The 72,089-nt window shown below is 43.7% G+C and overlaps 1 protein-coding gene across 2 annotated transcripts; it reads right to left on the bottom strand.

Annotated features, from left to right (window-relative positions):
• Positions 1 to 36,617: 36,617 nt before the first annotated feature.
• TBC1D21 (TBC1 domain family member 21) lies at positions 36,618 to 60,026 on the bottom strand. Of its 2 annotated transcripts, XM_036737108.1 has the most exons (12): positions 59,966 to 60,026; positions 59,771 to 59,859; positions 56,722 to 56,829; positions 56,371 to 56,474; positions 53,861 to 53,955; positions 52,512 to 52,622; positions 52,150 to 52,250; positions 42,813 to 42,909; positions 42,241 to 42,341; positions 39,929 to 40,045; positions 37,913 to 37,996; positions 36,629 to 36,760 (listed from the first exon to the last, which is right to left on the bottom strand). In XM_036737108.1, the coding sequence occupies exons 2-12, from the start codon at positions 59,828 to 59,830 to the stop codon at positions 36,728 to 36,730; spliced, it is 1,011 nt and encodes a 336-aa protein (XP_036593003.1). In that variant the 5' UTR covers positions 59,831 to 59,859; positions 59,966 to 60,026; the 3' UTR covers positions 36,629 to 36,727. The 2 variants fall into 2 exon arrangements, with proteins under 2 accessions (XP_036593004.1, XP_036593003.1); XM_036737109.1 differs by having other exon boundaries at positions 36,618 to 36,760; positions 59,771 to 60,022.
• Positions 60,027 to 72,089: the final 12,063 nt, after the last annotated feature.

The following is a 72,089-nucleotide window of genomic DNA, read 5'->3' as shown; positions in this document are numbered from 1 at the left end:
TGAACCCTTTATACCCTCTCAGACTCGTCTTCTGCAGTTAATCCTTCAATCATAACACTCTCAGTCTGCCATTTTGAAAGTGAAACCTGCTACAGTGGGAAAAGTGGGCACAAGCAAACACTGCTAATCAGCAGCTAGGGCTCTCGTGCCAAGATCTGGCACCCCTCAAGCCTCCAAATCGGCCTTATTTCAGTGAATGGGGTGAAGTCTCTCTTTTCACCATCATCCATCATGTTTCAGTCATGTTTGGAGTACTGTGTTCAGTTCCAATTACTGCATTTTGGGAACATCATAGACAAGTTCAAGCACATTCTGAAGAGGGTGATTAGAGGACTGGAGAATGGGCCCTAGGAGATGTGTGGATAGGTTAAATAAGTTGTTTTTCAATTTATTGCTTGCTAGAGCCTAGAGATATGACATCAGAATGGTACACTGTGGTCCATGAGGGTCACAAAGAGTTGGACGTGACTGAACAACAACAACAAAGATCCTGGAGGAGACTTAGAAAGGACATGATTATTTTCTTCAAGTATTTGATGTGGAAAAGGGAAGAGTCATATTTGGCTCAGCTCCAGAGGGCAGAATTAGCAAGAATAGATAGAAATCCCAGCCTGTAAGTCAGTCAACAAACATTTCACAAGCTCTTACCAAGTACTAGGCACTGTGCTAAGAGCCAAGGTTACAAGAAGGGCAAAAACATGGTCCTTGCCCTCAATAATCTTACATGCTACTGGGAAAGACAACATTTAAAAATTAGGTACATACAAAATATTTGTAGATCTGAGAGGGGAAGGTACTAAGTGCAGGTGAGGGGGCCAGGAGAAGCCTCCAGTGAAAGGTGGGGACTGAGCTAAGTCTTGGAAGGTGCTAGGAAAACCAAGAATTAGAGGTGAGAGTGAAAGCATTCCAGGAATGGGGGAGAGTCAATGAAAAGCCATGGAGTTGGGAAATGGAGAGTCACATTCAAAGGATTGCAAATAGGCTAGTTTTGCTGGATGGTAGAGTGTATGGAGGGAATTAAGGCATAAGAAAACTGGAAAGGTAGAAATGGATCAGGTTATCAAGACTTTTAAATGCCAAATAGAGGAAATTATACTTGATCCTGGAGACAATAATGAATTACTGGAGTTCATTGAGCAGAGGTGGAGGAGCGTGAAATGTAGGCCTGGTATAAAGAATAACTTCCTAATAATTACATCTACCCAGGATGCAGCAACTCACATTCACTTCAAATGAAGGCTGGGTGGTCACTGGTTGAGAATATTATGAAAGGGATTCCTAATCAGATATGGGCTGGACTAGATGGCGTTTGGGGTCCCTTCCAATTCTGAGATTATCTAATTCTGAAAATCCCTGACATTGGAAGATACAGTCTTTGGAAGCAAGTGACCTTTTGGTAGAAAAGGCCATGAGTTTGAGCTAGCTGACTTTTCCCAGAAATCACTGACCTTATAAAAGTTTGATAATTTCTTCAGTCAAGTATCCATCCTGATTAGAAAGAGGGGGATATATGCAATGGCCCCCAAGTACCACAGCATGGCGGAAACAGCCCTGGATTTGGAATCAGATGGCCCAGATTGTCTACTTCTTACGCATGTGACTTTTGGCATCTATGGGAAAAGCTCTCTGAGCTGCTGTTTCCACATCTGGAAAATGAGGGATTTGTACCAGATGACTGCTAACATCCCATTCTATGATTCGTTGGAACCAAACTCAGCTGAGACCTCAGATAAGATCAGAACCCTTCCACCTCTCATTTGAACAACCCCCAGACTCTGTGTCAGTTCCCAGCTTCCTCCCTGTCTCCAGGTATTAAGGACACTCAGGTTGCCCTGGCCCTTTCTCTCCAGGATGAAAGAATCTGATGCACTCATTTACCCTGGGAGGGGAGGAGGGCAGGATTTGTGCTGGTGGGGAGGCATGGCTCAAGTGGAAGCAAGGAAGCCCTAATGGGGAGGATTCTCAACACTCTGTGGCAGGTCTTTGGGGATCAGGGTCTGGGAGCTTTTCTGGAGTCAGGAGATGCAGGCTGTGTATGAGGTTGCCATGATTAAACAATCACAAACAGTCATCTCTACTACCGCAGAAGAGCAATAGACTACTCTACTTGAGGAGGCTTCTCCCTCCACTTCTGTAAAATGAGCTAGACAACCTTCACTATTGGAATGACCTCTATGAGTAAAGGAACGAGGAAGTGGGGAAGGGTCTGGAGAGTTTCAATCCACCCTGCCCAGCTGAGGAAGGAGCCAGACAGAGGATTGTTTTCCCTGGCTCTTGCAGACACAATTGAGCCCCAGCTGCCTTTAGCATTCATTGACGACTTACTATGTTTGTGCTGATCTCATTTGCTCCTTACAACAATTCTGGGAGGTAGGTACTATTGTTAACCCCATTTTACAGCTGAAGAAACTGAGGCAGACAAAAGTTAAGTGACTTCCCCAAGGTCACACAGCTAGTGAGTGACTCAGGCTAGATTTGAATTCAGGTCTTCCTGACTCCAGGCCCAGTGCTCTATCCACTGGGCCACCTAACTACATAACCTTCTCTTACTCTTTAAGTCAATATTTTTATTTCTCCTTCCTTGAAAGCTGAAAAATGTCTGGTCCCTTTGCTTGGGAGTTGAATCCTTGCTCCAAAGTCAACTTGTTAAGCCTCAGAGTAAGAGGATGACTCACAAGCGCAGATGATTCCATGTAGCTGGGCAGCTGATGCTAGACAGAGAGCAGGGCCCTGGGGGAGAGGCTCGGGCCCTGGGGGTGAGGCTCAGGACAAGTGAGCTTTGGAGAGGGAGGCTGTGGAAGTGGTTAACGAGCAGCGAAAGGCCTGGAGTCCAGCCCACAGCCCAGGGCAAGGTCAGCCCAGTGGGACTCTCACTGGGTGAGTCTTGGGAAGCCTAAATGAGTCCTCTAGTGAGGCGTGGTAGAAAGACGCCCTTTTGTAATGAGGCAGCTAGTGGCATGGTGAATAAAGGGCTGGGCCTGAATTCAAATCCAGCCTCAGATGCTTATTAGCTGTGTGATGCCGGTCCAGTCTTAACTATTTTCAGCCTCAGTTTCCTAATCTGTAAAATTGGAATGATAACAGCACCTGCCTAACAGAGCTGTTGCAAGAATCAAATAAAATGTGTAATTTTGTTGTCATTCAGTTATGTTGACTCTTTCTGACCCCATTTGGGGTTTTCTCGGTAGAGACACTGGAGTGTTTTTCCATTTCCTTCTCCAACTCATTTTACAGATGAGGAAACTGAGGCAGAGTTACATGACTTGTCCAGGGTCACACAGCTAGTGAGTGTCTGAGGCCAGCTTTGAACTCAGGAAGATAAGTCTTCCTGACCCCAGGCTCAGTGCTCTATCCACCGCACCACCTAACTGCCCTTTGTGTGATTCAGGAATGGAGTTTAGGATCAATAGACACATCTATTTTCATCTTGCAACTCATCCATTTTAGAGTTATGAAGCCCTGGGTTTCAGTCTTCTGGGCCCTGCCACATATTAATTATGTGACAGTGGACAAGTCCCTTGCCTTTTCTAGGCCACAGTTTCTTCACCTGAAAAATGAGCAGGTTAACCAGCTTTGAGTGTGATGAGGTGGGACCGGAAGCTCAAACTCTTCTCCAAGGTAACCCTGACCCCACGTTTACAAATCTCCATCTCTGTCTCCACACCTGAATTGATTTCAGATCAGTCCCCTGGGAGTATAAAAGCTGGGAATCAGTGTCCCTCTCGTCCAATGTCCTGCTTGGAACCAGAGAGAAGAGGATCTCTGGTAAGAGATCCCCCCCATGCCTGCCACCCTGTTTTTGGAAAGCCAGGTTTAGACAAGGCTGAAGGCTGTAGAGAAAAATCCACAGTCTCCCGAACAGCCTGGGGCTTGGAATGAGTGATTCCTGAGAGCCAATGACATTGTGTCCAGAATGAAAAAGGGACTCATAGCCCCCCTTGGACTTGTCAGACGACATTTGGAGTGTGTGTGTTCTGCTCTTGGCAGCCCATTTGGAGACACGCTGATGAGCCAGATTGTGCCAGCAGATGACCAGGATGGAAAGGATCTCAAAGCCATGGAATCAAAGGATTGGTTGGAGGAAATGGAGATATTTGACAAGGCAAGAGGTGGGGGAAGAAGAGTGTGACAATAACTCTCTGTCTCCCAGTATTTGAAGAGCTGTCAGAAGAAAGCTTTATTTTGCTTGGCCCCAGAGGGTAGAACTTAGAACAATAGACAAAGTTACAGAGAGGAGAATGGAAAATGTCTTAATAATCAGAACTGTCAAAAAGGAGGAATGGGAAGCCTTGGAAAGGAGTGAGTACTTCATCACTAGATGTCTTCAATTTGGTGGGTGGGTGATCAATGTCAACTATGTCCTATTTGGATATAGGTTGGACAATGGACAACAGCAGAAAAATGGGAGGGAAGCTATTGTGTAGTGACTAGAACACAAGATTCGGGGCCACATAGCCTGGGTTCGAATCGTTTCTCTGATACTTAGTACCCATATTACTTTCTGGGTTCCAGTTTTATTTTTGTTTCTTTCATGTGTATAGTGGAGGGTGGGGATGAGGGAGTAAATGATTTCCAAGGTCCCTTCCAGCTCTCAGATTCAGCCCAGGCCAGGGTGGGACGTTCAGGCGCTAGGAAGGAAGATTAACATGACCCCAAAAGAAAGAACTCGTCTAGAGAAAAAGAGGTACGGTCTAAATTGGGATTTGAGCAGGTGAACAGAATGGAGTTCTGGACTGAGCCAGAGTACACAGGTAATAATAAAGTGAGATGAAGGGGGTCATAGCCGTAGTCCAGAGTTAGAGGGAGGTCGATCTAAAATTCATTCAGTTTCTCCCCAAACCCACCCCGCTTTCAAACTCTTCTACTTCTGTCTTTATTGTTCAATCGTGTGTGACTCTTTGTGACCCCATTTGGGGTTTTCTTGCCAGAGATACTGGAGTGGGTTGCCATTTCCTTTTCTAGCTTATTTTACAGATGAAGAAACTCAGGCAAACAGGGTTAAGTGACTTGCCCAGGGTCACACAGCTAGTAAGTGTGTGAGGCTAGATTTAAACTTAGGTCCTCCTGACTCCACACCTGGTGCCCTATCTACCACGTCTCTTCACTGTCTATAGAAATGACTTAGTGCATATTTTATACTTATCTCTCTGTGGATATGTCATTGCCCCCAAGCAGAATGGAAGCACCCTGAAGGTAAGGACTGACTTGTTTTTTACCTTGTACTTCAGGTGCCTAGGATGGCAGCTCGTACATAATAGGTCCTTATAAAATGCTTGTAGAAAAGTTGAAATGAAACACAGAGATTCCAAAACACTCCATAATGACAACTGTGCATAGAAGGCTGTCAGGGAGATGTCCATTTGTCCCAAGCAGGATCTGTACCAGAGGTAGCATTTCTGTATGGCAGTAGACTCCTGGACATGCCTTCTCATCATTCAGCTGTATTGGCTTCCCTATGGACCTGGGCAGCACTGATGACTCAGTCAGTCAATAAACATTTATTAAGTGCCCACTTTGTCACAGGCACCGTGCTAAAGGCTAGACCCCTCTGATTGCCTGATGAGTCCAGACTGGAAGTGGCTGCCTATGCAGAGTGTAGCACCCAACCTCCTGCCAAACCCAAGGGACCATCCTACTCATTTCTCCCCATCTGTCTCTAGGGTCCTGGGCAACCACGCCCTTTTGTCTCCCAGCTTAGTGCTCCTTCCACCCCCCACCCCCACCCCCAGGAGACTGAGCTGTGACTGATCAGAGCTAGAGGGACAGGAGACAGGGAAGATTTTGCCTTTAAGAATCTAATTGCCCAGAACTAATAACTCCAAGAAGTGCCGGAGTCTAGCAGGTAGGGGAGGGAGGGCTCCATGCTTGGGTAGGTTTTCGGAAGCCTGGCTTTCTTGTTTCTTAGACTTCTATCTACTGAGTTGGTGTAGGGGAAGAAAGCCTCGCTCACATCCCTAGCTCCTCTCACAATGGCTTGAATAATAACAGACATTTACATAAATAGAGCTTTCAGGTTTGCAAAATGTCTTATCTACATTATCTCATTGGGGCTTCATAACAAGCCTGGGAGCTATAGCTAACATTTATATAGCACTTTACATTGTTATGTCACCTTATTCTCTCAACAACCCAGTGAAGAAGGTGCTACTACTGTCTCCATTTTACAGATGAGGAAACAGAGGCTGTTAAAAAAAAGGTTAAGTAACTTACCCAAGGTCATACAGCTAGTATGTGTCTGAGGGAGGATTTGAATTCAGTTTCTCATGATTCCAGGTATACCTCCGGTGCCATTGGCCGCCATTGACCGCCATTGCCACCTCTCTGAGAAGTAGATAGTCTTAGTATCCTCATTTGACACACGATAAAACTGAGGCACAGACATGAAGTACCTTGTCCATGTCAAGAAGTTAGGAAATGTCAGTGGCAGGATTTGAATCCAGGTCCTCCTGACTCCAAGTCCATCAGTCTATCCACTACCCCATGGAGTTGCTCTCCTTCCTTTCTATCCTATAAGACAGAACCAACATCTCTTCTCCCTCTCCCTAGCTTTCCCTCCCACTTCCACTTTGCCCTCCAGACGAGGACATGCCCTCTGGGAATAACCTGGTCGACTCCATCTCAGGCTTCAGAACTTCAGGGGAGGGGCATGGGCTCTTATGGGTGCACTCCTGTGCCCAGTAGCCGGATGCTGTTGCTCAGAGCCAATCCCCACAGCAGGCATCTTTGTGGGACTGCTGCTCCTGCTGACTAGAAGTAATTTGGTTATCTCATGTGCTGGCTTTGCTCCCAGCAGCTGCATCCAGGCAGGTTACCCGAGATGTTCCTCCATTTGTTATACTGTAATCAGTCCCTGAGTCCAACCCAGCCACTGGCAGCTTAGGGATCCAGCTTCCCTGGGCTACAACCAAGACTCAGGAGATTCCATATATTTGCCCTTTCCCTAGGGACTTGAATGGGCAGCTTGGGGGCAGAATGGATTAAGTCAGGAAGCTGGGCTCAAAGTCAGGAGAACTTTGTGTGACCCTGAGCAAGTCACTTAATCCTATTTGCCTCAGTTTCCTCATCTGTAAAATGATCTGGAGAAGGAAATGGCAAACCACTCCAGTATCTTTGCCACGAAAACCCCAAATGGGGCCATGAAGAGTCAGACATGACTGGAATGACTGAACGACAATAAGCTCTGGGTGAGTGTCTGATTTTCAGGTGAGAGAGGCCTCAACAAGGAGGAGGGAGTATAGGATTTAGAGCTGAAAGAGACTTTAGAAGTCATCTAGTTTAATCCCTTTTATTTTACAGATGAGGAAACTGAGGCCCAAAGGGGTATAGGGACTTGACATCCCATCTCCACTGTGTGCCTGGACTGCACTCACTCCTCCCCTCTGCCTCTTAGAATGCTTAGCTTCCTTCAAAGCTCAAATCAAACTCTGCCTCCTATACATGGGCCTTTCCTGACTCCTCCTAGCTACTAGTGCCTTCCCACCCCTAATTGCCTTGTATTTATTTGATATTTATTCAGTAAATAAATCTGTCTTCTGACGTATTCAAGACAGCATGCTTGAAGGCGGCAATTGATATCAACCTTTCTGGGTAGTCAGGTCTCTAGGTGGACACTTGAGCTAAGAGAAATGTGTCTTCTTAAGGCATCTTTGGATACATGTTACAGGGTAAAACATGGTGACTTAGGTTGGAATGAATTTGATGAAGGTATTTGTGAGACTACCAGAGGTTCCCAAACTTATATGGTCTATTGCCCCCTTTTAAAAAATTACTCAAAATCCCCTGGGGTTAGGTTAAGTCAACCACAACTTTTATTCAATGCCCCCCCACCAATTGCACCCAAGGCTTGTCCTAGCTTGGGTTGTCCCAGTGCCCCCCAAGGGGTGGTATCACCCACTTTGGGAGCCTAGGCTAAACCATCCATCTATTTGTAACTTCTTCCTCTCTGGTGCTATTCTCTTGGGGCCTCAGTTCTTAACCCTTTCTGAACCAAGCACAGATTTCTGCTCCCAAGATACCGGTGGTCACTCAAAACCTTACTTGGTCTCTTTCCCTGTGCCCTGAGAGACCAGGGAAGCAGACTATACATAGTTGTCCATATGATGTCCCCCTATTAGAATGTAAGCTTCTTCAGGGCAGGGCCTTTCTTGATTTCTTCTGCAATTAGCCCAGGACCTGGTGCCTAGTAAGTACTTAATAAATGCTTGTGAACTGACTGGCCCCAGATTCTGTCCTAGACCCTCGGAGCTTCCATAGGACCCAATGGACTTCAGATCCTTTCTCTGGGAAGACTGAAGAGGTAGCCTTGGCTTCTCCTTCCAGGTCAGACTCACACAAATTGATCCTTAGAAAAGGGCCAGGGCATTTTTTTCAAGAAATGATTTTCTCATCAATCAACCAACCAATTAATCAAGAAGCACTGTGCTCAACACATAAGAGGAGTGAAACAATGTCTACCCTCAGAGAGCTTTTATTCTATCCAGGGACACACATGCATATATAGGCATAATAAAAACAAATCCAGAATAAATAAAAGGAAGCTAGATGCAAGGTAATTGGCCAAGGGTGTGTGTGTGTGTGTGTGTGTGTGTGTGTGATACCAGTTGAGGGAATCAGAAAAGCCTTCATCTAGAAGGTGCTACTTGGAACATGTCTTGAAGGATGATTCTACGAGGAGGAGGTAAGGAGGGTGTTCATTCCAGTTATGGGGAACAGCCAACACAAATCACAGTATAATCACAATCTGTAATCATTGCTCCATGGTAGTAGAGGGGATGGTACACTATATTTTCCCCTTACCACATATAGACAGATTGAGGACCAACTCAATTTCATTGAGTAGGAATGTGATGCTAAGCAGGCTGGAAGCAGGACCAAACACGACCCTAATGACAAGGGATAAGGCTGACTGTGATAAATTTCCCCAGTCCCACCATGTCTAGACTGGAAATTCTGATCCTTGTCCCAGCCACTCCCCACTCCTCAATTAAAGTAACTATTCCATGTAATGCAAAATGAATCATCCTACTTATTTGTGCCTCCATTCATCATGTGTTGTCCAATTGTCTGCATATTCATTATGTGCCCAGCTATATCAGTGTCATCTCATGCTGTGAGCTCTCAGCAGGCACGGACCAAGTCTGGGTTATTCTTTATAGAACATAGCCCACAGCCAAGCACTGAGTGAAGGCTTTTTATTGATAATAGTGATGTCAGTGTCAGCGGTGACCATGATGACCATGATGATAATGGCAGTGATGAAAGCTAATGCTATCTTGGGCTGCATTAAGAGGCTCTAGCTCCCACACAAAAAGGACCTGTTGATCTTTCTGTACTCTGCCCTTGTCAGACCACATCTGGGGTATGGTCTTCAGTCCTGGGTGACCTAGTTTAAGAAGGACACTGATGAACCAGAGAGCATTCATAGGAAGGAAGCCAGGATGATGATGGCCCCAGATTCCATGCCTTATGAGGATCAGTTGAAAGAACTAGGGTTGTTTAGTCTGAAGAAGAGAAGATTCAGGGAAGATGTGGTACCTGTCTCCAAATACCTGGAGGGCTGTCCGTGGAAGAGAGATCAGTCTTCTTCTCCCTGGACCTAGGAGGTCCAAATCAGGAGCAACAGTTGAAAAAATGGAGAGACAACTTTAGGCTTGATTGTAGGAAAACTTCCCTAACAAGCAGAGCTGTCTCAAGATGGGATGGGCTACTTGGGGGGCTACTTCCCCCATTGTGAGGTCTTCAGACAGAGGCTGGATGGCCAGCTGCCAAGTATGGCATAGTTGGAATTCCTCTCACACACAGGTCAGTCTAGATGGCTACTGAGGTCCCTTCTGACTCTCAGATTTCATGATATTTTGGACAATGATATAGCAATGCAGCTCCTACATTCTATGGGTCAGTTCTTACTTCCTGCCTATAGTCTGTAACATGCCCTGGGAGCTCCACCTCAGCCCTCCAGAACTGGCATTTCTCTGGCTTATGGAACACCTCATGTTGGTACGAATCAGGTGGGCATAGTGGATGGAATCTTGGGAATAAATTAATCAATTAACCTGCATTTATTAAGCACCTACCATGTGCCAAGCACTGAGCTTGGTGCTGGGAGTTAAAGACAAAAATGAAACATTTCTTGCCCTCAAGATGCTTATACCCTACTGGAGGAAACAACATGTATAAACATAAATGGATACCAAATTATCCAAAATGAATACAGGGTAGTTTGGGAGGCCCTGGCAGCTCTTATGTAGACAGTGGTGCATGAGCTTTTCTTTGAATGAATGAGTGAAGCATTTATTAAATGTTTGCTATGTACAAAGTGCTAAGTACTGGGGACAAATGTAGAAATAGGAGATAGTCCCTGCTGTCAAGGAGCTCACACTGTCATGGAGGAGACAACACACAGGGAACGCTGCAGCTGCAAGTCAGATGGAGAGGTCCTGTGATCATTTGGGTGCAGAAGCAAAGCAGATGGTGATGCCTTTTCTCTAGTGTCATTTCCACTGACCTAATCAGATCAGCTTCTGATGTGGAGCCATTTGTTGGCATCAGAGATTTTGGTAGCAAGAATTTTCTTTTCTGGGCCTTCAGCCACTGCTTGTTTCCCAGGACAATGGCAGAGGGCACCAGGCTAGAAGCATGGCTATTCCCAAAGCTCTTGGTTCAGGGTCCCAGGCTGTCCCCATCAGGATCTGAAGGAAGATGGCTGTCAAGGAAGTGATGGTGGTTTGACTTGGCTGGCACATGTTGCCTTCTGTCTCTCCCACAAGAGTGCCTTGCTGCTTCATCTAGGCTGGTTTGCCTCTCTTGTGGGTACCAGTTGGTTAGCATTTGGTGGGGATGGTTGACCTTTGCTCCCCAAGAGTTGCATCCCAGATAATGGACATGGAGGAGGACTGGGCTGGAAGTAGAAATGGTGGTGGTGGTGAGACTCCCAGGGCTTCTATGTCTATCTCAAGGTAGTAGTTGGTCAACAATTGTAGCTGATGTGGATGAGGAAGGTAAGACAGGGATAGGAACAGGATTAAGGAGGCTCTGGATACAAAGAGGTAGATGTAAGAAGGGATTACATTCGAGGCATGAGGAATGGCCTGGGAGAAAGCTCAGAAAAGGGAGATGAAACCGCGTGTGTGAGTGTCCTTTGACTGGTGTCCAATGGAGATGCAATCAAAGTAAACCATGACTATCTATGGTCCAGCAGTGTCAGAGACCCATAATTTCTGACTGCCAAAGCCTTATGACCCTTAACCATAGACTTCAGAGTATGGGGTGAGTGTACTCTTCCCCCAGAGCTTGTCTCGTCTGAGATCTATACACCTCTGTGCCCTTAACATAGGCATGACCAAGAGAATGGGGAAGGGCTCAATAAGTACTGTCAAGGATTTAGCTTTCTTTGACCTTGAGGCACAGTTATCCTTACCCAAGTCCTTAGGTATTCTCTCTCCCCAAGACTTTGGGGTGCTCTCAGGACTGCCTGATCTACACAACCAGAAAACTTAAACACAGATACATAGGGAAATCCCCTTGGGAGCTTTAGATACCTTCCTGTGTCAACCCCCAAGCAGCAGTACTACGAAGAGGTTTTGTCCAACTCTCTCTCTCTCTCTCTCTCTCTCTCTCTCTCTCTCTCTCTCTCTCAGCCAATTTCTGGTAGACTCAATGTGGTGAGTTGGCTCAGAGGTTCTGACTCTGCTTTTACCCGGTCTTTGCACGCTGTCTCAGAGGGGGAAACAGATTGCTTCAGTCTTCAAAACTATTGACAGAAGCTGCTGCTTGCTGATCTCACAGCTCACTGGACCTGGCTTGCAAATGTGATTGTAGGATCTCCCCTTTAAAGCATCCCTATTTTGGAAAGACATTGGTAGGAGTGACCCTGATTCTTTGCATTGTCCTGCTGTGGAAGCGACAGAGGGCAGGAGATGCTTTCCACATTGGGTTACCAGTGCTCAGCGACATTCTCCTGGACCAGGAGACAGAAAATCCATAGAAGTGAAGGTCTTACTGTTCTCAAGACTTCCCTGTGTTGCATTCTGAATTTGCTCTCTGCAGCTCTCCTCTTTTTTCAGATGTCTGGGTTGTGTTAAAGGCCACTCCCTTCACCTTCTGAGTATCATTGGGAGGGATGGATCAAAAGGATTCTGCATAGCCCACTTCTCATTCTGTGATTTATCCATGTGCCATATCATTCATCCCTCTTGGTGGTACTCAGGAGGGGCAGAAAGGGCAGCCTCTTGGTCTCAGTTTCTTGTAGTGACTGTCTCATAGGATTATTGTAAGGATGAATGAGCTATAGCAAGCTTTCTTATATGTTTTCAACCAAGAAGCTAGAGACCTCCAAGACTGGTGCACTGAATCTGAATCTTTAGCCTGAGTGAGAATATTATTGGCCTGTACTATTGGGCCAAGTGACCAGAGCCTCCACCCTGATGGGGGGCCATGGAAGGATGGGCCCCTGAGCACTGAGTTCTCTGTTTGACCTCTATTGGCCTAGTCTCTTTGCTCTTGCCTTCCAAAGACAACCCTTCTGTTATCCCAATGGCCCTCCAGCTACAAGGGCCCAGGATTTTGTGTTTTTAGTCTTTTTACATCTACAAGTTCTTTCCCTCTTTTAGATGATGATCAGCTAAATGAGTATGTCCATCAGAAGCTCCACATTGGCTGCTCATTACATCAAGACTAGAAGACTTGGATCCAAATCTCACCTCCAATATGTATGAGCTGTGTGACTTTGGGAAAGTCACTTAACTTCCATGGATCTCAGTTTTCTCATATGAAGGGACTATACTAGATGGCCTTGGAGTCACTTCCCACTTTGTTCTATTGTCCTATGATATTTGATTTCAAATGGATAGGAGGAAAAAGTAAGGCAAGAATAGGAGTGATGGACTGAGAAAAAAGACAGAGTTCAAAGGAACAGAGGTCAAGAAGCCTAAGGTCAAGTTTAAGGGAGTAAAATAGTAGGAAACACAGAAGATTAAGGTCAGAGAGGGAAATTTCAGAGTTCAAGATCTGGGAAATAGAAACATTTTGAGTAATAAAGAGGTCTAAGGCATCAGACTGAAGAAGGAAACTGGATGAAGTAGAAAGAATGCTAGATTTGGAGTCAAAGGACTGGTATTTAAATCTCATAGGCTGTGTGACCTTGGGCAAGTCTTTAGCTTCACTAGGACTTAGTTTATTCATCTATACACTAAGAAGGCTGGATTAGATGGCCTTTGGAATCCTTTCCAGTTCTCACTCTATGATCCCAGGATCCTAGGATTCTCATCGGTGGGTGAAGCAGTGTAAAGACAGAAGTCATGAGAAGTCTTCTGTCACGGAGTCAGCAAGGAGTTGGGAGAATCATCCACTTGAATACTGATATTGCTGAGGATGATGGTAGGTGATGGGATGGAGATAAGTCCTCCAATCCGTGGGTGAAGACATTGAGGGATAGCAAAAGCCTAATTTTCTGGATTCTCTTCTAAGTCACTCTCCTTTCATCCTTTCGGGTATGTGAGTAGGAACTTGTCACATCATAGTGTAATAGAATCTAAGAGCTTGTAGAGACCTCTGAGGACAGCTGGACCTGACGGGGCACCTAGGTGGCACAGTGGATAGCGTGCCAGGCCTAGAATTCAAACCTGGCCTTGGACACTTACTATTTGTGTGACCCTGGCCAAGTAACTTAACCCTGTGTGCCTCAGTTTCCTCATCTGCAAAATGAGCTGGAGAAGGAAATAGCAAATCATTCCAGTATCCATGACCCCAAATAGGGTCATGAAGAGTCAGATGTGATTGATAATGACTGAACAACAACAACAAGTACCTGAGAATCGCTAACAAATAGGAGAGAGAGTGCAAAAGTATCACAGAATCACCACATTCTGAGAGTTGGAAGGGCCCCCCTGGCCATCCAGTTCAACTCTTTCTAGTCCATGCCCACTACAGTAGACTTAACAAAGAATCACTCTGCACTGCTGGAAGTCACTAAGGCTTGGGAACCCACTAATTTCTGAGGCGGCCCATTCCTCACTAATTGTTGGAGAGTTTTTCCTTCTATCCAGCAAAAATCTGCCTCTCTTCAGGTTTTATCCATTCATTTGCTGCTCCTTGCTCTGTACTCTGGGACTGAGCTGAACACTTGTTCTCTTTCACTTGTCAGTGCAAGACAAGCACATTGTCAAGTGACAAAAGACAATTATAATGACGTAGGATCAATGATTTAGAGCTGCCAAGGAGCTCTGAGGTCGTGTTATCAAAGTCCTCTCTTCTCTGGGCTAACCATCCCCATTCCATGACCAGATCCTCATGTGTGGCACCAGCTTTAGTCTTTCCAGTATACTGGCTACCCCCTTTTCTGGATCAGATCCAACTTACCTATGATTTTCCTGAAATGGAGTGCCTGGCACTGAATATTATATCCTTGGGAGGGAAACAAGCTGAATTGGGGGAGGGGGTGTCAGTTTGCTCTTTTTTTTCTGAAAAGCAGAGAAAGCAAAGGAGGTGGTTTCCATGCCAAGGGGTCCTCAGGGCTAATATATGATTCTGACTGGCCCTGGAAATGAGTGTCAAGGAAGGAAGTAATCTGGACCCAGCTGTGGGGATGGTCAGCCTTTTCTGGAGGCAGAGTTTGGTGCTGGGAGTACTCAGATGACCAGAAAGTCCTTCCCCACCTACCTGTCCTGATAGATGAAATTTTACCATCAGGGCTTCTTCAGGGTCTTAGGAAATACTAATTGGATAGGCTTCCAGGCCATTCCCAATAGCTGGGAAGCAACTCCTATGGAGATGAGAAACGACTCCTACTTGTTAGCCACCCTCAGACCAATAGACCATCCTCAGACCTATAGACCAATTGCCAGGTGCAGAGTAGGCAAACTAGCCTAGCTGAAACAGGCTGAAACCACCATTACCACCACCACTACTACATTAACCATACCTTCCCTGCGACCGTTATGAAGATAACCAAGGACACTGAACCTAAGAGCCCAAGGAATGGCAGGACCCCCCAGACCATGAGTCCAGCTTCCAAAGTCTTCCTGGAAGAAGCAATCGCTGTGGAAATTGGGGATGCAACCTGGCAACTGCTTCTGTGGGTGCCACAGTCCCTGTTTCCTCAGCAACCACAGCTACTGAAGTAAAGAAAAGAACGTCATCAACACCAAAGTCCTTGGCACAGTCCATGGTTCAATATCAGAAACTGATATGATCTTATGACTGAAAATGACACTAAAGAAAATGTACCATTTTTCCCTTGCCATGGCACCCTAAGGACCAGAGGAACTTTTCCATCTGACTTGGCAGCTTCAATCCTATTAGAATGTGAGCTTTTTGAGAGCAGGGACTGTCTGCCTTTTCCATTTGGATTTGCAGCATTCAGTGGCTCATAGTGAGTGCTTAATAAATGATTTATTCCCTTCATTCTTTGAGGCTTTGTCCTGAGGACCTGCCCACAACCAAACCAAAGCTCCTCTCCTTAGAGTCAATCACCAATTCATTCATTTTCATTTGTTTGATTTAGACTGGGTCTTTCTATCTCACCCAGACTAGAAATGCAGTGACCACTCACTGCCCTCATCCCAATATTGATCTGCCAGGGAACTTCAACCTGCTCTATTTTTTTCTAGCCTAAGCTGATTTGCCCCTCGTTAGGCATCCTGGTGGCTCTCTACTCCTGCAGGCTCACCATATGACTGCCATGCTTATTATAGACCCATCATCGGCTCTAGTCCTGCTACAATCCAGATCTCCTGAGCTCAAGTGATCCACCTGCCTCAGTCTCTTCAGCAGCAAGGATTACCGCTGTGTGCCACTGGCCGCCATTGATTGGATTGATCATTTAGTAGATCTAGCAGTTCGTTAATCAATCCATGGATGATCCTCTCTGTGGGGAGGCTAGGGAAGGAGGCCTAGTTGCTGCTGTCAGACACTTGTCTTAGCTTCCTGGGTGAGACAGCACTCACAGTGTAGAAAAATTAAGAAGAACAAAATGCCAACTGAGGATGAAGTGCTGGACTGTGTAATGCAACTGCTAAGGGGGATGGGAGCTCTGAGGAAGTGTATCAGTGCTTCTCAGAGTAGTCAGGGAAGGCAAGGCTGAAGCTGCGTCTTGAAAGACTGGTGAGTTTGGGTAAGTCGAGGAAACCCAAGAAAGCAAGCGTCTCTTCCTCTCCCTAAGGGCATGATTACCCCTCCTGTGGGACTGTCCCCACCTTTGGAAATATCCTGTGGCCAGGTGAACTCCCGTCTGCTCTGCTTTTAGCCTTTAAGGGATAGAGACAGGGACAGACCTGTAATTTCCTTAGCGATGAGGAAACTCCTACCAATGTAGGTTGGGGACTTCTCTGCAGCTTAGTCTTGGAGAATCCCCTAGAGCACATCATAGTTAAGTGACTTGCCCAGGGCAACTGTGTTGGTAAGCAAAATGGGCTAGTTCAACAAGTGCCCTTGAATAGTTTGGCTTTTGTTCCCTTTGAGTAATTCATTGAGCCTTAACTAGGTGCTAAGCCGCAGGCCCAAAACCTTGTTAGGTGTGAAAACTTAGTGGGTGTGGATTGGCAACTAAGGTGGGGCCCAAGGTGGGGCTAACTCCAGGGAGGGCCTAGTTTACATGTCTGGGAGAGCAAAGGCTCTTCGACCATGTGGGTTTAAGTCGCCTCTTTGTGACAATTCTAGATCATGTGGGTGAGTCTCATGTGTGACTCACCCCTGATGCTGAAAAAGATATAGAAAAAAGGGGTTGGCCTTTTCTTCCTTGGAGCTCCTCCTTACAGCAGTGGTGACTCTGGTGCATGACTCTGGGCCAGCCCTTGTTCTGAGCTCCCGGGCTGAACCTAGATGTTGGTAACTATGAATCTGTATTGGGTCTGTCTGTTGATGTTTGTACTTTGTTTGTATGTTGCTCTGAAGTTCAGGGTGTTGGCCTTCTGCCCTGAACTAAGTGACTGATATTTGTATGCTGAATTAAAGTGAGCTTGCCAACCCATTCACCTTGCTTTCCTTAGTTAAGCAGATCAAAAGAACCTGGACTGTTGTCAGCTTTCTGGGTGCTGGCTGTGGGTGGATCTTACACCCCCACAGAAGCTGCTAGCCGGATTGTTGAAACAGCAACTTAGCCAGGATGTGTCAGAAATGTAAATTGAATCCAGGTCTTCCTCACTTTGAGGCTGTTTCTCTATCTGCTGTGCTATGGTGCATAACACCACTCAGCTCTTTCCAAGGTGATTCTCACATTTTTCTCATTCACGCACTCTCTTTTCCAATCTAACTGACCTACCAGCTCTCCTCCAAACGTGATTTTCTGTCCATCCCGTGCCTCTGTGACTTTGCACAGGCTATTTCTCATGCCTGAAATGTACTCCCTTTTCCCCTCCTTTCCCAGAATCCCTAGCTCCCTTCAAATTATAGCTCAGTCAACACCTCCTTCCCTAGCCTCTCCTGATCCTCTTTATTAGCTCTCTTTCTGTCTCTTGAAATTACTTTGCATTTACTTATCTACTGACATCTTGTTTCCAAACAGTCAAATGTAACTTCCTGAGGGCAAGAACTGTTTTTCATTTTGATGTTTGCATCCTGAATCGCTGGTATTTTGTGTTTGTAGCACAGTGGCTAGCAAATGGTAGGCACTTAATAATAAATGTGGAATTAAATTGATTTGGAGAGCCAGGTTCCCTCCTCACCCTGACATCTAGCCTCTCTACCTGCCTAGTTTACCTAAAGTGTGCGTAATCATGTGGGCATGTCGGTCTTAGCTCTGCAGACTCTTGGTCATGTTATTGTATAAAGTACATAGCAACGTACATAGCAAAAGCATGCCCCCTTCCCATAACTCCAGGCAGCCCCTAAGCCATCAGTGCAAACTAGTGCCTAGCTCCAGCCCAGACTGATCCCCAGGTCAGGCCATGGGCTGACCTTTGACTCAGGAGGCCATCACAAAATACCATTGGTTGTAAAGGGAACATTAGCGAGTCCGCTGGTGGGTCAGAAGTGGTGTGTGTTTCACCATAAGGAGGTGATAGAGATAGACGGGACACGCCCACTGATTTGTTTCTAACGAGGTGACTCCATGTTACATATTGGAGTTTTAACTCTTTGAAGTCTGAAATAAATAAGAACCCTGAGGGAGCTATTATTGATCTGAATCTGTCTCTAAGTTCTATGGTCTGAAAGCATCAATGCCTCTAACAAAAGTGGGCCTTTGTCCCCAGCCTGGGGTTGGCTATCTCTATAACAACCTCCCTCTCTCAGTTCAGTAACGGAGAGAGAAGGGAGAGCAGGAGAAAGCCAGATAGACAGAACTATTGAGAGAGAGAGGGAGAAGCCAAGTAACATCCAAAGCAGAAAGACAGAGAGAGACACAAAGACAGAGAGAGAAAGCTGCAGTAGTGTGTGCACAGTAACAGTGTGTAATACAGAGACAGAGAGAAATTGAGACTGAGAAATGAGAGGGAAGCAGTGATGGGGAGATAGAAGTGTGTATGTGTGTGTGTGTGTGTGTAAGAGAAAGAAAGAAAGGGATCGAGACTTTGGTGATGGATAGAGCCCCACATGTAGATGCAGACAAATGACTGGGACACAGACATATGGGTGACAGACACTGAGAAAGTGATGGATGGAGCTGGAGTGAAAGGAAGGCAGGGTGGGAGAGATGGGGCCGGGCTGCTCTGACTGCTGTGATCATGTGGGTCTGATGTGCCATTCTTTGTCTGCAAAGAGGTTTCAAACAATTCCCGTCATAGAAAACCAGCCTTCTGAGGATAGAGCCAGGATTCACCTTGGGAAAACAGCAGGGTAGATAGTGCCAGCCTTGGAGTTGGGAAGGTGTGGGTTCAAGTCTCACCTCCATCACAAGGCTGGCTGCGTGACCCTGAGCAAGTCATTTAACCTTTTGTCTTCTAGGCAACTCTAAGACTAGAAGTTGCAAAGCAGGTGCTGGCCTTTGTTGGCAAAGGGATTTCCCTCACTGGGAGTTCCATATGCTTATGAAATCACAGGTCTGGTCCAAAATATCTTGGAAAAATCCATAGTCCCAACAGTTTCCAAGGTGGAAAGGCCTGAGGCCCCATAACAGAGTTTAAGAATATTTGAGCTGAAAGGAGATTGATTGACAGTTCATCTGTTTTGATCCCCTCATCTTATAGATGAAGAAACTGAAGCCCAGAGACAAGTGACCCAACAATTTAGTGACAGATCTAGGTCTTGCCTCTCAGGCCAGTTCCCCTCCTATTACTGGCTCTAGAAAGCAGACTGGACAGCTCCCTTGTCTTAGAGCAGTCCACTTTCCTTCTCAGGTCATTGAGATGCCTGAGCTCCCCTCAGGATGGACACCTTGTTGGACTGCCTCTGCATCACAAGAGGAAGGCTGAGATCATCTTTCCCAGCCACCAGCAATCTCTTAAATGCAAAATCAAATGGTCTTTTCTTAGTCCTAATTCTTCTTGACATTTCTGCTGCCATTGGTTTTTGTCCAACTTCTCATCTTCTGGATACTCTCCATGTGGCCAATAGGCATGGCCAAATCATGCCAAGCTTTGATATGATAGGAACACAGTTCTGGTGGAAGGAGAGTGAGCTTTTCGGGGATTCAGAACAAGGACATCAAATCCAAACTAGGACAGAAAAATCAATCATTCAACAAATATTTGAGGGTCTCTTCGTCTTTGAGTCCACGGCCACAACTTTGGGCCAAGCTTTTATTATCTCCTGCTGGGATTATTGCAACTTTCTCTGCTTCTGTGTGACCAGATTAATCTTTGTAAGAAAAGTGTCAGGTAAACCTCCCAGTACTCTATAAATGTGAGTTGTTAAAGCCACTTTCATCTGATTCCTTCCTTGCTCAGGAATCTATAATGGTTCCCCATTGGCTATAAGGTGAAGCCCAAAGCTCTCAGCCTAGAATTCAATGTTTTATAATAATAGGTCAGACTTCCAATGTTTTATGGAAGATCCTTCTGCCTCTGCAACCTCTTTTTCCCCATTGCGGGGAGAGGGTTCTTCCTAGAACCTCCATTTAGAGGAAGTGCCCAGGCTACTCCTTCCCCATCTCTTCTCATGATTCTATACCAAGACTCCTAGAAGGTACCTTTTCCACCTTCTCCTCCCTCATCTTTTTTCTTTTCTTCTCCATTTCTCTCCCCTTTCCTTCCCTTCTCTTTGTTTTCCTCCCCTTCTTTCTCCTCCCCTTCCATTATAATGGACCTTATAATAGACATCTTCAGTATCAGCACTGGATACTTTTGGCAAATTTATCTGTAAAGAGGGCCCTACATGTAGAGAGGCCCCATGTACAGTGAGGACCATCCCCTGCATGTCACATTGGATGTTAGTGTGTGGTTTGAAGGAAGGCAGAATAGCCATCTCTAGCTTCTTCTCTCCCTCACCCTTCTCCAAGGGTCCCAGGAAGGGAGCAGGTAGCTGGGGCCAGAGGCTACTCTGCTCTTCTCAGAGAGAGAATGTACCAAGCTAGAATTATGACTGTCTGCTTCCTTAAAATATTTAGTCTAGGGGATATGATCAGGTTCACCCTAACTCCTGATTGCTGCCATTATTAGAGGGAAAGCAGCCCCCAAACTTTATATCCAAGACTTTTCCACCTAATACCAGCTCCACAATGAACACACATAGCAAAGAAACCCATTTATCAAACTGTTGAAACAGCAATTAGAGATGATTTACAAAAGAGAACGTATACCAGACAATACAGAGTAAAGGGGCTCTCCCATTGGGAGTGAGGTAACTCAGTTCAACTAAGAGAGAAAGTTCTAGATTTCCCCCAAGGAGAAAATCCCCAAAGTCTCTAGAGTAACAAACTAAGGATAGGGACATGATAGAGACTGCTGGCTCCTCTCATGTCTTTCCAGAGACTTTTCCTGAAATAACCTGAAGTGGGGTTGGGTTTTCCATCTTCCAACTTAAAGCTAGAAGCCAGGAGGGCCTGAAGTGTCTTGGTACTTGAAGAGTCCAGAGGATGACTGAAGATAGCTAGTTCTCTCTCTCTCTTTCTCTCTCTCTTTCTCTCTCTCTCTCTCTCTCTCTCTCTCTCTCTCTCTCACCAACTTTGCCCTGCTCCTCCCACAGGCATAGAACAATAGACTAGAGTTACATTTAATATCTCTCAACTTAAAAACTCATCAGCTATTTGACAGGGTCAGACTTTGGGTACAACATTGTGTTGGCAATCAAAATGGCTTTTTCCCCTAAACTAAGGGGTATTTGTATGCTGGATTAAAATGAGATTGTCAGCCCCTTAACTTTGCTTTCCTTAGTAAAGCAGATCAAAAGAACCTGGGCCTTTGCAGCATTCTGTGGTGAGCTGGTTGTTGTTGATTTTACACCCCCCACAGCAGCTGCTAGCCAGATTGTTGAAACAAATGTTGTAACTCAGCAGGATCTGCATTATACAAAGGAAAGTATGGCATTTTGGGGTACTGGGATTGCTCAGTGTTTCCCAGTTTTTGGATTGCTCTTTGTACTTGGGGTGGCTATGGTTATGTGGAGCCCCAGGAGCAACAAAGGTCTGAAGGAAAACAGGCTAGTGGTTTTCCAGGAGCCCAGAGCAGGGCCCTGAATGACAATCCCTCCTTTCAAGGGATTAAGTTGATAAACCTGGCCCTGGACGACTATGCTGCAGATTTGGCAGGAGGAGCTCGTGAGGAGAAAGAAGAAGCGGACATTGGCTGCCAAAATATTGATCCAGATAGAGCAGAAGACTGCCTGCATGGGAACTGTGGAAAGCTGAAAGCGCTGAGCTGCCCGGGAGCTGACTTTGGTGAGATGAGCAAAAAGGTGGAGAATCACCTACATTCTGGCAGAAGCCAGGAGAGCCCAGGCAGAAGCCAGGCTCAGCCAGCCCGAGTTGGAACCCAGGAGACTGGAATTAAGCCCTGGGGCAAGATGGAAACTTTGCAGCAAGGAACTAAATGTATCTCTGTGCTGCCTCCCCCCACCCCACCTGGGCCTATTTGGGGCCCAGGAGGGAGGGGTAGATTTGTTTATGGTGGGTTGGGAGAAGTGCCTTGGACTCCCAAGACCCCACCCTGTTGGCTGTATCACCTAGCCACCCCTCAGGACTTGGAACTGGGGACTGGAACATAATGGGGAGAACAGACACCAACAGATCTTTGTTTGGACTTTGGGTGCCAAGTGGAAGCCTGCATCGGCAGTTTGGGGAGAAGGAGACATCCCCAAGAGAACCCTATTTGTTTGTTTGTTCGCTTTAGGACTTTACTAACTAAAGCACGCCCGTGCCTGAGGGTACTGGAAAAAGCCTGCAATGGCAGTGTGATGCTCAAGAAGTACTTTATGAGTATAAGCTAAAGAGATTAACTTGCTTTGACCTCGGGGTGCACGTTTGAATTGTAAACAAATATTTGGGAATGGCACTGAATGATGTTTTGCTTTGTTGTGAATGATATGTTTCAGTTTCCCGCATGATTGGATCACAATGTATTGTTACACCCAATGTATTGTTACACAACAGTATAATGCCACTACTTTGTTCCAGTATCCATGGGTATTTAGATTATGTAAAATCACGTATTCTGGAACAGAGGTGGAATGTGTTGGCAATCAAAATGGGCTCTTAGCACTCAGTTCAACCAGGTGCCCTTGAAGAGTTTGGCCTTTGTTTCTTTGATTAGATTGGGAGTCCTTGGTGACCTCCTTGTCTCAGGGAGAGCCTAGTTTACATGGGTTTGAGTGACATGTTTGGGACATCAGAGGCTTTCAGAGCACGTGGGTTTTTAAGTCTCCTCTTTGTGATGATTTTAGGTCATGTGGGTGAGTCGCATGTGTGACTCACCCTTGACCCTGAAAAAGATATAAAACCAGGGGTTGGCTTTCTCTTTTCCAGAGCTCTGACCCCCAGCCGAGGGTGGTGCTCGTGACTCTGGGCCAGCTCTTGTTGTGAGCTCCCGAGCTGAACTTAGGTGTTGGTAACTATGAATTGAATTTGCTCTGTCTGTCGATCATACTTTGTTTGTATTTGCTCTGAAGTTCAGGGCGCTGGCTTTCCCCCGAACTAAGTGATCAGTATTTGTACGCTGGATTAAAGTGAGATTGTCAGCCCCTTAACAGTACTTTCCTTAGTAAAGCAGATCCAAAGAGCCTGGGCCTTTGCAGCGTTCCGTGAGTGGGTTGTTGTTGGTGTTACCCCCCCCCCTCCCCCGCAAGCAGCTGCTAGCCAGATTGCGGAAACAAAGGCCTAGGCCTAGGCTGCTTCCTGGGATCTATGGATAGCACTTTACCATTGGCAAGCGCTTTATGTGTGTTCAATTCATTTGATCTTCACAACAACCCTGGGAGGTTGTCACTATTCTTATTCCCATTTTGCAGGTGAGGAAACTGAGGCTGAGAGATATTAAGTGACTTGTTCAGGGACATGCAGCTGCTAAGTGTTGGAGGGAGAATTTGAACGCATGTCTTCCTTATTCACAGTCCAGCACTCTACTAAACTCCTTAGCTATCCTGTAGGAGAAGTTCCTAGGTGAGTCCTAATTCAGCTTTCCAAATTTTTGATCATGTACTAATACTTTAAGAGGCAGTCTTCAGCATAGTGGAAAGGCTTCGGTATTTGGATCCAGGAGAATTCTGGGTTTAAATCCTCCCTATAACCATCACTAGCTGTGTGACCACGGGCAAGTCTCTGAACTTTTCTGCGTTTCTTTGTAGTCTGTATCCCATACAGTTCTTGTGAAGATCAAACCAGGTAATCTATGCAAAGCCCTTGGGCCAGCCTTTAAACTCCATATCAGCATCAGCTGTCATTATTTAGGAGTGCATTTTGAGTTCTCTCTGCGCTCAGCACAGTGCCTGGCACATAGTAAATGCTTCATAAGTGTGTGTTGACTTGACTCATGCCCAAAATAGGTGAAAAGTCATGTGCTAGAGGTGGTTTGGGGTGGGGAGGAGTTGACCTGTGGGCCTTTTCCCAGAGGAAGGCAATAGAATGGACCTGTACCCTAGGGTCCATTGTCTCTCCTCTTGGGTACAGAGACCAATGCCTGAGAAAGAGAATATTCCTCTGCCTTTGAGTGTCTGTATCTGCTTTAGGAGAAGAGATGGAGGGGAGTGGGGGAAGTATAGCTCTGCCGTTTAAATCTTTCACCTGTGATACTAGTGCATAAGCAGTGAGCTGATCCCCGGGGAGAATAGAGCTGAAGGGGAGTGAACTAGATCTTCTGTGTTCAGGTGGGAGTCCTCATTCTGAGACTAAGGAGAAAGTTAATGTCTGTTTAATGGTCCCACCAAGTTCCTTTACCTCTGGGAAGAATATAAGAATGATAAAAGGTTATGGTTTTCTATTATTTATTTACTTGAATGTATTAGTCTTTTGTGTTTTAAGTATTTCTTTTGTGATGGAAGAGATAATCATAATAACAGATAGCATCTGGATGATACTTTAAAGCTTACAAAACATTTTATAAATATTATCTCATCTTATCCTCACAACAGCCCTGGGAAATAGGTGCTATTATTTTTTTTTCTTGCCATCTTACAGATGAAGAAAATTGAGGCAATCAGAGGTGAAGTGACTTACCCAGGGTCACATCACACCAGCTGTGTCTGAGGCTGGATTTGAATTCAGGTCTTTTTGGTTCCAAGTCCAGAACTCTACCCACTGGGACAACCAGCTTTCCTATTACACTGGATAACTCTTCTGTATATTGTCTTTTTATAAGGAAAACTGTAGAGGCCCTATATGTGAGACTTAAACTTTGTTTTAAGCTTTGTTCCTAAGGGAAGTAGATGTGAGATGTGAGATGTGAGACATAAACTTTGCTTTAGAGATTTTACCATCACCTCTATGGGAGTTGAGACATAAGTCAGGGAAATGAGAAAAACCTGGCCCTCTTGCTCACCATTTGGGTCCATGCTCCCTCTAGGACTGAAGGTTGTCTACCTGAGTCCAAAGCAGCAGCCCCCTGTGAGAGGAGGAGCTCCCTTGATCAAAGTCACATGCACAGATATGTGTTATCTAGGCCTGGGAGAATGTAAACTCCATGAGGTCAGGGACTGCCTCACTTTTGAATTGTATCCCAGGCATCAAGCCTGGTATACAGTTGGCATTTAATAAATCCTTGCTGATTGATTGTGCCTCTGACCCTTTTTCTTTTCTTTGGGGCATGATTATCAAGTTGACTACAGACATATCCTGGGGTGTGTGTGTGTGTGTGTGTGTGTGTGTGTGTGTGTAAAGAGACTTGGGATACCATGGGTCTCCTTCTAGACTGCCTGACAGTCCCTCCAGCCTACCCCTTTACATCTGTCTCTTCCCATCACACTTGTTGATTCCAATCCAGGTTGGCATCAACAGAAAAACCCAATTCCTTCCTCTCACTGATTTAGTATTAAGAAAACACACCCAGGATAACGTGTCTGGAAATTAAAGTATGGCCCGCAACCAGCAACACACGGAAGAAGTCATCTTGTTAAGAATCTCAGCAGGGATGTAGGTAATTAATACCAACACATCCTCTCCAAGCAATCTCTCTATCACCTCTGCACGCACCAGCAGCTGTCACACATCTCATTCCATCATCACAGACCTGAATTCCCAGAAAAGGAGACAGGGAAGGAAAAAATGATGCTCAGTTATGTCTTCAGTCGTATTTACCGGGTACAAAGCCTAATTATCTGAGAAATCTTCTAAGCATAATGGAACTTGCCACTGGCCCCTTACCTTCCAACAACTGATGTGGTGGGCTGCCTGGAGGAGGCGACAAATTGATGTTGGTGACCTAGTGGCCAGAATTGGGAGACAAATAGTTTGGGTTTTAAAGAGATCCCACAGAAAGTTGGAATTAATGCCTCCATTACTCTGAGAGGAGACTTTTCCAACTTCTGGTGAGTATAGAAGAGCTTCCCCACCCAGGCTAGCCCATTCTCCATTCAACCAGGTAGTATTTACTTTTTACTCACAGGACACCAAAAGATCTAAGTTTAAATCCCAACTCAGCCTAACTAACTCTATGAGCCTGAGGAAGTCACTCTCAGTCTCAGTTTCCTTATCTGTAAATCGGTACTAAAAATAATATAGATTTAACTGTAGAATTTCAGGCACCATGATAGGTCTGTGAAGAAAATGGTTTTAGGCAGATGGTCTTCACCCTGATCTCTTCACATCATACCTCTCAGTATGGCTCTGTCTAGGAATTAACCTTCTGAACATCTTTTCTTCATGCTGACCCAGAAAAAAAAGAAAATTATTGTTTTATTATAGAATCATAGGACTGAAGAGTTCTGGGGTGAGAGGATAGGAGGGGCATCAGATATCACTGAAAACATCCCCCTGCCTCCACGCAGAGGGAACTTTCATTCCATGAGGTTAAGCCTTGGAAGGTTACTTTTGATGAGAAGATGGCCATGGGGTGGGAGATACTGAATTCATTGAATTAAGCTGCTTCATCATTTTTGTATTTCCAGTGGCTAGCACAGTGCCTGGAACCTAGTCAGCACTTAATAAATGCTTGTTCAATGAACGAATGAATGAATGAACAAATGAGTTGTTCCCACCTCTGTGTGAATTTGTTAGATCCATCCTAGAGGGATGTTCAGTTGAGAGTAGAATTCAAAGGAAGGAACTTGGAAGGAAAACATGAGAATATCGAATGCCATGGGGCAGGGAAAGGACAAGAAAAGATGAAGGAAAGTCTATAGAGTCAACCTGATTCCCCACCGTGCTTTTGCCTCCCTGCTGCTCTAGGTCTAGGGACATTCTGGTAAATATTTAATAACTAGCTTTCCAGGAAAAAATGTATGCATGAAACATTTTTAAGTCCAACCTGCTTTATTAACATTTTTGGGATAACTTTCTTGTTTAAACAAGCAACAAAACAATTAGTCAAACCCTGCTTTGTAGTGTTAGAAGAATGCCAAGGTGTGAAATGCTCATTCTGAAAATTTAACAATGGACTCTCATAAGATAAGAGGAACTGACTCTAGCTCCCCTTCCTGAGCTCCAGCAATTTCTGGACCTTGCTGTTCATTCAGTGGCTTGGTGAGATCTTCCTCCATTCTCTCTTATGCTTTCATTATATATGAGCGCCCGTCAAAAGGAAGATGTGTGATTGAGTAGCTCCCCTGTTATTTTAATTTGCAAACCCTGCCATCCGTCTTCAACTCCCCTGATCTGAGCCCCAGCTGGGGTGGGGGGCAGCACTAGAATCCATGTTGTTGTTCCAGGCCCAGGCAATGAATCCATCTTTCCTTTGCTTTGATTATATGGCTTGATGGATCTGGAGTTCCACGTATTGGCTGTCCTGCCAAGAGAAGACTATGATACAAATTGGGTGAATGGGGGAAGGGGAGTGGGGAAGGAGAACACGCTCCTCCGCCTTTATCATCGCTCAAAAAGAGCTGATGGGATTTTTGTCAAACTTTCAAAAGGAAGAAGGAAAAAAACGCTGGAAGAATGGAGAGATTTATTAGCTGAGATCCGTCCTGAAGAGTGCCCGCTGAAAAGGACGCTGTTGTCACTGTCTAGAAAGCGGAGATTTAACAACAGTGAAGGAGCCAGAGGATATCTTTGCAGGCCAGACTTAACATCGGCACCTTCTGATGAGCAGGTATCAGTGAGGGGCCTTTGGGGGCCCTTTGGGCCCCTGACTTTCACTCCCACCTTTCTCTGATTCTCCCTCTTCCTTCTTTCTTTTTCTTCCTCCTCCGTCTGTGGTTTCTTTTATCCCTTCCTCCCTTCCCTTCTAATTTACCTCCCCTTGTCTTCCTCCCCCACCCCCCTTTTACTTGCCACCTTCTGTTTCTGCTTCTTCTTTTCCTCCCCTCCTTTCTCACTCTCTGGACCTGAGAGACCAATCTAGCCCAAGTCCTTATTTAGGGGAAGAATCTGAGGTTTTGTCTAAAGTCACACATTTAGTAAGGAGGAAAGATATTTAAAACCAAGTCTTATGACTTCAAATGCAACATCCTTTCTCTCTTCCCCCCGCATCTCTTCCTCTCAGTCTTGGTCTCTGTCTCTGTGTCTCTGTCTTTTTCTCTCTCCCTCTCTTTCTCTGTCTCTGTCTCTCTTCTCAATCTCTCTCTCTCTCTCTCTCTCTCTCTCTCTGTGTGTGTGTCTCTGTGTCTCTGTGTCTCTGTCTCTGTGTCTCTGTCTCTCTCTGTCTCTCTCTCTCTCTCTCTCTGTGTCTGTCTGTCTCTGTCTCTCTCTCTCCCTCCCAGAATTCTCCATTGTCTATCAAATCAAGTTCAAACTTTCCAACTGAATGCTTATGCTTTCTACAATTGCCCCCCCCCCCACTCTTCCCTACCTGTGCCTCCTCCCTGCCTTCTTCCTGTCCTCTGACACCCCCAGCTCCACCCAAAGCTCACTCCTATGCCTGTATCTTTGCTCATGCTATTCCTCTGTCCCTCTCCTCTTCAGAATCTCTCCAGAGCCAGTCTTTAAGCCCCACCCTCTTCCATAAAGCCCTCCCAGTTCTCTCCCTCCTCAGTCTTCCTCCAGCCTATGCACTGTCACACTGCCCTGGTTATGTTGTTTCCCATGTGCCTTGTGGCTGCCAGATTCAGTCTCCAGATTCAGGAGTGTGCAGAGACTCCCAATCCTTTTTAAAGCAGGAGCAGAATCTGAGCCATCATTGAATGTCCAACCAGAGAGATCCCAGGAGCCTTCTAGCCCAGCTTGCTTCTGACATGAGTCCTCCCTATAAGACTGCTTACAGGTGGCCAAGAGGACTGATCTGGCTTCAGAGCTGCCAGGAGTAGGGATGTTGTCATCCCTTCTGGCCCCCCAGGCATCATCTCTTCACCCCACAGCAGGATTGAACAAACCCATAGGAAAAAAGGACCAACAAAACTCAAAGAAAATAACTGGATGAAGAGAATAAAAAATAGAATCCTGGACGGGCCCACATAAGCACCTTGGGGCTCCTGAGGTCCAAGTGTCTGAAGCTATTTTTCACACTGGGAAATACCTGGTGGCCTCTGGCTCCTGTTGGTCTTTAAAAGGTTCTCTTCTTGCTGGAGCCTAGAGAAGGCAGAACATACAGAGGGGAAAGAAGGGGGCACAGGAGCAGCTGCCCCAGACATCACCTTTTCTATAATGAGTTTATTTAACCAGATGGAGGACAGGCAAGCAGCCATGGTGAGCTGTTAATGAGCTGTGTGGGCTGACCAGAGGTGAGAAGGAGGTAGAAAGCCTGGCCCTGAATTATTCAAGAAGGTAAGAGGCCACCCACAGAGTTCCCTAGCCTTCCCTTCTCCCCTTTGAGAGCCTGACCCAGGCTGATGGAGACATTCTTCTGCTGACCTCTGCCCCTGCCTCTTTTTTGGCCAGTTGAGACCATCTGTTGAGTTCTCCTGTGCTCCTAGAGCTTGGGACTCATCTCATCCCTGCCATGTTTGATTCTATTCCTGTTTATGAAAGCTGTGATGGGAGGGGTGCCAAGAAAGTCCCTCTAACCCAAAGGTATCTTCCCCTGTCCTATCATGGTGCCTGAAGTTCCCCCATTAGAGCTGTATCTCTTTGTGTTCAGCATTGTTTTCTATAACTTTATCTTAAACATAAATCCCTCCCGGGGTGGGAAACTGACACCAGTTTTCCTGCTTTGCCTCAGTGGGAATAAGTCTATAAAGGCTTCTTTTCTGATGGGTATTAGTGGCAGTGCGAGTGGTGGGGAGGGAGGGGAGTATGTGTGGGGGAGGGGATCGAGAGGGGTAGAGGAGTATGTGTTCAGAAGTTCAGAAAGAAGTTCAGAAACTTCTTCAAATACACAGTGTCCAGAGGGGAGTCCAGTCCCAGGGCCCTGGCTCTTACTTCTATTTACCAGCCCCTTTCCCCTTCACCTCCTGACTCCCTGTCCCTTGGTCTTTGGCTCCTCCAGTCCAGATTGCCCTGACTCTCTACAGAACAACTACAAAACTCAGTTTCGACAATGGTTTTTGAGAATCTTTCAACCCAGCATGTTTGCTGGATCATAAATGGTAGATTTCAAGCTGGAAAAGTCCTCGGGGATCCTCTAGGCCAGCCCTCTAATTTTACAGACAAGGAAACTGAGATCTGGAGAGATTATATGACTCATCTAAAGGCATGAAGGTGGTGACAAAGACAGATTCAAAACAGATTCACCTGGTCTTTCATGATCTTCCTGCCCCTGGCTCAGCACCTTCTCTAGGGAACACAAACAACAAACCCATTTTAGCCATGCAGGTAGGACCCCTTCTGTAGCATTCCCTCCAGAGATAACAGGTTCTCTTTTGAACATTCCCAGTGACAGGACACTCACTACCTCCAAGGCTGCTTGTTTTCTTGTCAGACTTTTTAAACAATGACCTATTAGTGAATCTGATTTTAACAATACAACAAGGAGATGAGATCCCAGTATAAGCCTAGGTCCCTAGTGAGTCTTTCTGCCAGCTTCCATCAGCTCAATAGTAACCCATAGGCCATAGCGGCATGAAGGTCAACAATTTTATATCTCACAATTGCTAATCCATGCCAAATTCCGTCAAGCCACATAGATGTACATTTCCTATTCCTGTGATAAAAAACCAGGGCAGAATCCTCCAACATGGTTAAGCCAGAGTAGGAGCAAAAAGGATTTGGGTGGGGATGGGAATAGTAATGAAAACAAGGGAGCAATTCTTTCGATTTAAAGGACAAACCAACCAATCGAATGAGAGAAGCTTGGGCTTTTGTGATAGATAAATAGATGGGGATGGATAGATACACATACGTATATGTGCATATACGTGTACATATGTATATATGTATTATACACATGCGCACACACACACAAATACACATATGTATGCGTATGTGTATATAAACAAGCATGCACGTACACATACATATATGCATACATGTATGTATATTATATAATACATGTATATTATATACAGACACATGTATAGATACATACATACACACACACATATATGCCTTGGAGGCAGAAGCATCAGCATGATTAATCTCTGCCAAATATCAAGCAGCAATTTTGAAATAATCACAGTCTTTAATTTGGACAACAGCCTTCAATTAAAAGAACAGAATTCTTCCTTCCACTAGCTTCACTTCTCTCTCCCTCCTCCTTGATTCCTCAAATCAGTTCAACGAAAATAAACACGAGGCCCCTACTGTGAGCCGAATACCTTGCTGGTATCTGGTAGAGACACCCAGTTCAGATAAATCCTGGTGTCTGATCTCAGAGATTTTACAATCCAGATTTTATGGACACATACACAGATAGCTATAATATCTAATAACACATGACAAGTACATAATAGAGAATCAAAGTGATATATGAGGTCAGAGAGGGAAGGTCATTGCTAACAGGACGGATTCATGGAGAAAGGGGTGTGGAGGTTGGGCTTTAAAGATTGGATGGGACTTCAATAGATAGGGAAAGGGTAAGGTGTAGCCAGAATGGACTTTGTTTTCTTTGAATGACTCAGCTTGCCTCGTTGAGCTTCCCTGGACGCTGGGGCTTGCTCTTCCGGGGCAGGAGGCCCAGCAACCATGTCAGGGATCGGAGAGCTTCCTGTGCGATGAGTCGTGGGGCTGGCTGAGGGGAGGTGTGTTAACGTGGTCTACGCTAGGGGGAGGGGCCAAGTCAAGAACCAATCGGCCCTGGTCGTTCAGGCGGTGCTTGATGATGTCAAAAACTCTATAAGAGGGGAGAGGACAGCTTGAAGATCCTCCTTTCCTTTTCCAGTTGGAGCCAGAGACGCCTACAGCCGAAGCTGAGCTGCCGGTAGCAGAGCTGACTAGAGGCTAGTGGGTAATCTTCTTACTGTAGAGGGGAAGCATGTATACGATTTTGCCTTATACCATCTCGCTTCTCTGTGGCCTCCTGGTTACCCTTGTAAGGCGGACTTATTGGGCCTGGAAGCTTTTGATGAAAATATCAAAATGGGGATGCTGGTTTGTGAGCTTGTTATTGTGGAGTGTAAATACATGCTTTAGTTCTCCTGCCTTCTGCCTAGAGAATTCCTTATATCCTGCGGTTCAGGACCTTTTAGGCACATATGCGATTCTCTTTGAAATCATAAATTCTGCCTTCCTAATATATAAGGAGGAAGGTGTTTCAACCTTAGACCGAACCACGTAAATATAAGATAGGATATAGGACATTATTTTGGAGGTGGGGGGGGTCTAGACTTGTAATTTTACAGGTATGGAGACTCTCCCCCAAAGAAACTTCCTACCAACATCAGTTGACGATTTCTTTGAAACTTGTATTCTCAAGGCAGGTAGGGCAGTGAAGTGGGTAGAGGCCTAGAATCAAGAGGACCTGAGTTCAAATGCAGCTTCAGCCATTTACTAGCTGTGTGACCTGGGTCTAGTCACTTCGCCCTTTTCTCTTTCCTTACTTCGTCCTTCCTGTTCCCCCTTCTCTTCATCATCCCTCTTCATTCTTTTTCTTCTTCCCACCTGATGCCCTATCTCTTCAGCTAAAACCCTCCTCCTCTTCTCTTTCCCACCCCTGCTCTTAGTTCGTCCCTGTGGGGTGTCAGGCACATTTGTTCTGCCCTTTGGCGACACACAGGGATCAGATTCTCTGTGCACAATTCACCCCGTGTCAGCAGAAGGGTTGTGAGTGGCTGCGGTGGCAGCATATGGTCCTCTAGGTCCTCAAGTGAAGCCCTTTGACTGAATCCAATCTTCCCAGAACAAATCCCCTTCCTAAAAGGATTTGTTCTGTAAAACTTGGACTCAGTCAAAAGGCCTCACCAGAAGACCTAGAAGGCGTGGCCTGGAGGAGACAGGTTCCCCACCCCTGTTGGGGCTTGGGAACTGGTTCTCTCCCCTGTGGGGGTAGGGAGAGTGGATTAATTGGTGCCTTCATCTCTTTCCTAAACTGTTAAAAAAAATCTCTCCCAGCCTCAGTTTCCTCATCTGTAAAATGGGGAGAATAATGGTGCCTCCTTCACAAGATTGGTGTGAGCAGCAGGTGAGCTAACTGTAAAATGCTGTATAAGTGGTAGCTATTTTTAACCTAAGGATATGAGAGTGACTTAATTGGTTTTTGCCTCTCTTTATAAGCTGGGCACTTAGCACAGTAAATGGCATGTAGTTGGAGCTTAATAAATGTTTGTGACTCGTCGACATTTTACGGTTCCACACATTTTAGTAGGAAGGGTTACGCTTCACTCTATACCCCGCCAACGATATTGTGGGGACCCAACGCAGGAAGACATTCCTTGCCAACCCCCGCTCCAGTCTAACCGAAGTATGATTATTTTGAGGCAAGCTAAGCCCCTCGGAGGCAGACGTATTGCCCGCACACAGATCAAACGATTGTTCCATACTCATGGTTTACAGCCCCACCCCCATCTCTGCCAGCCAAGTGGAATGTATGCTGAATACCTAATTGCAGAGCCTGACTGGGAATCTCTGCTACGTCCTAGCAGTGTGACCCTGGGCAAGTTATTCAACCATTGTGGGGCCTTAGCTTCCTGATCTGTAAAATGGACTGGAACTCTAAAAGTCCTCCCCACCTCTAAAGCTACGCCAACACTTAGACTTTTGTGCCCTGAGTGTTTCTGTGGAATACCCCTTAAAGACATATCCAAACTTCTACCCCCAGGGGCCCAGGCTTTATTTTCAAATCATTCAGGGGATTAAGGTTTAATGTCATGACCATACTTCATCACAGTTCCTTGGGGTTAAATCCAGACTTGCAACATATTTTGGAGACCGGGACTCCCTATTTCAACCAGACTGGAAGTACTACTGTCACTACTGAGTTCCGGAAACTTTGACCTGCTCTGTTTATGATTCAGGCTGGTTCACCCTTCATGAAACAGCTTGAAGGTCCCTCCTGCTCCTGAGGCTTCACCATATTGGAGATCAACTTAAGTGTAGGCACTCAATTGGCACTAGCCCTACTCCAGGTCAAAACCCCTAAGCTCAAGTGACCCACCAGTTTCAACCTCCCCAGTAGCAGACACTCAGGACCCCATGTGAATCTTCCTAAAGCAACTTCCTTGGGTTTCCAGCTGAAAATCAAAGACTTCTTTAATGATTCCATTCTGATCATCATGAACACATCCCACAGGTGAGTCCACTTTCTTCCTTCTCCTAGATCGTCCCATCATTGATGAGCCTGTTAAGACTCTTACTTTACCTACTGTCTTCAGGAAGCCTCCAAGTAGAAGAGATGCTATTGTAGCATCTGCTGCTGGCAGCCACCTCTGCCTTCCTGTCCTTACAGCTCACAGCCCCGCCTCTCTGTTAGAGGTAACACTGGTGTTGATGAGAGTAAGACTTGTGAAAGTCAAACATAGCTTATTGACCTAATCCAGCCCCTTAGAAGGATCAGAAGTCAGGAAGGCAACTTCCATGGCAATTATATCCAGGGAGAAGAAAGAGAATAAAGGGATAATGAGCTATAAACTCACCCAATCAACTCTGAGGGTAAAACCGACTAACCAACATAACAGGAAGGGGCAATGGTCAAAACAGAAGCCTTTATTCAAGTGAACAATCTGCCTTGGGAATAAATGGATAAACAGAAGAGTAGTTTATGATAGTCAAGTGTTCTTCCTTCACCATGGCTATCAGGTGAAGTAAGATATTTAATTTACTTCCACATTGAGACTTGGTCTCCTTTGAAGCAATGTTCTTGAAGTCCCTTAGATTGTTACTGTGACAAATCACTCCTTCCCTAGCCATATTCGCACCCTCCAAATCCATCCCTACCCACCCCCAACTCATTGTGACTGGGCTAGGCAGCAGTCTATTTCAAAGGACATATTGGATTCCCAAGGACATTGAGGAGCTATGGATCAGTTGAAAGGACCTGGGGGGATCCTTTCTTACAGATCACATATGAGCCTTAGATTGGCCCCTACATGGGTCGGGTTCTACCATCACAAGTTGTCGCATGGAGAGACTGGGTTTAAGACTGAACTTCCTCAAAACTCAGGACCCTGTTTGCCTTCTTTCTCAGCTCCACATGGCCCAGGGCACTGATGTGTGACATGACCAGTGACCTTGGGGTGGGAGGGAGTCATGGGGAGTGACAGGAGAGAAGTGGCCCAGAGGAATGAGGTGACTTCTTAAGGCTACTGGCTGGCTGCCGAATGAGTGTGACTGTTACGCTGTGGACCTATTAGGACGATGTCCAAAGGTATGGCCAATCAATTCCTCCAGACAGCCCCATGGTAGATCCAGCCCGGAGCGCTGGCAAGTAGGACCTAGGATGCTATGGGATTGACAGCTGCCTCCTGAGGGGAGCAGGGAGCACTCCTGTCATCATCAGGCTTTTCGTTTTTTGATCCTACTAAGTGAATCACTGACTTCTAAGTCCTTTCCCCATTTCCTTGGGATTTTGAGGCTTGTGCTTCTCTGAAAACATCTGTGAGGCCATGGAAAGAGCCTTGGACCAGGTATTTTTTTCCTGGATGTACCAGTGACTGTGTGATTACCAGCCTCAGTTTCTCTACCTATTTCTACCCTGCCCTGCCTTCTACTGCCCACCCAGGGATATTATGAGAAATAGGCTCATCTAAATATGTGAACCTCCTCTGAATATGATGAGCTGGGTGCTGCTCTCTGCAGCTATAAGGAATTCTGGGCAAGGTTGGGCTGCCCAGATCTTCCCTGCCACGTTGCTCCAGGCAGCTCCGGGTTAGGAAGTCCGAGGAAAGGTTACACAGCCTTAGGAGAGATTCACTAGATTGGGGAAGAGATTGTTCAGGCTCAGAGACTTTGAGCAGAGTTCCTCTGTGTTCTCCTGACCGTGGCCTTGCCTAGAGAAGTTTTGGGAAAATAAAGGCTGACCACACAACCCTGATCCAGACCATGGGATTCGTTCTCCTATGTCCCTTAGAGCATCACTAAGAGGATGCCAGTGCTCTGAGATTAGAGAGCTATAATTCTGGGGCCAGGGAGGGATTCTGAATTAGAGGACAACAGACGCTGCCCCTGCCTCAGCCCTGTGGTGCCTCCCCCAGGGATAAGAGGCCTGGACACTCGGGCTAGCGCTCAGGTCCTGTGAGGATGAGCCTAGCAGACTCAGAGTGGGGTTTATCCTGGGTTGGCTGGATACAAACCTTTGTGGGGGCTCAGTTTATTAGCATGAACCCACTTTTAGAAGTTTTTTTTTAACACAGAATACACAGCTGCCTTTTAAATAGTTACTAACCTGCATAATTTCTTCCCAGAATTGTACAATCTCTCTTCAACCCACACAATCTCATTCTATCCTGCATGTCTTTTCTCAGCCTTTCTAGTTTCTTTCCTGCCTGCAAACACTCTTCCCAGCCCAAGGCAGCAGAGGGAATATTTGACTTGGAGTGAGAAGATCTGGCCTCCAATACTATTAACTGTGTTGCCCCGAGAAAATCACAAAGCTTCTTCTTATTAAGGATCATACTCCTTGCACTACTGGCCTCACTGGGCTGTTGTGAGGAAAGTGCCCTAGAAATTGTCACATGATATACAAATTCAAGTAATTATCATCATCATCATCTTCATCATCATTCCCAGTCCACGTCATCTCTTCTTGGCCCTCAGGATCTCTTCCCACCCTTCCCATCTCTCACCATATTTACCCATCCCTCGACAATCTCTTCCCAGGTGGAATCTCTCCTAGCCCACCCAAATCTAAGAGGCATACCAGTAATGGATGGTACCGGTGCTCTTTTCTCCTGGCCCTTAGAAATGGTCACTTGCCCAAAGCCATGGTTATTTCCAATGGTGGTGTATTATTCCCTCATCCTAATGAGTTGTTCCTGACATTACTGCCCAGGTACTACGTCTGTCTGCTTTGAGCACAGCGATGTTATTTCCTCACTGGAAGAATTCCTTTAAAGGTTCTGGAACCTAAGGAAATAAAAGGAGAGGGCCCCAGGGCCATTAGAGGTCCAAAAAATGGGGAGCTACTTGCAACAATAGCAGCCATCAGTTACTTATTCCTTCACTTACTGAATTCATTTCTTCACTCATTCATTCACTGATTTACTCATTAATTCACTTGTTCCTCTACTTATTAATTTAATTTACTCATTCCTTGACTCATTTCACCAATTTACACCTTGGCTCCTTCATTCTTTCCTTCCTTTACTCATTACTTTGTACATACATTCATTTACTTTTCACTTACTCATTCCTTTGCTCACTCCATAGTTTATTCATCTCTCATTGATTCATTTATTCATTCATTAATGCATCTTTTGACTCATTCATTTGCATTCATTCATTCACTCATTAATTCACTCGTTCAACTCATTGATTCATTTACTCATTCATTAATGCATACTTTGACTCATTCATTCATTCACATTCATTCATTCATTCACATTCATTCACTCATTAATTCACTCCGCTCACTCATTTCTTCTTCCATTATTCAGTCATTATTCATCCATTCTTTTATCATTCTTTCTTTGAGGTCTCATTTATTCACTGATATGCCTTCATTCCTTCACTTTTTTGTCCTTTCATGCATTCATTCACTCACTGATTCATTCACTCATTTATTTTCTTACTCATTACTTTAGTTCTTCATTCATTCACTGCATTTGGTCATTCTTTCACTTTTTCCTGCATTTGCTCATTAGTTATTCAATCATTAGCTTCTTTGCTCATTCACTCCATTCAGTCATTCCTTCACTTTTTTCTGCATTTGCTCATTAATTATTCAATTGTTAACTCCTTCACTCATTCATTCCATTCAGCCATCCATTCTCTTATTCCTGCATTTGTTCATGCTTTCATTCATTCATAGAACCAATATTTACCTACACACTCAGTCCTGTGTTTGGTTATGTTGTAGGGAAAAGCAGAGACAAGAGTTCACCTGAGGGAGCTCACAGTCTGGTTGGGAAGGAATAATTTGGCACTAAACATTCTCCCAAGCACTGAGACAATGCAAAGGAAAGTGATGATTTTTGGGGGGGGGGGTGAAGGGGTTGAGGGAGAAAGGGACAGTTAAGGAGGGCTGCCCTAGAGGATCTGGAAGTTCTGAATACTCACATCCTTCTGCATTAGTTCAGCATAGACCAAGCAGGCAGATGAGATAAGCTCATCAGCATCAAGGTCGATAAGATTATTGCAGGCCTGTGGAAAGGAAAAAGAAATTGTGGGTCGTCTGGACCTGTCTGAGGGATGCGTCCCCTGAGAGGCCACGTACAACCAGAGGGAGCTGAATACCTACACAATGTGATGTGAGCAGCTCTGGGAAGGCCCTGTGCTGCTGAAATCCTACTCACCTAATGATTTTTCCCCAGTTAAAAGCCAATATTAGTTATTAACACATAAGAATGGATACATCCATCAGATCTTTTCTATGGGGACTGTTTTCCCAAAAGAAAGTTTTCTTAAAAGGAAATGGAGGGGGGAAATAAATCCTAAGAATGGAGTAGAAGAGGACCGACTGAGAGGAAGGAGAGAGATTCCAGTTCCATTTCATCACCTTCACAACCTCCCTCCTCCCCCATCTGCCCTTGACCATATGTGGCAGCATCTAGGACTTCCCAACTCTCTTGGTCCCTCTCTTCTGTTCCTACCACCTCATTCACCAACTCCCTCAGACACTAGATATGAAGAACAAGTTCCACTCTTGGTACTTGGTACACCCCCTATAACAAACGGATTTTTTTAAAGACAAAAAAAATCAACAAGTCAATACAACCAATCAATACCTTGGAAAAAAACAGACTTGTGCGATGTATAACATGTCCCAGGTACTTTTTAAGGGAGGGACAAATGATGGGATAATCATAGTAAGGGCTGATATTTCTATGATGCTTTTAGAGTTTACCAAGCTCTTCCCCAGGTTAGCCCACTGAAATCTCACAATGGTCCTAGAAAATAGAAACTTCAGGATGATATTCCTATACCCATTTTATAGTCGAAGAAACCGAGTCTCAGGGAAATTTAGTGACTTGACTAGGGTTGCCCCACAAGTAAGTATTGGAGATGAGATTTGAGTCCAGTACTTGTTTTCTGTGCCCCTTCTGTTCCCCCACCCATTAATCTGTATAATCTCTCATTTGCCAGGCTCAATCCTGAAGAGTCCTCAAGTCCATGACTACCCACTGTGAGTCTAGAGAAGAAGGGTACTGTTCTCCCCCCACCCCTTTCCTGATGAGAAAACCAGGACCCAAGATCACACTGTCATGGGGTGGGGGCGGGGAGGCAAAGACAGAACTCAGATTTAGGTCAAGCATGGCTTGAAGGGATCTCAGAGACCCCAATTACTATAGACAAGGGCTGTCCAACCTTAGGTTTTTATTGAAGCAATAGACAATATATTTTGATTTGCCATTTTAGTGAGAGCTCTGAGGTAGCTTGGCTTCATTTACTAAAGCATTTATGTAAATTTATGTGGGCCGCATAAATTGCACTGTGGGCTGCATGCAGCCCACAGGCCACATTTTGGACAGCCCTGGTCTAGATCTTTCATTTTACAGATATGGAAACTGAGGCCCAGGGTGTTAAGTCATTTGCCCAAGGGTCACAGAGATAGTAGGTGTCAGAAACAAGATTTGAAAACAGGTCATCTGGGCCCAGAATCATGCTCTTTTGATGCTACCACATTATGCCTTGACTCCAAGCCAGGGGTATGATGGTTTAAGGGCAGCTAGGTGGCACAATGGATGGAATGCCAGGCCTGGAGTCAGGGAGACTCATCTTCATGAGTTCAAATCTGGCCTCAGATACTCACTAGCTGGGTGACCCTGGGCAAGTCACTTAACCCTCTTTGTCTCAGTTTCCTCATCTATAAGATGAGAAGGAAAAAGCAAACCGTTCTAGTATCTCTGCCAAGAAAACCTCAAATGGGGTCACAGAGTCAGATGTGACTGTATAACCAAAAAATGCTGGCATAAATTTGATTGTTAAATTTTCAGTGTGTGCCTTTACGCCTCAGAAGTTGGCAAACCACACATTGGGACTTGATTTATTGCTTCGTTGGTTGAAGGAAAAGGAAAGAGATGTGCCTACTTCTCCCAAATACCCTAAGCTGGACCAGCCTGTGGGTTTCCTCACCATGACGATATCTTCACCATTCATACTCTCCAGAAGGACTTGCTCCTTCACCATCTGCAGCATGCTATAGGCTACCAACACCTGGAAGTTCCTGCAGGGTTTCCCGGTCAGCAAGACCTGTGAGAGCCATGGGCCAGGGAGAGTCAATCTCTACTGAGCATGAGATAACTTGGGTGTTTGAGATGACCTGTCCTGTGCAAGACTGAACTTGTATTTTACATTTGGAATATGTCTCAAGCTCATTTACCTGTGTGTATGTTGTATCCCTGCCTCCAACCCAGGAGAATATAATTAGATTCTTTGAGGATAAGGCTTATCTCATTTTTGCACCTCCAGTCTAACAGTATTTTTCTGGCAAATAGTAGTGGTTTAATCAATGCTTATTTGATTGATTAGGGGAGACAAGAGGAGGAGGAGGAATGGCCCTGGCCTCAAAGAGGGGAATGATTTCCTTGTCTGTGACTAAAACAAGACTAAGGAGAAACGGGAGGGCCATGTACCCAGGCCCTTGGTGATAGAGGATGGTTCATGACCAAGAAGTGCTGACCCAGTGAAGGAGCGGCTACTACCTGGTTGGATGTGCAGGATCCCTGGACCCCAGGGCTGATTTTTGAGAGACTCTGATTTGCAAGAGTCCTCAAGAGGTCATCTAGCCCATCTGATCTTGCCTCAATTTATCTCTGTAACTTTATTTTCCCTGCTCTAAGTATCCTACATTCTAGCCAAACTGGACTACTCACTCTGCTGGTTTTGTTCTTCCCTCTCTTCCCTTCATGGATTTATACAGGTTATATTCAACAATAGGTCCCAGGCCAAGCCCCATTGGGTCATTATTTGGACCCTGATTGGCTCAGAGTGAGTGTAAATAGCTGCTGTTTCTGTTTTGAAACTCTTCCCCTCCCAGATTGATTTTTTTTTAAACTAGGTAATAGAGGCCATTCTGTGCCTCATTTCTTACCTATCCTTAATCACTGAATGGGTGTTGCCTCAGTCAAACTGAGACTTATTAAAGACCTTAGCTTAAAAAGGCCAAGATCCCTCACGGCATCCTGGGCCACCTCTAGTTGTCCTGATCTGTATCTTGCCACTGGACCCAGATGGCTCCAGAGGTGAAAGTGAGGCTGGTCACTTTGCACAGCCTTCCCTCACTTAAATCCAATTCATTTGCATTTCATGGTATCACCTTTCTGATGTCATGGTCCTCTTTAACAACGAATGACAAACAATAACAACATCCTCTATTTGACCGCTTGTTAAAATTCTCCTCTCCCTTCAAAGCCCAGCTCAGGTGTCACCACCTCCACGAAGCTTCACCTGACATCCCCAGAAGAACATAATCTTTCCCTTAGATTTTCTTAGAGCACCTTCTCTCTAGATCTCATATGACCTGCCATGGTGTATCTTGGATTACACTTATTCAGGTACATGTCAAATCGCACCCTTTTGGACTGGAGACTTCTTGAGGGTAGGGACTGTGTAATTTTCCATCTCTGTGACCCTAGCACCTAATACAGTAGCTTGCCCATAGTAGGTGTTTTAAGAATACTTGTTAAAATAAATTGAATCCCTCTGCTTTAATTCTGGACCATTCAACAGAGACTGGGCTGAGGTTCATTTTTTTCAAGGTTTCCTTTCCCTAGGAGATAGACTATGTGAGTACTGCTTTGGGGGAGAAGGCATATTCATAGGAACCAGAAGAGGTCAGAAATTAGACAATTATTGCAACTGGCTTATCTGGGGTTCCCAGGCCACCTGGGACATAGCCAACCATCCTGACCAATCTTAATCATTTATCAAACATCCAGGTCACTGGGTACCATCCCCTTATCAAATATGTAAGTTGCAAACTCAGGGGAAAATCCAGATTTCTTCCTGCTGCCCAAAAGAAAGATTTCCAAAGTGATTTAATGTATCACTGATGCTGCAGCTGAAAAAAATCTGGATTTCCCTCTGAACTACCACTGCAGAGGAAAATGCCATACCTCCCTGAGAGACATCTTGAACAGCACATATCTTAATACAAAATCTCTTGAGATCTAACCAAGCAGCATCAAGGAAGGTCCTGCCCGGCACCCAGAATGGATCCTAGATTCTCTCACCCTAGTCTGTGTGTTCAGTTGTATAGACAGATTTGGGTGAGTCAGATACCCACCAAGGGGCTGACTTGTATGGACTTGGTTCCTGTCATGGGACCTCTGGGAAAGGGAACGTAAAAGAGATAAGTGGATGCAGAGGGGAAAAGAAGGAAAGACTATGGGGTGACAGGTATGGACTTATCCAGACTAGTCTACCAGCTGGCCCAAGTTCCTCACCTCCCAGAGCCTCCAGACATCGTCGAATGACTTGAATGCCCTCTGGAAGAAGAGGCAGAACCAGGGGAAGAGGGATTGCACAGCTCCCGCGCCTTTCCCTTCTATGGGGAAAGAAAAATAAACCTAGTCAATAACTGGCTCTCCCTCCTATTCCTCAGCCTCCAGCTCCCAACCCATTCCCAAAGACCCTCTTGCCCCTTCTCCAGAATGGTCTCTGCTCCCTAGGGGGATCATGACAGGTCATGAAATGACGAGTGAGTCATTTCAATTCTTAGAAGCTAGACACATCAAGACAAGTAGGCAGCAACCCAGACTAGGTGCTGAAGACCGCTGGATGTCATTAGAACCCAACTTCCTCATTTTCAGAAGAGGAAACTGAGACCCTAGAGGTTAAGTGGCTTGTCCAAGGTCACATAAAGACTAGGTGGCAGGGTGGAATTTGAACTCAGGTCTACATTCATTGCTATCTCCCTTGGGCCAGGCTTGGATTGAATTCTTTGCTGACTCTACCCCCGAGGGTCCCTGTGGGATGGAGCAGCTAAAGGAGGGTAAAAGGTAAAAGGTCAACTCACTTAAATGCTCAGCAAAGGTGGGATCCAGGAAAGAAATCAAGTTGCTGAGCATTTCCAGGTTCTTCCCCACCCCGATATTAATGACACAGCTGTGTTGCTAGGGAGATAGAGGATGGCAAGTGGGGAAAGAAAGGGAAAGGAGAGAGGGAGAGAGAAGAAAAGAAAGTGAAACAACTGGAAAGCATTGGAAAAGTCACTTCTGATCCTCAAAAATACTCTTTCCCCCAGCCCCACAGGAACCTTTGGCTAGCGTGCTCCTCATGTGGTCTCAGGTTTTTTGGGTCATGTTTAAGTGTTCAGGGTTCCAAGCAGTTTGATGTATCCCAAGGTCAGGCTTTCATGACCCAGGCAGGACACCTCTCAGCAAACACTCTTGGGAGAGTGAAGAGCAGAGGTGTAGATAACCATCGGAAATGGGCCCCTCCATTCCTCGGCTGTGAGTGTTGTATCAGCTCAAAGACTTGGTCTGAGGACAGACACCTCAAATGCAGAGGCAATCGATCAAGGAAGGAGTGAGTTTCTAGGAAGTTGGATAGCTGTAGGATTGGCTACAAGTGTAGTTGTGTCTGGTGGGAAGGGAGACCTCTATCCAAGTCCTGCTTTGCTGCTTTGTTGTGGCATAGAGGTGGGCCCAATGACCACAAGCTCATGGATTTAGAAGGAACCTTAGAGGTCCTCTAGTCAAGCCTCTCATTGCATAGATGAGGAAACTGAGTCCCAGAGAGATAAAATATTCCAAGTGGTACAGACTATGACCATGATATGCAGGTCTGTAAAGTATTATTAGGGTAATTTTCTGGCAACAGTCTAAATCCACTGCCTGAAGGCCAGCTGAACTAGATGCTAAGAAGCTCATTTCTAAATAGGTTGACCACTAGCAATTGCTCCTTTGGCCATAGCAACCTGTGGTTTAAAGAAAAACACAAAGTGGCCCTGGGTGGACCCCTTTCACTTATATTTAAAACTCCAAATTAATATCTCTTTTTATATCACTTTCATTTCCAAACCTCTCCTTTTTTCCTTCATGAGAAAGTCATCTCTTATAACAAAAAGACAAGAAAATAGTAGTTCAATGAAATTAGCCGACATTTTCGAGAGTCCAATATTATATTCAATATTCCACAACGATAGTCTCTCAGCCAAGAAGGGAAGGAGGTGTATCCTCTCCTCTCTGTTTTAGCCCCCACCTTTCACTTTCAAAATGGCAGTGGCAAACTACTCTTAGAAGCAGATGACTTTTTGATGATCTAGCATTAATTTAAACGGTTGGTCTTCTCTTGTGATTGTTGTCCAATGACCAATGTATTGCTCTGCTTTTTGAAGAATGGAGCCATATGAGCACTGATATTATCCTTATAAATGAAACCAGAAGACACAAAAAGCTGTAGCTCTATGGAAGGAAGGCTCAAGGGTACTTTTTGGAAGGGCAAATCAAGGAGATGGTAAAGATTATTTCATCATATGTCCACAGGCAATAAGAGTCATTCATCAGGCTCATAGTCATTCTGCTTTTCAGTGCTCAACTGGCAAAACAAAAAACAAAACAAAAAAAAACCCAATGTGAATTGAATTGCAGCCTCTGTACCAGCATCATTCTGTGCAGAGTGTAATATTAGAGCAATTCTACAAGGAACTTGACAAGATCCCCCAAAATCAACATGGACCTTGATCTTTTGAGCATTGCAAAGGTTGTCACAGGTAAGAACGAGGAAAAAATATGTTGGGAAAGTATGGTTCAGGATTAAGAAAAGAAAGAGGCTAATGGATGTTGGACTGCTTAGAAGCCTCATACTTGTATAACGTGAAGACCTTCTTTTAGGAGAATGTCTAGACAAGGTGAAAACCAAATAACACTCTCCAAAATGGAATCAACTACATCTTAGTGGTCAGGAAGTGACTAGGCACAGATGTGTGAATCACTTCAGAATTAGCTATCTGTGTTCAGTAAGAAAATCAATTAGTTAGAATAATGGCCACAGTTAAAGGCAAATTACAAGAGAAGATAAAGATGAGAAGACATTTTGTGAGACCGTTAACAGTTACAATCTAACTAACCTATTAGAACAAATTGTTGGTACTGAAAAAATGGAAATGAATAAAGGAAAAGACAGTAACTGTTCTATCATCATCATCTACTATTTTTATTAATGCAAAACAATCACTGTAACAAGGAGACCAAAACAGCCCAGAGAATTCTTTGGCAAATACATCTGATCTCCAGAGAACTTTAATTTCAAAATTTAACACAGCTAACAACCTTGATAAGTCACTTAAGTTTTCTGGATTAGAATTACTTTGTGATTATGGAACATATGTACTTTAGTTGATAATGGCTTAATGATACGTGATGGAGATTTGATTGCTAATCATAAAATTGAGTGAGGTTTCTCTCAGAGAGGACTCAGTTGATAATTATGTAGAGGAAGAGGTAAGAAGATATGAAGGTAAAATAACAGACTTAAGAACTGTGTCAGAGAAGCCACAACTCCCTTTCTGCCCTGTCACTTGTTGCCAGGCAAATTTATTTAGCTAAAGAGAGGTTTAGGTTTTCTTTCTAGTACTACTTATGGCTGAAATAGAGAAGATATTTTTGTTCTCTACAATCATCTGCTGCCAAGAAGAGGGAAGAAAAGGAGGAGGAAGAAGAAAAAGAGGAGAAAGAAAAGAAGAGGAGAATGAAGGGAAGGAGAAGGAATTTATTGTGTTGTCATCTGTATTTGCTGAAAGGTGGAGCAGAAGAATCCTGCAAAGGTACTGAATTGTAGAAGCTTTTGCCAACTTTAGGATAAGGGTTACTGCCTTTTCCTAAGAGAACACAACATTAATTCAATTGAAAGCATCAGCTAAGCCTGAAACTGGAAGTGACAGATACTACAGTTGCTGTCAGGGAGCAAGCTCACTTGAGGAGAAAAGCAGCTTAGGAATAGACCACAAGAGAAGCAGCACAAATAAACTAACTCATCCAGCTGAGACATGCCCAGTGAAGTGTTCAACCACCACAGTGTAGATTAGCACAGCTTAGCAGTGGAAGCATTTGTTCAACACAGAAGCTATGCTCACCAAGCGATATTTATGGTCAATTCTTGAGACACAGTAGCCATTGAAGTCTATGATTTCAGTGTTATGAGTTGCTCGAGCCATATATATATCTTCTAAGTGTGTCTTACTTCCCGCAGGACTATCCTGTAAATCCCGTCTTTGTACAGACACTATGTGCGTCAGTGGGAGAGTGCAATTCAAGTTTACAGGTATAATATTATTGAAAATATTGTATATTTGATTTGCATTTTCATTAATTTTTTTGGCTAAGATTCATTGAATGACTAATTTCCAAATAGACTTTTCTAGCTCAGGTGGGTACTCACGAGCTGCAATATTAGTAGGAAGAGTGACTTCAACGGTCGCTCTTAGAACCCTGAGAGTAGTGAGTTGTGGCAATCATCCTCCATCTGGGGAAACTCTAACCTGCCAATGTGGAAGCAAGTCGAGGGCAAATTGATGGAAGTATGTAAGGGAGGAAATTTTCTAATAATGAGAGCTAGCCTAAAGTGGAATAAGCTATCTAAAGGATAGTGGGCTTTACTGTAGATCTTCAAGCCAAAGGTGGATGATTACTCACTGGGAATTTTATATTGTTTAGGTACAAGGTAGACTGGATGGTCACTGAGCTACTTCCAACTCAGACATTCCATGGTTCTGGAAGGCATCTCCCTGCAGTTGGGATGTTTTAATTATGTGACTGGAGAATCAGTATGTTGTAATGGATAGAATTCTGGTCTCGGAGTCAAGAAGAACTGGGTTCAGAGAAGGAAGAACATTGGATCTAGAATCAGAGGTTGTTCTTCAGTCGTTTCAGTCCTGCCCCACTCTTTGTGACTCCATTTGGCAGAGATACTAGAATGATTTGCAATTTTCTTCTCCAGCTCATTTCACAGATTAAAAAAAAATGAGGCAGGGTTAGGTGACTTGCCCAGAGTCTCACAGCTAATAAGTGTCTGAGGCCGGATTTGAACTCAGATTTTCCTGACTCCAGGCCCAGCACTGTATTCACTCACTGCACTATATAGCTGCCCCTAGAATCAGAAGACTTGGGTTCAATTCCCTGCTCTGGTAACCTTGGGCAAGTCACTTCATCCCTTTGGGTGTCAGTTGCCTCATCTGTAAAATGATGTAAAAATCTTAGGTAACTTCTACTATTCCTTCCCGTTCTAACTCTATAATCCTATTATCTTATCTGTATGAAACTGGGCAGTCGGTTTCCTTATCCGTAAAATGGGAATAATTGCAGCCACCATCCAACAGGTTGTTGAAGATCAAGTGAGATCATGTACCTTGCATGTTATTACTTTTTTATTTTTACAATTTTTGTACTGTTTATTTACTGTTCATTATTACTATTATACTGAACAGATTAAACAGCGATTCGTGGCGTTGTCAAATGATGATGGTATCTTTCCTAAGAGGCTTTTGTGCTGCCCCCTTGTGGTAAGAATAGGAATAATAGATATATTCTACTGGCAACAGAACTCGACCAACATTATTTAAATGGTGCTGTACTATTGAAGCTTTCCCTGTGGCCTCAATAACTTGAGCAATGGGCCTTATGAGAAAATCAGGTTGGAGGTATTTGACTGATTATTCCTAGGCCTCCACTGAAGTCAGCTTCCATGTTGACTTTTTACAAATGCTGCAGTATTTGGGAATATGTTGCCATTGGGGTATGAATGCCTTGAACAAGGGTTCCACTATACCATGTAATTCTGCCCAGTGTTGGGTGATGTGAATGGCTATGAAATTCTGATGATGAAGTCACAAATGTATTCAATGAGGTAAGAAGTGCAGGATTGTCTAAGGAGACCTCAGTGACCACAAGGGACAAAACCATCTTTTTAAAGGGTTCATATAAGAGATGGAATAGTGGGCAAGTAACTGAGGATGAATATAAAAGAATGACTCACTCCTGTATGACCAGTGTCAGGAGTATGAAATCTGAGACTGAGCTGAGACAGATGATAAATACTAAGGAAAGTTTAAAAAAGAAAAAACCAAACCAAACACCTTTAGCTATGTTAGAGAAGAAAGTTCACCCCACTGCGTGTGGATGGAAAGGTTGAACCACTCAGTCGTCACTTTGCCCCTGTGTTCTCTGCCAAGGAAAAGGACCTTCAGCTTGGGAAGAATAGACAAAAATGTTTAAGAGGAAGTTGGAATCGAAGAGAAATGAGAAGATAATGGAGCCTCTAGCTGTCTTCCACGTGTTCAAGTCACTTGCTGAACTATGGCTCAGAGAATGGAAATAGCTTTTATATATAATTGTCAAGCTTGTGTTGTTGATTTTTGAGAATTATGCAAGGGGCTTGCTGGTGGCAATAGGCAAATCCTGTCTCAATTTTCAAAAAACAGAGAGTAAATTCTTTGAACTATATAATATGATGAGTAAACATCAGTTCAAGGAGGAATATTAATAGGGAAGTTGTAAGCACTCAGAAAGGGTTGATGTGAACCACTAAGAACTAACGTGAAGAACATGTTAGTATTATAACATTTAATATTATAACATTATTTCCTTTTAGCTGAGGTTATTTGAGTAATAAATTCAAGGGAATACTAGAACATAAGATAGTTGGATTCTAGCAAGATATGTGCTAATGTCTGTCATGAAAAGGCAAAGAGATGCGAACTGGGTGACTAACTGAAACCAAATCCATTAAGAGCAGGAAGTCTCTAGTCGGAGGTCCTGAAGCTCCATCCTTTGTCTTCTTCTCCTCAGAACTTTTAATAATGATTTGCATAAAGACACAGATATTAAGATTGTCAAATTTTCAGATGACAGCTTGGGAGGGAGACCCAGTACAGTGGATAACAGAAACAGGATCCAAAAGATCTTAGAAGGCTGAAAGAGTGCCTGAAACTAACATGATACATTAATTAGTGATGCAAGCAAAGGGTTCTATTTGGATTCACTGCACATGTACAGGATATAGAATGAACTACATGTAAAATAAAACAAGACCTTGAGGGTCTAGGGAACTAAAAGCTTGATATGACCTAACAGTGTCACACAGCAACTGATGGGACCTTTGTTCTTCCTCTTTGGTCTGGACCTATGACTTTATTGATGTGATAATGACAACATAATAGCTAATGTTTATATGTGTGCCAGGCACTGTGATAAGTACTTTACAATTATAATGTTCTTCACAAGAACCCTAGGATGTAGGTGCTATTATCCCCATCTTACAAATGAGGAAACTGAAGCAAACAGAGGAAGAATGACCTGCCCAGGGTCACACAGCTAGTAAGTATCAGAGGCCACATGTGAAGTCAGATCTTCCTGACTTCAGCCCACGTACTGTACTAGCCAGGCGTCCCAAAGATACTCTACCCCTACTAATGCAGATCAGCCATAGTTCAACAACTTACAGCTGTTAGACTTGATTGTCACAAGGAGTGGTGAAATGATTTGCCCAGACAGGAAGCTCCAGTCAAAGGTGGGATTTGAATCCTTTCTCCAAAGCCACTTTTCTATCCACTCTATCACACACTCTCTCATGATCTCTAATGTGATTTTAGATTGCGTTAGTGAGAGCATGTTGTCCAGAATGAAGGGAGTGGTGATCCTGCTATACTCTGTCCTGGTTAGATGGGGATATTGTGTCCAATTCTGGGAACCATGTTTTGGAAAGGATATTGACAAGTTGGAATGTGTCCTGAGGAAGAAACAAGATGCTGAAGGACTCAAAACCATTCCGCAAGACAAAATAAACTCCAGGTATTTAGTGTAGAGAAGCGAAGACAGAAAAGACACAGGCGTGGTCTTGATCTGGATGAAGAGCTGTCATGGGGAGCAGAATTAGGCTAGTTCTACTTGGCCCCAGAACTAGGATTTAGACTCCCCAAGGGGTGGATGGCAGATGTCATCCCAACTTAAGGAAAACAATTGGGGATATCAAAATGTGGAGTGGACTTCCTTGGAATTCCCTGTCACTCTAGATTTTAGGTGGACACTGGATGGCCACTTGTTGGAGGTGGGAGTCATTCTTTGGATGGGGTTTGGACTGGAAGACATCTAAGATTGTTTTCATTTTTGCATTTCTGATTCTCTGAATGAGAAGAAAAGTGACATGATAGGTAGAAGACCTGCCCATGAGCCAGGAAAATCTGTGTTCAAGAACTGCCCCTGGCACCTACTGGCTATGTGAGTGTGGGGAAGACCCTTCATCTCTCAGTGTCCCTAAACAACTCTCCAGGAATATATAAATGACAAGGCAGTTGGCAGAGTCACAAACAGAGGGAGTTTCCACATCAGCAATGCAAAGAAAGTTTGCTTCAAATGAAAGGCCAATATCTCTGCAAACAAGTATGAAAATGCAAATGGAAGGAAAGCCTAACCTAACAAAGATAATTAAATAATAGCACTGCTAATAATTCATATTTCTATTGCTCATTACCATTTATAGAATGATCTCACAACAACCTTTTAGGAAAGTTATGCATTGCTCCCTTTTCGCAGATTACACTCAAATGCTTTGGCCAACACCTTTCAGCTAGTCAGACCCAGAACTAGAACCCAAGTCTCCTGACTCCAAGTCTTGATCCTCTTCACTAATGAGAGGCAACATGGCCCAGTGGTTAAAATACTAGCCTTGGAGTCAGGAAAATGCGTTCAAATCTTGCCTCTGATATTTGCTAATGGCAACTCATCCAGCCTCAGTTTATGCATATTTAAAATGGAGGCAATATTTGTAGTTCTTACCTCAAAGTTGTTTTAAGAATCAAATGGGATGACTGTATAACACTGTGCAAACCTTCCAGAGCATACAAACACCAGTTATTATTATTATTATTATTATTATTATTATTATTATTATTATTATTATTATTATCTCACTCTTATGTTTTTGAGAGATTTCAGATAGACTGGTATCAATCTCTACTCAGACAGTCAATAAGCATTTGTTAAGTGCCCACTATTTGCCAGGCACTCCCCTGAGCACTGGGGATATAAAGAAAGGTAAAAAATAGTGTCTGCCCTCACAGACTAAACTCACCTTTACCCTAGTATATTTAATGTTCTGTGGACTACTGTGCAAATAGATTATTTCTGTTCCTCTTCTTTCTTTTCTTGCTCCTACTCCTCCTAATTTAATTCTTCTTCTATTATTATTATTGAGGCAGCTAGGTGGCAGAGGAAATAGAGTGCCAATCCTGGAGTCAGGAGGACCTGAATTCAAATCCGGCCTCTGACACTTACTAGCTGTGTGACTATGGACAAGTCACTTAACCTTGTTAGCCTCAGTTTCCCCATCTGTAAAATGAGCTGGAGAAGGAAATGACAAACCACTCCACTCTCTTTGCCAAGAAAACCCTAAATGGGGTCACAAAGGGTCAGGCAAGAGTGAAGAAGGACTAAATATTATCATCATCTTCAAGGGATATGCAATAGTGGAATTGGCTCAGAGTCTGGAAATATTAGATTTAAGTCCCTCCCCTAACCCATCCTGACTCTGTGACCTTGGACAAGTCACTTAACCCCTTGGATCTCCCCAGACAATTCTCTAAAACAGTAAATTGTAAAATGAGTGCTCATCTTCATTGAGCGAGGACACAACCTTATTGGTAGATCCCTATCCCAAAGAAATCATAAGTCTACCTCCTTCTCTTACTACTATTACTAGTAGTAGTAGTAGTAGTAGTAGTAGTAGTAGTAGTAGTGGTATTTAAAAACATTATAGTGTTGTTTTCTCTGACATGAGGCAGTTAAATGGCTCAGTAGACAGAGTGCTGAGCCTGCAGTCAGGAAGACCTAAGTTCAAATCTAAGTTCAAATACTTAATAGCTGTGGGACCCTGGGCAAATCACTTAACTTTTGTTTGCCTTAATCAATTGGAGAAGGAAATGGCAAACTACTCCAGTATCTTTGCTAAGAAAACCCAATGGACAACATAGTCTACAGGGTCATGAAGAGTTGGACATGACTGAACAACTCTTTGACATAACTACATAAATTACAGAATAGGTTTAAAATGCATGTCCATCCCCAACCTAGCTTTCCCCTAATCTTGGGACAGAGAACTTATTGAATTAATATGTACTCATCTATTCAGTCAACATAAGTAGAACTTTTGTTATATGGTGGGTCTGGTGCTAAGTGGTGAATAAGGCCAATCCCTGCCCTCTGTCAGTTTAGTGCCAAGTGAAGAGCCCTTGGGAGAGCATTGAATATGGGGGGAGGGGACTGGGTTTCACAAGATCCAGGCAGGTGACCAGAGACAAATTCTCTCAACACTGTTCACATTTTCATTTGGGATGGTTAGGATTTGACTGGGCCACTCACTGTCTTCTGCAGAAAGAACTGGAAAAGCCAGAAGGTCTCATGGTCATTCTCCACCATCAGCTGGAAGAGCATCACCATCTCATGGAAGCCCTGCTGGTATTCTAGCAGAGATATAGCAGAGCTGGGGCAGGGGAGGATGGATTGCCAGGTCCCGCTTAGGCTGGGCCAGAGCTGGGGGTGGAGGAGAGGGCATGGGGAAGGGGAGGGGCTCAGGTGAGTCTAGGGCCTGGGAACTTGTGGGAAGAGATTGAGGAAGAAAGAGCCAAGATACAGGGAGATGGACGGGAGAGGGCGAGGAAGAGACCGGCTTGGGCTGGCCAGAGAGGTGGGGACGGAGGCAGGGGCATCCTGGGGCAGCTCACCAGCCTCTGTGTTGCATACATAACTCAGGAGTAGAATCTTCTCCAGACGTTTCTTGTCTATAATGACGTTGCCCAGTGGATCCTTGTCATAGAGTCTCTGGATGTCATAGGCTTCAGGAGGTTAGGTAGATAAGCACAGAATAAGCACCAAGTTCTGTGAGAACCTCACCCACTGTCCTGACCAGTGCAGACAAAGCTACCATATGGACAATTATTTGCCCAGCAAGGGAGGCTGAGAGGGCAGAGTTGGCAGCACTGTTAGAGACAGAGGTTTGGGCCATAGCCCCAAGAACAGCAACCTCTCTCACACTAGGGTTGCCTGAAGCTCACACATAAAAACCAGGAGAAGCGAGCCTTTGCTGGTGGTGTTTGAGACTGATTCATGCAGAGCCTCATTGTGTCAGCATAAGGAGAAAAAAGATGGAGAGCACCACCTTGGTGCAGCAGAGCATGGCTGGGATATCCAATGCCCTTGCTTGGCTTTCCTTGTGGGTCTGTAAGCACATTTCCCTTGTGTTGCGCCTTCCTCTGAGGGGCATTTTTTGCACTGGGACATTTCAGGTGCTGGGCCAAGCTGCCTGAGAACTTGGGCATGGAGAACATGAAAGGGGGTGATAGGGATAACTCTGGGTCACAAAGAAGGCAACAGTTACATCTTTGACAGAACCTTTGATCTACCTCCCCCTTTCCTTAGAATGAGTCTGTGTCCAGACCTTCACAGCATCGGGCAGGGAGACAGGAGCTCATCCCATTCCCTAGAATGCCATGCTCCATGATGGAGCATCGTGGGTAGGTGGGAATTATTGGTGGGAGTTGGGACTTGAGAATTCTCTAGTCCTCAGTATGCCTGCAAGCTTACTCATCTCTCTTTGTTCAAGACATCCTCCTGTCCTCTAACCTACCACTATTTCCTCTGTCTCCTGCCTCGAGTGTCTTCCCTTGTCTCTTCCATCAGCACAAACAACTATGTCCCTTCCTGGGCCCAGCTCTATCTTACTTCTTCCAGGAAACTTTCTGTGTCTACTCAGTCAACACTTATTGGTCCCTCCTCTGATCTCCCAGTCTATGGCAGTCGTAGGTCTTGGCATATATTTATTGCCTTTTGTTGTTCTCTATATCTCTCATGTGTAAATCTCCCTTCAACCATATTACGATGTGTACCAGGGCAGGTACCATATTTCCCCTCATGGCTCCTGGCCCAAGAGGCCCAATGAAGTCTTAGTTATTGATGCATTGGCCAAAAAGTGGCAGCAAAAAGCTTGAAAGCGACTGAGGCCAGTTCAACAAAACCTGGGGAATTTCCTTCCCTGGAAATCTTTGAGGGAGGGGATCCCGAGGGCTCTGCTCACAGATGTTGTTTCGTGTCTCCATGAAATTCCGGTGCAAATTTTCCAGGAGTGGTTGGATTTTCTCATACATTTCACATAAAGCCTCATAGTTTTTCCTGCAAGGACACAAAGAGAATGTCTTCAGAGGCCCAGCAATGAGAACTGCTGTGACTTGTGGCTAAGGGCCATTGAGAACAAGGAATTCCTGCTCTGCCAGGGGCTACCAATCATAAATGAAAAACACTACCTCTGGTTGGTGGGTACAGAGCTAACACTAGTGGATTTTCACACCAGCCTTAGACAAACTTAACACAGAAGAACAATCAACTCCAGATCTCTCCCAAATACATTCCCAAGGCAGAGAGGGATTCATAGCAGATGTTTTGGGATTCTCTGTATCTTTGCTTCCTAACCTTCTTCTTCCTATATCCCTAGAGTCATAACTAGGCATGGGGAGAGGTCTCATATGTTAGAACAAGGGGAAGACAGAACTTCTGAAAAGGTCTCTGTAAGTATAAACTGGATGATGTCACTGCTTGGGAGGCAACTGGGTGAAGGAACAAGACAGGGCTGAGCACTGGCTATGTGAGAAGAACTCAGGATCCTACTGCTCCCATCTGCCTCTATCACCTGGGTCCATGCTTCATCTTCCATAAAAGATATAGAATGAGTTTCTAAGCCCAGTGACACTGGCCATTCACAGTCATTCTGAGAGAAGACATGGCCTATCCCCCAGATAGTCCAGCTTACGCCACAGATACATGACCCCCCCAAATGCTTAAGCTCTAACCACGCTCCCCAACACCTAAGAGTAGGCAGCAGGTAGAGAATGCAGTGGTACAGAGAGGTGAGCCTGGGAGAGGGGTCCCATAGCAATGGGCCCTGGAGTATGAAGGTCTGGGGCTAGAATAGAGAAAGGGGACAGTCTTGCTGTGTTATAAAGGGTTGATGGGGGACTATGAGACATGGGGATGAATGGCAGAATGGAAGCACCCCCACCCCATATTGGAACCCTAAAGTAAAACTCCAGGTGCCCCATCTTGTTTTCTGTTTTGCATACTCTTCACTAATTTTCAGCACTGGACCTTTCCTCTGATGGATCTCTAAGATTCCCCTTCTGCCTCTTCCACACCTCCCAAATCCTCCTAACTCTTTAGGTTGCATGTCTGTGAAGTCTAGCCTGACCACTCTAGCCCACGCTGAACTTTATGCTCCCATCTTCAGATCCCTTTGAATCAAAACTATCCAGTTTAGAACCAGATTTTATACTATTATATATCACTGTTTAATTGTCTCATAGAAGGTACTTGTCTCTCCCCACCTGGGGAGCTTTCCCCCAAAACAATAAACATGCCTATTCCTCTCCCCGTAGAGTTGAACTGAATATATAGTTGAGCACATAGGAGGGGCTAGAAAATAAAACATAAAATGAAAATGAAAACAAAGGAATTGAAGGGAAAGGTTATGAAGAGTTTAGAACAGTGTTATCAGACTCAAATAGGAATGAGGTCACTAAATGCTACATAAGCTCACTACAGGCACATAATGGCTTAAAAAACCGTATATTAACATTATCTCTATTCTATTGTATTTTTATTTTTTTGTTAAACTTTCCCCAATTACATTTTAATTAGGTTCAAGCTATACTCTGGAGAGTTGTGGCAGAAATACCCAGGGTGTTTGACATCTCTGGTTTACACAACCATAATAATACTAATAATAATGCAGCAGGCAAAGCTCTGGATTTCTTAGAATGAGAAGGCTTGGGTTCAAATTTGAGTTCTATTCAGCTCACATTCTACATTCTGCAGGACCCTTTCCTGATCCTACCACCTCCTCTTCCCCTCTGAAATGGCCTTCCATTTACTTATTATGGATTAAATCTATGCCTCGTTAATTTCATCTTGATCTCTTAGAATGGAAGCTCATTTAGGGCAGTGAATGATTTTGCCTTTTTTGTCTCTCCATCACTTAATATATTGCCTGGCATAGAGTGAACACTTAAGAAATGCTTGTTGGTTGACTAATAAAAAACAACTCCCATGAGCCTCATTTTCCTCATTAATAAACTGAAGATGTTGGGCTTAGGATTTCTGAGGTCCCTTCCAGGTTTAAATAAGATTTCAATCCCCATACTACATCACAGGATTTGTGATCCTGATAATAGTCTAATTTATTCCAGATGTGTAATATCTTATTTGATCCTTACAAGGTGGGAGAAGATGGGATTTCAGGAAGCTTAGCTTGAGAGGAGAGATGCCTCTTCCTCTGAAACCAGAAGAGATGATGATAATAGTAACTCCATGCATATAGCACTTTAAAGTTTATAAAGCCCTTTCCCCCAACTTAGTCTGGGGTTACACAAGGAGAATGTTTCAAATAAGTAATAAATACAACTATTATGGTTTCCACTTGATAGATGAAGAAACAGGCCTAGAAAAGTCATAATTCAGACGTTCTGTTCTAGTCCAACCCATGCTTTCCTCCATCCTATTCCCATAATATTATAGATCTATAATGACCCAACATACTTGCGGGTGCTGTCCACCATCAGGCGCTCATCCTTGGAACTCCTCCATGAGTAGTAGCCTGTGAGGAACTTCCATGCCTCTGTCCTTACAGAAAGGTGCAGGCCCTGTGAGCAGAGTGAGCATAGGGCCAGGCCTGGGGTCACATGAAGGCAGAGCAACAACAGAACCCTGGACCTCTCCTCTGAGCTTTCCTTCCCAACTGTCCTCTTCCTGGTCTCCCAACTCTCTAAGGGTATGGATGAGGTCCTGGTAGTAACCATTTTTCTCCTTTCCCCAACTCTCCAAGGGTAATAATGGGATCCTGGTGGCAACCACTTTTTTCTATTTCCTAAAATAAGTGGGAGGACTTACCCTCTCTAGGATATTGAGGCAAATAAAATCTCGGGATTTGGCCAAGTGACCATTCTCATCAAAGTAGCTATCCCATTCTGTCTTGTCGATTGGCGGTTTCCTCTTCACCTGGTGTGGCCAAACCAATTTAGTGCTGTTTTAAAATCTTGTTCTATTTTCTGTTCAAATATTGTCTTAAAATGATTTATCCTAGCACAGACACTGGTCATTTTAGAAAATGGTTTCTGGTAAGAGCTGAGATTTTTTTGTAGATTTAAACTATGGCACTGGCAAATTGTAAAATGATGGTTGGATGAATATTGCTAGTGAACACCACAGGTAGCAAATAGACTATTAGAAAAAGGAATGTTTCCTTTTTAGCTTTGAGAGGGGAATACTACTCCATCTGGTCTGATTGTGAAAAAATAGTCTCAAGTTTTCTTACTACTTTATATAGATTACTACATGACTCTATAGCTTCTTTCTACTGCAGGAAAAAAGGAAACATATGAGAAACAGGAATGAAGGAAAATCAAATTAAAGTCTTTTTTAAATTAGAAGATGGAGGAGTACATGCTCACTACAAGAGCTCAACTGTTGTTAGATGTGAAAAAAAATTCTGGGGTGGGCTTTTGATGAAAGTTGGTCTGAAGTCCCAAAGCAATAGGACCACAGTTTGATAGGGAGGGCTTTTGACTCTAGGCTAAGAGGAGTAGAGAGTGGTCTCAGGGAGGGGGGAGTGGAGGAAGGGGGAGAAAATTTTGAACTCAAAATCTTACAAAGTGAATGTTGAAAACTAAAAACAAATTAAGGAATAAAATTTAACAAAAAAAGAAGAGTGGAGTGAGCTAAAGAAAGGCATTCCAATAAGTGATGTCTGGCATACAGTTAGGTTTGGAATAAACCGTAATAGGTAAAGTCCAGAAGGAAAAGTATGAAAATGCGCCCAGATTATCAACAACCACAATGATGGTAATGAGAATTTACATTACACTTTAAGGTTTATTCAAAGTATTTGCAGTAGGAATTTTGGGTAAAATGGAATTGTCTGTTATTGGAAACTCAGTGTCTCCCAACTATTGTTCCTATGCCCTTTGGCTAGTTTTATGACACCAAACTGCTTCTCATCCTTATGATTGTTACACATTGCTAATCAAAGGATAGCCCTTGTTCAGACAAGGTATAATATAAGATATAACACTTCTACCTACTTCATGATTGAAAAGTCCCTAAAGGGGAAAATAGTTTAAAAAACCTAAGCCCAGATAAATGATCTCTGAAATACTATTAGAAAAAAAGGTTCACAGGAGAGATAGACACTAGAGTAAAAAGGAACATGGAGCTTTTCAGTCTTCTTCATGGGCCTTGGTGCATAAGAAAGAAGAGGGGCGATCCACACACCCTCTTGCTTCATTTACTGGGTTAGCCTCATAGACAAGGCCTAGCTAGTTTTTTCCCCTTGTTTTCATGAGGAAAAAAATGGATCCAGCTTGAATTAAGGGGGACACTTTTAATAAAAATGATGATGATGGTGGTGGTGATGGTGGTGATGGTGATAAATGATGATGATGATGGTAGTGATGGTGATGATGGTGATGACAATGATGGTGATGGTGATTATGATAATGAAGATACTGATGATGATGATCATGATAATGATGGTGGTGATAATGATGTTGCTGAAGAAAAAACCACCAGCTCTTGTAGGATGAAATCAGGTCCATCTTGTGGACAGATTTTTCCTTTGAAAACTTTCACTGATGTGCCCCTCTCTGAACCTCACTTCAAGGTATCTAGCAGTGTTCTACTGATTCCACCCAAACCTACCCTCCCCAGTAGAGTCCTATGGTCTAAGTCTGTATTTCTCCTCTTCTCATTCCGTGTAGTGTAATGGATGATATTCTGGCTTTGAAATCAAGAGCTGGTTTTAAGTCACTTAACTACTCTGAGTTTCGGTTTCTTTATCTACACAGTAGGGATGATAATAACATTTATATAGTGCTTTAAGATGTGGAAAGTGCCTTATAAATATTATCTTATTTGATCATCACAACAACCCTGCAAGGTAGGTGCTAGTATTATCCCCATTTTATAAGCGAAGAAACTGAGGAAAACAGAGGTTAAATGACTAGCCCAGAGTCACACAGCTAGGAAATGCATGAGACTGTTTGAAGTCAGGTCTTCCTGAGTCCATGTCCAACACTTCATCTACCACATGGCCCCTGGTTGCTTAAGGATGATAATTGTAAAACTTACCTCCCAGGATTGTTGTCTAGATCAAGTGATAAACTGCACATAAAGTACTTTGTGAACTTTACAATGCTATAATAATGTCTTTTATTTATTATTACTCTTGATTATTTCCATCAAAGTATCTCCTTGGACATCATCTAGCTAGTTCACACTGAGGTGCTAGTGACTGCTAATGACTTCTCATGGCCCTCCTTTCAGGAGAGGTATTTTAAGAAGGGATCATGTCATAACCCAAAGGAACCAACTTCCCAGGGTCTCACTTCAGTCAGCTTGGCAGGTCAGTGAGGGAGATGATCTATGTAGGGGCTCTCACATTACATCAAGTTGGTAACTGTCTACTCCACCTCCATGCAGGGATGGCTCTGAATGGGAGAGAAGAGGATGGTCTCTCTTATAGGAAAGGAGCTATCTTCCTACTCTTATACTCTCCTGTCCTAAGCCCTGACCAATATACCTTTGCCTTCCCATCCTTCACCCAGCCACAGACCTGACTCTTGTCTGAGCTGTAGTGGATGGCATCACGTACCAAGAGTAACTGAGACACAAGTATCAGAAAATACAAACAAGTGAAGAATCCCAGGGGAGTGAGAAGGTGGAAGGATTTTAAAGATTCCATCCCTGTACAGTATTTAGACATGTGGTTTTGAAGGAATATGAATTAGTGACTTACTAAGCCAACTAAGACTTTATGACCACAATGACGACTGAAAGGATATTCTTCAACCAAAATATGTTTGCATGAGGTGAAAAGCTTCTCTGAGGGGAGGGGTGCGGCAGAGACTGGAGAAGCAAATACAGACCATTAGAAATCACTTACCAGGATGAAAGAGGCTGATCTCATGGCAGAGAGGCTGTTTTCTGGAGAGAGGGTAGTCATGGCCTTCTGTCAGCTGTCTTCAAAGCAACCTTTGAGTGGGAAATTCCCCCAGAGCCTTGAGGATTCCAGAGCAGGGAGAAAAGTCTAGGCCCTCCACTGTGACTTTTTGATGAGAGAAGGCTCTGGGTTACTTACCAACCAGATAAACCGTGAGAGGGAGATGTCTCTCTCTCTGGCCTTCCCCACAAGACTGAACAGGATATGATGACATCACAAACACACTAGAATAGTCATCATAGTGACATCAGAAGACCATGAAGACTTGGGGCCTTCTAATATAAGACATGGACATACCCAAAGATAACTAACAGCTAGAGTGCGGTAAGGGCCAAATGGTCTGACAGGTAGGAGCTGCTATAGGTCAGGGGAGGGGGAGTTCACTCAGGAAGACTTCCTGGAGAAGGTGGGCTGTAAGCCTAATATTGAAGAACAGGTAAGGTGCTAATGAGTAGTAAAGATGGAAGAGAAGCCATTCGGGCCCTAATCTTACCAACTCCCTTCTTCAGCAGAGTTTTCCACTCCGGCCAAACCATGGCACAAACGTTCTCTGCCCAGTAATAAGAGAAGGAACTGCCTAAAGTTCATCTTCCCTATTCACAACAACAGCAGGAAATCACAGAAATTGCATTTACATTGCATTTTGTGGTTTACCAAGTACTTCCTTCATAACAACCTTGGGAAATAAGTAGTGTGCATATTATCATGGCCATTTTGCAGATGAAGATAACTGAAGCACAGAGAAATTAAGTAACTTGACAAAGACCACACAGCTAGCAAATGGAAAGATCATGACTTGAACCCAGGTCCAGTGCTTTTTTCACTATTCTAAGCCAAAGTGAGATGGTGAAAGAAGGCTTACCCCTGACATAGTTTGATCTAAGTCATTTTTCCCTGATCTGTTTTCAGCTCCCCTCGACCGCTCACCTCTAAACCTTTCAGCAAGGGTGGCTGTCACTAGAAGCATGGCTAGCACCCAGAACCATTGGCTGTCACCCATAAACAGGCCAAATTTCCGAGTGTGGTTTTATACTCTTAAGTGCCATCTGGCTCCCAAGCATCTTCAGCTATTAGGAGGCAGGGTTGAGAGAAGGTGATTTGAAAGCAGGAATTCTGAGCTCGGGTTTAAACAACCTTTCCACTGTGGATGGTTCTTTCCTTTCTGAGCCAGGATTCCCTTAACCATGAAACAACAACATAAAATACAGCTCCCTGCCTCTTGCTTTCAATTTCTTATTAACATAATTAAGCAGAGTCCCTAATAACACGATTCATTATCTCTTCAGCTGCAAGCAGCCAAGCCCCTTTAAATCAAAACACGCTGTTACCTCTTCCCCATCCCTGCAGTCCCAACCCTGGGCGAGCTCAATCATCCAGTTCCGCTCAGGCTTGTGGGTCAACTCAGTCTTTAGAGATGATGCTGTTCCTAGAGGCAGACCTGAACTGAGTCCTCCTTCTGCTCTACGCTGGTTGCATGACCCTGAGCAAATCACTTAATGTCTCAGTGCCCAACACTAGAAGTCTCAGAGTTGCTGAGTAGAGACTGATCTGCATTGAGAGGGGAAGTTCTTCACCAGGAGCTCCCCACACAGGTGGAACCAGAGATCTGGGGATAAAATGTGCTTGGCATTAAACTGACAAAATGGAACCACCCTAGCCCTCAGGGAGTTTCCATTCCACTGAGGAAATATCACTCCATAAATACTCCAGAGAGGATTTGCCAGCATGCTGACTTCCTCTGGGTCTTCTAATGTTTCCTGGATACCAATCCATACTCATCCAACTCACTGTAAAAATGTCCACCAGCACAGGATCAAGCAGAACCTGGAGTGCTCCGCTAGACTTCTCTTCCTCTTGACATCCTTTCCACATTGCCATCTAGCCATTAAGAACTACTCTTTGCATTCATTCATTCAGTCTAAATCCCCCAAACCATAGTATTGCCTAGGCCAAAGATGGCAAACTCACCAAATCTGCCAGAACCACAGTAAAATGTAATTGGGAAATGCTTAAATAATAAACCAAATACAATGGATTGTTTAACTTGTGTTTTCTAAGTCAATATGCAGCCACTGGGGATCCATTTCTATTTAAGTTTGAGACCACTGGTCTAGTCCACTTCTCTTCATATTGCCCAAAGAGACAATGTGAAAGACTTGGCCAAATTATCTACTAAAATCTAGGTAAACTAATCTACAGCATTGCTTTGGCCTACTACTAGTCTAGTGAATCCATTAGAAAAGAAAATGGGCTCAATCTACCATAGTCTAAATGACATCATAATGGCCCTTTGTGATCACCACTTCCTTTTTCTAGATTTTCACTATGTATGCCTTTAAAATGTTCTAGAGTTTTGCCAGAAATTTAGTTGAGCTCACTGGCTTATACTCTGCAGACTGCTATATTTCCTTTTTTTAAAAATCAGGATATTTGCCCTTCTCCAATTCTTAAGCACTTCTTTTCCACTTTCCATATCTCTCAAAGACCATTTACCGTGACTCACCAAACACATCTGCCAGTCTTTTCAGTGTTTTGGAATGTAGTTCATCTGGTGCCTGGTAACCAGCTTGAACTCAGCAAGGGCAACTATTCACTCTCTGTCTACCCTCCCCCCGCAATTATCTTGGGTTCCAACTCCCTATTTGTCATCATTTTCTCTGTCTTTTCCAGTCCAAATGTAGCCATCACAGGTCGATAAAAGAAGCAATGTTGTCCACCGTCTTCATTCTACCCACACTAAGCAATGGTCCTGTCTTTTCTTTTAACCCTCCTCTTTTTCCAACATAACAAAGTCCTTTGAGCCTTTAGCATTCATCACCAGGCTCAGTTTGTTCTGAGTTTTGGCACTCGACACTCTTATAGGACTGGGCCATGCAGTTGCATTCAACCTCTATTACCTGCCCTTGCTTAACAGCTTCCATGCATGTCTTTCCTTTATCTAAATTGGTTGATAAGTTCTCTGCATATCCACATCAATCTCTTCAGACAGCTTCCATATTTTTTCCATCACTGCAATTGTTTCTGTTTGCATGATCATTCCCCACAACTTCTAATTCTTTTTGGGTTCATTTTACTCAGAGAATTTTGGACCAAGGGATCCTAGCTATTCTTTGTGTGAATGCTTTTAAAATTTATTCCACCAAAAATTAGGGAGCATGCCAACTCTAAAAAGTTCTCCTCTCCTCTATAACAAGTTCTAAAAGGGAGTGGTCACTTTTCTGCAAGGTTAGCATCATTTCCACTTCAGAAACCAAGTCCTCTGTGCTGATAAGAATAATGTATAGAGGGCCAGTTCCCCTCATCATTTTTACATATTTTGAAGGATGAGCCAGCTCAGAATGAATTAGACGTTCTGCTTTTGGCAGAAAGAGAGAGTTCCAACTAACTAGTCTTCCATCAACATTATATCATGACTTCATTGCTAGACTTTTGATGCTTCCAAGACTACTTGTGTGTTTCTCCAAACCTGTTTCTTCTTTCTGTCCTTGTGGTTTGTAGATGATTCTAGCAACACTGTTGCTTCTGTTTCTTCCTCTCTTGATCCTTACTGGAATGCTTTCTACCACACTTTATTTCTCCGGCTCCTCAACTTCCTCACATAAGCATATTTACTAAATGTTAAATTCAAATGTGAATGGCAAATGGCACAGTAACAAACCAAGGAGATGGTTTGCTATCTGGATCTCTATCCTCTGTATACCATGCTCCTCCACTGCCCCTCATTTATTCTGTTCCTTTTAAATAAGGTGTAACCCTTCTGGATCATGTTTTGGCCATTCCGTCAAGCCAGTGATAACTGTGAGGTCAAATTTACCTCTGCTATGTTCTCAGATTCAATTTGCTGCTAACCTATACTTTGTACATTTGTGCACATCTGAGGCTATTGGTTTTATTGCTGCATCCCTTGTAATTTCTGTTTCCTAAGGATTAGCGGGTCTCTCAACTCCTTGTTCTTTTTTTGCGGCTGCTCTCTAAGTTATCAAACTTGGGTAACAGTGTAGAGGAAGTTCTCTTCCAACTCTGTTTCCATTTCAAAGCCTTTTGATCAGATGTACAAGACTGTAAGCAAGCACACACAAATAATAAGCAATAGTATATGTGTATACACTATTTTCTGTGTGTATGTGGGTACAGACACACACTATTATTGTCTCTCATAAGATATTCCATCTCAGGTCAAAAGTCCATAATTCCAATATTTTAAACTATGGTTCATAAATCCAAATCTAGTTTTAAGTAGAAATCTGATATCGTTGGCATTTCCCACTGTGGAAATAGCTGAGTTTGCATGGCATCAGATGCTGAAAAGCCTCTTCTTTCCTGTCAAGATGAAATCCTGAAAGGAGTCAGACTGCATAACTCTCATGTAACTACTCTAGCTAGGAGGTACAGTGGTGAGAGCACTGAGTCTGGATACAGGATGGCCTGAATTCAAATCTAGCCTTAGACACTTCCTAGCTGTGTGACCCTACATAAGTCACTTAAGCTCTATTTGCCTCAGTTTCCTCAACTGTAAGATGAGGATAATAACAGCATCTATGTCCCAGGGTTTTTGTGAAGATCAAATGAGACAATGTTTGTGAAGTGCTTACCACAGTGACTGGCACACAGTAGATGCTTAATAAATACTTTTTTCTTTCCTTTGTTCCTCCCTCTCCCATACTTCCATATTTCTTCCTCCTTTTCCTTCCTCCTTCCTTCCTTCCAAACTTCAAATTCACATCAGACCAAATAATGATCAAGAAATCTAATGAGAAAAGACAGTGACTTCTTCTACCTTAAAAGCCATAAAAAGTTGCCTAGCAGCTCATGGGCAACAGGAAAGGGGGTCACCAGCAAAGTAAGGACCACTTTAGGCAGATAAGCCAACAGTCTTCATATGGGACCAGAAATTAGCCATATTCCTGTGTAGCCTACAGGGCTCTGAGTCCCAAGGCAACAGCAAGTGAGTGCCCTCATGGGAAAACCCAAAAGAGATCAGAAAACCTTGAGTCAAGATGGATATCTTGAAATGTCCAAGGAGCAGCAGCCAATGTAGTGGTATGGCAGTGCCCAGGTAGTGACAGTCCAGGTGTTTAGGGAATGTAAGATCACTAGAACTCTGTTTTGAGATGCTATAGAGGGCCCCAAAGATCTAGTACACTGAATAATAAAGATCCAGGAGGCCTCCCAGGATCTCCCAGGATTGGGAGATCACTGAAAAAACCCAGGAGACCCAGGATATGAACCTGAAGAGCCTCCTATCTCACTGAAAAGTTCAGCAGGATTCAGAAACCAGTCCTAGAACAAAACCCCAATTCAGGAACTAAGGCTGGAAAGATAAGAAAATCATATAAAACTCCATCCAGTATAAAATTATTGTATCCCCAAAAAGAAAGAATAACTCCATAAAAAATAAAAGCAGTGACTTAAAAAGAAAAAAAATGGATTTTCTGCAAGGACTTTATGAATGCTTAGAAGAAATGAAATGAGGTAAAAATGAAACAAAAACTCTGGAGGAAAGAAAGGGAAGGAGAATAAAGAGCTAAGAGAAGAAAATAGCAAAGTTTACTCAAGAAACAGACTTTCTTAAAAACAGAATAGACCAAACAATAATTAACAATTATATGAGATAGCAAGAAATAGTAGAATAACATGAAATGATTAAAAAATAGAAGAAAAAAATATCTTTTATCATAAATAACTAATGTGGCAAACAAGTCAAGAAGAGATAATTTGAAAATGATTGCTCTCCGTGAAAACCATGTTTTTTTATACAAAGCATGGATATTATATTTGAATAAATTGTAAACAAAAAGTCCCTAGATCTATTAGAACCAAAGGGCAAAGTAAAATGGAGAGAATGCACCAATCTCCTCACGAAAAAAGAAAAAGTTCCAGGAATGTAATAGCTAAAATCCTCTCTGTGTGTGTATGTGTGTGTGTGTGTGTGTGTGTGTGTGTGTGTGCTGTATAGTAACTATGTGTGTGTATGTATGTATATATGTATAACAAGTATGCAGAAAGAAGCAATTCAAGTATCAAAGAAGTATAATCAGGATTACTTGAGACCTAGCATCTTCTACATAAATGTCAGTAGATCCTGGAATACAACATTCCAAAAAGCAAAAGATAGATGCTTGCAAACAAGAATAATTTGCCCTCACAAAGCTGAGCATTATTCTATAAAGGGAAAAATAGATCTTTAATGGAATAGAGGATTTGCAAGCATTTCCATTGAAAAGACCAGAGGTGAGTAGGAGCTATGGAATTAAAATACAAGAGTCAAGAGAAACAGGTAAATACATTTGAGCAGTTGACAGTATGGTGATGTAGTGCTAACATTCTAATAGAAAGGAAACAAATGTGGCCCTCTAGAACCTTAATGTCTTCAAAGAGTACTAAGCGAATGAAATAAAAACAGAGGTCCTAGAATGGGTTGATTCTGTTCTGAGGGTCTTAAGAGAGGAAAGAGAGGGGAGAGAAAAAGGAATATACTAGTATGGAAATAAGGAAGAAGGGAGAGGAATTTGTTATTTCCTATAATTAGCATGTGTGAGAAGAAGAGTTTTATGCCTTTAAAATATTGTTGTCCCAACAATAAATTGTTTCCCCATTCTGCTCACTTTGCTCTTATACCAAATCATGCTATACAGGATTCTCTGAAATCCCTCTCTTGGTATTTCTTGCAACATAATAATATCTTCTTATATTCATATACTAAAGTGTTTTCAGGCAGTCTCCAACTAATAGGCACCTCCTTAGATTATAATTATTTCCTTTTTATCTATTGTTGTTGTTCAGCTGTTTCAGTCGTGTCCAACTATTCATGATTCCCATTTGGGGTTTTCTTGGTAAAGAAACTGGAATGCTTTGCCATTTCCTTCTCCAGCTCATTTTACAGATGAGGAAACTGAGGCACCTAGGGTTAAGTTTACCCAGGGTCACACAGCTAGGCAGCATCTGAGTCCAGATTTGAACTCAGGTCTTCTTGACTTCAAGCCTAGCAGTCTATCCACAGTGCCAGCCTTTCTTTTTTTTTCCCTCCTTTTAATCTCTCTTTGGGGATCAGGAAGTTTGTTTTGCATGGGACTCTTCACTTCCCAGTACTGCCTTCCTTTTTGAGCTCCCTTGTTCCTGATCTCTGTTTGTTTCCATGTGGTTTCACATATTGCTCCACCAAATTGTTTGTGCATATGTTCAACCTTCCCTTATCTGTTTTGTATGAAAATGAAGTTCATCTAATTTCTGTTTCCAACATCCCACTTCCTTCATGTTTGTATACTCTTCTCTACACTCCCCCTTCTTCCTTCCTTCTGTGCTGCATTGTATTGCCTAAATCTTGGACCCTCTATATGCAATGCTCCTCCATTGCCTCTTGTATCCATTTTGTTCTCTTAAAATAAGATCTAACCCTTCAAGAGCCATGTTCCAGTCCTGGATCCCCTCCATTAAGTCGGTCATAACTATGTAGCAAATTTGCCTCCTCCCATGAATTCATCTTCCACCACAAGGAAACCCTTGGACTTAGAAGGCAAAGGGCCTCCATGATAATAGCCACATAACTAATAATGATATTGACAATAATAATAATAATAGCAGCTAGGTGACTCAGTTGATAGAGTGCTGGGCCTGGAGGTAGGAAGACTCATCTTCCTGAGTTCAAATCTGGCCTCAGACATTTAAAAGCTGTGTGATCTTGGGCAAGTCACTTAACCCTGTTTGCCTCAGTTTCCTCTTCAGTAAAAATGAGCTAGAAAAAGAAATGGCAAACCACTCCCGTATCTTTGTCAAGAAAAACCAAAATGGGGTCAAGGAGAGCTGGACATGACTAGACAACAACAACAACAAACATACCTACAAAAATTCCCAAGTGACCGCATGTAGTTTTTTTGATAACCCCATATGCCATGACCAGGCCTTAATCCATTTCCATTATATATCCATCACAATTCCTCACAGAGGGGTATGCAATCTGCATCTGAGATGGGGCAGTCCAGCTGACAATGAATCTAGCAGGAAGACTCCAATCTATCCATCTGTGGGGCAGCCCATCTGACAGGTTGGGGGGAGTCCTTTTGTTAGATCACTGTCAGCTGGGCCTATGTGCTCCATCTCAAACCTCGTTGAAAGATCAAATCTATAGGGAGAATTGGGTTGCTGTGGATTTCTCCAATTAAAGTATCACCTGGAGAGACATGGAAGTGATGGACAGGTGATACCTTGGCATCCGGGACAACAGTATCATCTCACTGATTTTGGCATCCAGGGATGTGTACTATGAAACAATTAAAATAGATAATTTAAAAAGTGGCCAACTTATCAAACTCCTGTTTAATTTCCAAGTGCACTACAGGTATTTCAATTTCTTTTAATCACAGTGGGGGTGAAGGTCCCCTCTAGGTGGTAAGGCCAAGCTTCAAACCCCACTTTGATGTCTCTTAACTCATCCTACCAAATTAAGTCATCTTGGGAGAGTTGCTATGAGACATATGCCCCAAAGAGCTAGAGTACATTTGATAGGTATGGTGGTGAATCAATGGATGTACAAAATGAGGGTATGAGCAACAATCACATGAGCCCTGGTGTTGTAAAGCTCTAATAGGATAATGGATGCAAAGCTGTTTGCAAACCTTAATGCACTATGAAAATGCTACTTATTATTACTATTATTAATTTATAGTTAGCAGACCTCCAGTCTGGTGATGACTTCATTTCCAGAGCCTTCTACCGCACACTTGCTGAGCTCAAGCCATGTTTATAGAGCAATATAGAGGTGGGCTGGTAAATGGCACCCTAATTTGAAGCAATCCCCAGTTTCTGAGATATAAATGATCATGCTAAAAATTTAGCAGTCAGATCTAACACACCCTCAAATATGCGCCACAGTGACGCTACAATTGACCAGATCATGAGATGACGATTAATAGGGTCTCTAACATCTCTACACAGGCTACCTCCCCTTTCAACAAGTCCAAAAGACCACCTACAAATTGATTATTTGGCAGTAGTTGAATTCAGGGTAAGTCCTCAGTCAAAAACCAGAATGTATTTATGTAGTCTTATAGTGACTGTGGCTAGAGTTGGGACCCATTAATTTGACTGACCGAACTCTAGATGTGTTATTTCCTTTTTTCTAAATCTTATCAACTGACTCCTTAGATTTCCCTGCCACCATAAATATCCTTTATGATCAGACAGAAGAAGAATCTATTTAAGTCACAGAAAAAGTTACTGCTAAGTTTGTTGTGTTGGCCAGTATCTGGATTTCAAATTAATTATTTAGCCCAAAAGTAGGGGAGGGAGAAGGCAGGAGGAGAGCATGGAATGTTTTTTAAAAAGGTTGAAAAGAATGAAATGAGGAGGAAAGGAGGAAGAGATCCCAGAAAACTCTAGGGACTGCTAATGGAGAAACATAACGTGGCTAATTACATCTCTGAAAGCTATCTGTTCCAAAATGATTTTTTAATGAAAAAATAATGCATTTTCCTTGCTACTTAAATCAAAGAGGGAAGAAAGCCAGTGAGGCCTGCTGAAATAATCCCTCTGTACCTGCCTGGACATTTGTCAGTATGTCTCACCTGAAGTCTCTGCTCCTAGGCCCTGAAAGCCACTCTCACCTTCCCCAAAATGATTTCCCTCCACATTGAGATTCTTGGAAAAAAGTCACGTTATGGAAAAAACAGGGTGCAGGAGGGGATCTCATACAATAGCCATGGCTCCACAAAAGTTGGGGAGACTGACACCATAGAATATTAAGGTTGGAATGTGACCTCAGATATCATAGAGTCTGATTCCTTTGTTTGACAGATAGTAACCACAGGTCAAAAAAGTCCACTGACCTAATTATCACCGTATCACAACTAGAACCTTGGTCTTCGGCCTTGCAGGAATCTTTCCCCTTAAACTACGTGTTAATGAAAGTTAAAAGTTTTAAGTGTCTAAAAGTAATTTGAATACCACATCTTTATTAACTTCTATTATCAAGTATTAGATTCTTTCTCCTCATTTAAAATAGACAATTCACTGGGGCCTGCCTGGGGTGTCTAACACTTTAGCTTCTGTTTTTTTCAGGGGCCTATCCTATCAGAGAGTAGTAGATCTATAAATAAACACTCTAGTATACCAGGAGAAATGCTATGTAAACAAACTTCAGGGCACTAAGGGAGCTTCTATGTAAAGGAGTTATTCCCGAGGTAAATTGAAAAATATGTTTGTAAAATCATCGCCTAATTGATCAGGTTCTGAGCTTTTGGAAAGCCGAGGTCCTAGCTTCCCATCTGGCATGTGACCCACTGGCATATAAACAATGAAGGAAGGCCCAGCTGCTCTCTGCCCCCATGGAAGCCACCATCTTTTCCTTGCATGGCAAGGCTGCAGAGAGTGGTAGAGTGGTAAATGGCTCTCAGAAGAGAAAGCAACTTTAATTTTCAACCAAATCCACTAAACATTTATTAAATACCTATGGTGTGCCATTCACTGTACTAAGCCTTGGGGATACGATTAATTTTTTTTAAATGGTCATTGCCCTCAGAAAGCTCATAATCTAATGGGGGAGATACCATACAAAGGGAGGCAGGAAATGGGGGGGAAGTGGGGAAACCAGGGGCGGAGAGGGGCTTCTTGTTCTGTGGAGCTGAAACCAGGCAGAGCAGCACACGCAGAGTCGAATGTGTTCTCATCATTTTCTCCATCACTTTCTTAAGTCTAGACAATCAATGAAATAATAAACCAAGCCAAGATTTATACTTTGACCACTTCTGAGGTACAAATGCTCACCCTGAAAATGTCACCACTGGCTCTGGGTTCAGGCTAGCTCCAGCACACCCTCACATCACACCAGTCATCAGGTCAGGAGCCAAGTTCCACATCTGGACCCAGCTCCAATGGGAGTATCAATGGCCTTGGGCTATGGCACCCATCATCACCTCCAGTGTCAAATCGTGTGTTCTGCCCATGCTGACATGATTTGTTATGATCCATAGTTCAATTCAGAAGACATTTATTTTTCTTTGTGGCTTTTTTTGGGCAGGACAATTGGGGTTAAGTGACTTGCCTAGGGTCACACAGCTAGTACATGTGTCAAGTGCCTGAGGCTGGATTTGAACTCAGATCCTCCTGACTCAAAGGCCAGTGCTCTGTGCCACCTAGCTGCCCCCAGAAAACATTTTTAAGTGTTTATTGTGATTGAGCCCTGGATTTGGAGCCAGAGGACCTGGTTCCAAATTCTGCCTCTATTACTTACTACTTGTGTGACTTTAGGCATATCATATAACCTTCCTGACCTTCGGTTCCCTTACCTGTGAAATTATGAGACTGTATTAAATGCTGTCTAAAGTCCTTTCCAGTTATAAATTTATGATCCTATGTGACAGGTTCTCTGCCTAACACTGGAGATTGCTGTTATTGAATGGTTTTAGTTGTATCCTATTCTTTGTTACCCCATTTGGGATTTTCTTTGAAAAGATACTGGAATGGTTGGCCATTTTATAGATGAGGAAACTGAGATAAACAGGCTTAAGTGACTTCCCCAGGGTCACACAGCTAATAAATGTCTGAGGCTAGATTTGAACTCAGGTCTTCTGACTCCAGGCTGGATTTGAACTCAGGTCTTCTGATTCCAGGCCTGGTGGTCTATCCTCTGCACCACCTAGCTGCCAATGTTGGAGATACAAGGGCAAAAATGAAGTATCCATGGCCCTCAAGGTGGTAACATCCAACTACTTAGAGGTCAGTATATAGCTTAATAAATATAATAGTATATACTTTATATATATGTGTGCATAGCTTAGTAAATATATATAGATATATAGGCATATAGCTACAGGTATATATCTATGTAATAAATGTATGTATACACACATACATGTATATATACACACATACCACACACATATAATATGCATTAATGTAAAATATATGTATTATGTAGATGGAGATAAAGAAAGAAGACAGAGAGAAAAAGAGAAAGAGAACGAGAGAATATAAGCAAAGCTTGGAGACCTAATACCTTTTCAGGTGAGAATGTCTCTCTGATTGAGTTACAGACTCAATCAGTCAAAAGCATGAATGTCTAAACAAAGTGTGAACAATTCCTAGGCACCTATATTGAATCAGTCAGCCAAATGTGTGAAGCAGGTACCAACTGAATGAAAACAGATTATATCACATAGGATATGCCTTGTGGTTGTTTGAAGAGAATCAGTCATGCCTCGTGGGTCTGGGATAAAGCAGCAAGTCAGTTTGGGATCCAGCATTCTAATAGCAGGCCAGACAAGTGGTG

This window comes from Trichosurus vulpecula, chromosome 8, assembly GCF_011100635.1.
Source record: "Trichosurus vulpecula isolate mTriVul1 chromosome 8, mTriVul1.pri, whole genome shotgun sequence".
Taxonomy (NCBI): domain Eukaryota; kingdom Metazoa; phylum Chordata; class Mammalia; order Diprotodontia; family Phalangeridae; genus Trichosurus; species Trichosurus vulpecula.
The sequence above is the reverse complement of the archived record's forward strand: the minus strand, read 5'-3'. Positions and strand labels throughout refer to the sequence as shown.

Excerpts from the sequence above, each read along its gene's own strand:
- TBC1D21 (XM_036737108.1), bottom strand. The coding sequence starts at position 59,830 with ATGACTACCCTCTCTCCAGAAAACAGCCTCTCTGCCATGAGATCAGCC. Across the intron at positions 52,251-52,511 it reads TGTATGCAACACAGAGGCTG|AATACCAGCAGGGCTTCCAT; the intron begins GTGAGCTGCCCC and ends TATCTCTGCTAG. Across the intron at positions 42,342-42,812 it reads CACCTTTGCTGAGCATTTAA|AAGGGAAAGGCGCGGGAGCT; the intron begins GTGAGTTGACCT and ends CTTTCCCCATAG.